The sequence below is a fragment of the Manduca sexta genome, chromosome 24 (assembly GCF_014839805.1).
Source record: "Manduca sexta isolate Smith_Timp_Sample1 chromosome 24, JHU_Msex_v1.0, whole genome shotgun sequence".
Lineage (NCBI taxonomy): Eukaryota > Metazoa > Arthropoda > Insecta > Lepidoptera > Sphingidae > Manduca > Manduca sexta.
Window position 1 is genome coordinate 9,500,021 of NC_051138.1, and position 67,257 is coordinate 9,567,277.

Here is a 67,257-nt window from a genome sequence, read left to right on the forward strand (position 1 = left end):
TGTTTCTACTGAAAACATACATCACGAATAATTATGATGATGTGTGTTTGTATTACGTTATCAGTAATACAAACACACATCACGCATCTATCCCCGAATGGGAATGCAGAGACGCAACCAGAGCAACCACTTTCCGTCCAGTGTGTCCTGTCCCATAATATGATAAGGGGCGACTTTATCGCCATATCGGGTACAAATTTGACTTCAGGCTGATATTGAGTAGAAAAGACCCAAATATCACCTTTCCCGACCCGGGATTCAAACTCAAGACCTCAGAGTGCTTCCGTACCGTGCATGTAGTACAACTACGCCAACACGGCAAGCTTAAAAATAACCAATGTAAGGTAAATTAGTTAATGAAGGATAATCATCGATATGTAATATGTACTACGTACTAGATTTAAAGTTTCGAACATTCACTATGTTCAACTGTATTGAGCTGAGAAATATATACTAAATGAAAAGGAGTACTGTTGATAATACGAGAAGAAATCGGGTTGCGATCATCGCCGTCGAAGATACCAAATAAGAATATTCTAGCCTAGCTTACTTACCAACACTATCCAAATAAGTACAAGTTGTTGTGAATTGTACAGCTATTGTTATTCCCTCACAAAAGGTGTTCTCTAGGATAATAAAAGTTTAGTTATTTTACATTTAATTTTCCTGACCCCTGATAAACACGGAAATTTTGTAATTATACTTACGAGCAAATATTTTTCTTGCTAACAATTTTACATTGTGTTAGTTAAGTATTCACAATGTAATATTTGAGTAATAATCTACGACATAATTACAAACGCTTATGTCGGTTTTCATGATGCTTAATGAGCCTGAATATAAACATTCTTCTTAAGTATAAGTACTACTTTTGTTAGGTATCTATACACAGAATCTCTCAAAGACTAAGGAAGGATACCTGTTAGCGACGCCCCGACCCCGTCAGCTGCGTGCCAACCCTTTAATAGTGAAAAGTTATACAAGTGAGCATATACGATGTGTCGACCCCCCGTCGGTATTGGGAACATCATAATAACATTATAAACGCTATAATTAAACTGAACGGTAAAAATAGTAATAGTGAATAATGTAAAAAATTGTTAACATTTTTTATCATAAGTTTTCGTAGTATTTATGGTGTATTTGGATAACGCTCATTGTCAGCTTTAATATATACTATTATATAAAGCTGAAGAGTTTGTTTGTTTGTTTGTTTGAACGCGCTAATCTCAGGAACTACCGATCCAAACCGAAAAAATCTTTTTGCGTTGGATAGCCCTTTGTTCGTGGAGTGCTATAGGCTATATATCATCACGCTATACCCAATAGGAGCGGAGCAGTAATGGCTAATCTCAGGAAATACCGGTTCAAACTGAAAAATTCTTTTTGCGTTGGATAGCCCTTTGTTCGTGGAGTGCTATAGGCTATATGTCATCACGCTATACCCAATAGGAGCGGAGCAGTAATGGCTAATCTCAGGAACTACCGATCCAAACTAAAAAAATATTTTTGTGTTGGATAGCCCTTTGTTCGTGGAGTGCTATAGGCTATATATCATCACGCTATATTCAATAGGAGCGGAGCAGTAATGGCTAATCTCAGGAACTACCGATTCGAACTGAAAAAATCTTTTTGGGTTGAATAGTCCTTTGTTTGTGGAGTGCTCAAAGTCATATATCATCACGCTATGACCAATAGGAGCGGAGCAGTAATGGCTAATCTCAGGAACTACCGGTTTGAACTGAAAAAATCTTTTTTGTGTTGGATAGCCCTTTGTTCCTGGAGTGCTATAGGCTATATATCATCACGCTATGACCAATAGGAGAGGAGCAGTAATGAAACATGTTGCAAAAACGGGGAAAATTATAAGTTTTGAGAGCTTCCGATGCCTGCGCTGCGTAAACGGTTAAAGTTATGCAACAATCATGTATGACAGGATTGTTCCACTTTAAAAGTTCTAAAAAATATATTATAAATCAAAGTCCCCCGCTGCATCTGTCTGTCTGAACGTGTTAAACTCAAAAGCTACCCAACGTATTAAGATGAAATTTGGTATGGAGACAGTTTGAGACCCTGAGAAGAACATAGGCTCCCGGGAAACTACTACTTTTATAATGGAAAACTTTAGCCTGAAAAACTTTATAACGCGGGCGGAGCCGCGGGCAAAAGCTAGTTTAATATATAACATGTACCTGTGTGTTTTTAATTAAATAAATAATCGCCAAAATTGCCAAATGCCATAGTAAAATTAGCGTAGAAATCGGGTCTATAGGTCGCCGCTCTCCCTACGGTATAGGCGCCAGGTAAGCTAACGCGTGCGACGACATGGTATCAAGGGCTCAAGAACTCAAGAAGCAAGAAAACTCAAGACTGAAGACGCCTCAAGACGGACGACATCCTGAGAATAGTAAAGAGGGCGGGGTGGCTTAAGGCGTATAGGGTGGCATTTGGCACGGCACATATAGTTTCTTATTTGCCATCTCCTTACACTATACCCATACTTCACCTGCCGCTGTTCAGGTGTTAAGTAAATAACACACCACACACCCCACATACAGTTACACGCCTTCTAAGGTATTACAGCAACGTGGGAAAATACAACGGGATGGGTACCGGCGACTGAGTTTTTCAGACCAGTTACACGCCCAGCAGCCTAGAGTACCTGGAGGTCTCACGGCACTCCGACAATACCTTTTACCTTTAGTGTAGATAAAAAGCCAACAATACGTCCCGGCTGTGCTATAAACACTTTTATATGCAACGTGTTCATATCCACCAAAATAATTATCGTGTGCAAATGTTTATTCAATATATTTGAATATTTATAGTCTTATGTAGTTAATATTCATGGTATAAGATGATGAAAATGTCATAATGAATTGTGTAAAAGATTACATAATATACAATAAGAATTCACGTAATAAATAGTGCGAAAGTTCACGTAATACATATTATAAGTTCATGTAAGAAAAACTAGTGTGGTTTATGAGATGCATTACAGAACATGTTCTACCTACAAGTGGTCAATTTTTATTTTCGTCCGTTTTCTTCAAGCGTATAAAGAGGTTTAATAGCAGAATCCGCAAGACATAGCTACTTATTATACAAACAATATCACAATACTTGTTTTTTTTTAACTGTGTGGATATATGACCATTTTGAGAATAACTCAGTAAGCAGATTTTAATTTTAAGTACCAACTAGTTAAACATTTTTATATAGTAAAGTTAAATATCTTATCTTCTATTGTATAACAAATAATTTTACTTCTATACAATGTAAGAATAACTTGACTCACTACCACGCAAAATGATTTAAACCATAAAAATGCTAAAAAAAATAACAATGGCATGTTATGTCACTACTGGTCGGGTAATTGCAGATAGCAACTTAGGTAGATAGAAAAATGTTTAGAATTAAAGTCTCATCAGGTAAGTACCAACTCTTTAAATGACAATTCTTCAAAGGAGATGGGCTATCTATTCGTCGTAATATTTTTGAACGTTTGTTCAGCGCTATTTTTGGTCTGATTTAAATAATTATTTTTCGTTAGATTTCATAGAATATCGGAACAGTCTCATTTTAATTTCACTGGTATTGGACTTTAGACTTGGAATTGATTTGAATTTAAAAGAAATGAAAAAGGTAAATCCCTCAAAATATATTTTTAATATATTATTTTTATATTGCGTTTAGTATTATAGCTTCAACATACACACCTGTGTTAAAAATATTATTGTTTGATTTTGAACTTCGACGATGCAAAATAAAGTAGGGTAAGAAAAATACTTTTCGTATTACGTTCTTTTTAAGAATTCCACGCCGCCGTCACAGAAACCGAGTAAAACCAGCCACAGTTGAACGTGTTCCGGTTGTATTACCATACGTAAGAGGCGTCACCGACAAGATAGGCAACATCATGAAGCGTGCTTCCATAAAAACTTATTTTAAGCCGCCTAAGAAGATTAGTCAATTTTTACCACCTGTCAAGTGTCATATACGTCTACAAGAACCGGGAGTATACAAAATAGATTGTAACTGTGGCCTCTCTTATATCGGGCAAACAAATATAAATATAGGGATCCGCCTAAAAGTACAATATAGCTGTCGTGAAACGCCGAAGCTCTACGAATTCTGCAGTCACTGAACACTTTGAAGGAGGTACCAATTATTATCTGCGACTAGACAAGCCACAAATCCTTGCCAAAGAACACCGATTCTTGCCTAGGATGATTCACGAGGCTATTGAAATTAAAAAAATCCTAATTACAATAGGGAATATGGTTGGAAGCTTGCACAAGCCTGAGATCCAGTTCTACATTTATTAATTAAATCGAAGCTCAAAAGACCGGCGACTTCAAGACAATGTGAGCTCATTCTGCGTAGATCGGACCACCAACAGCTAAAATTTAAAAAGTTGTATAATTGTAAAATGTAGGTAGATATTGTAACTTTGACTGCGGATGAACAACACATCAGTCCCCGCCGTGACCATGAAGGCTGAAAAGTCTTTGAAACGTCGGGAGAAAACTAAAAATATTATCGCGGTTTTAATATTTTTAAAATATTAAATCCAAAAAATAGTTTAATTTTAATGTCTAACATTCGCGTAAACATAAGAAATCATTATGCAATTACACTTATAGACCCGACCCAGGATTCGAACCCAGGACCTCAACGCAGGACCTCAACGCGATAGTCGTACTCGTACCGTGTACAGTAACAACTACGACAGTCAACAAGATAATAATCATAGTATTATTGAAAACTATTTATGTACCCTAAGTTATCCGTCTCTCTTCTACTTATTTTTTATATGTGATAATACTATCCTCGCTGTTTCGTTATTTTAATTATAATAATAAACTATTTCTATAATAATTCGCGTGATGGTGGTATGTGTGTGAGAGCGAAAAGTATTCAAATTCGCACGCATTTGCCGCCAACTAAATCGACCAATACCGCTGGCCGATGGGAGGCCACACGCCCGCGCCATCCAGCGCCAGCCAGTAACGAAAGTTCGGTGCATCGATGGCGGCATGTTCCCCGGCGCGCTTAATAATTAATGCAATAACTGTGAAAGTATAGATGTCCCAGGACCCATAATCCTTACATTGTGTGTACTATGTGTCGTGTCCTGACAAACGTGACGGAGTGCAACAGCATACCAAGGCAGGTTTCCTGACGTCGTGTGGTAGTGGCAGATGTGAGTACTTGCACGCATTTCCATCGTCACGCGAATATGCGTTTATGTCCCCTATGTATCATCACGATACACTCGTATTATCGCATTTTTAAACCTGCGCAGCTGCAAGTGATGATATATTATTAAATACCTACAATAACATTTGTAATAGTATCACTGATTTCAATCTTGATGAATCGTATTTAAGTAGTTGATAATTTTAGTTTAAAAAGCATAAGTGGAAAAAATCTTTAGCATGACTCAGACATTAATGAGTATATTTATTAATAATTAGTTAATATAATAATATACGCCCTGTATTATAGGGTCATTTTGACATTGCATTACTAAATGAAACCACTTACTACTCATTACTTATCTATTTGAAAATAACACTTTACAATAAGTTCCTTGAGCCGTAGATGTAAAGTAGATTTCGAACAAAATAAGTATTAATAAAAAGTAATCTTAATTTTACTCAACCTAAAGCAACTATTACTACTCTAAAAGTTTTTATTGCAGCGGAAATATCATACTTTCAGTCAGAAATACACTCACGCCCACGATATATTCACATTAAACTACAAATGATCAAAAACTAAGAAAACTAAAAGCAGCACTTTTGGTAAAAATATTCGTTATTAATGGATGATTTTTGTGATGTCAGCAAATGAAGACGAGTATGTGGTTTCATTTAGTAACGCAATGTCAAAATGACCCTGTATATACTGTCCCACTGTTGGGCACGGGCCCCCTCTACTACTGAAAGGGTTTAGGCCTTAGTCCACCACGCTGGCCTAGTGCGGATTGGTAGACTTCACACACCTTCGAAATACCTATGGAGAATTTCTCAAATGTGCAGGTTTCTCACGACGTTTTCCTTCACCGTTAAAGTAAGCGATATCTCACAAAGAATACACACATAATTTTAATAAAAGTCAAAGGTGTGTGCCCTTGGGTTTTGAACTTGCGGACATGCGTCTCGGCTTTCCGTTCCACAACCAACTAGGCTATCGCCGCTTTTTTGTCCTAATACTTGAAGTAGGTATTTTGCGCTAAGAAGCTCCAACATAATTAAAATGTGTATTCAAGGCTGATTATTCTATTATAACATATCCAGGAACTGAAAAATTCACAAGGTACTATTGTTATAAATGTGTTCACTTCTTAATTTGCCAACTTCTGACAATCGTTTAAGACCCAAACATATAAACGTCTTCACTGACTGTAACATTATATAGGGGAGAACAAGGCAGCTTAGGAAGGGGCACATTAGGACAAAGAATATATTTTCACAATTATTTGTAACTTTTATCTCCGAAGGAATAGGCAACTGGCAAAGGTGCAACTGGTACATCCAACTTCCCACCCTGTATATTCTGTTTCATGGTGTAATTTGGGCGACCCTATCGCCCTATCGAGTATAAATTCCAGACATTGAGTAGACAACCTAATATCTCTTTACCTGACCTTGAAATCGAACGTAAGACCTCAGCATTGCAATCGTGCTATTATATTATAACTACGCAATCAATCCAGTTAGTGTAATTTCTAAATTGTAAGTTTTACAATATTTGTAATTTATATGTATGCACGAATTTCATTTTTTAAACAATACTGTCCCTCACTAATGTCAAATGACATGTAACAAATTACAAAACTTCACCTGTCACATATTTCGCGTGCTTTCTGTTAATATATTCACTCGCAAGTCGCAAACGTAACAAATTTTCAGCAAAAATAGTTGTGAAAATTATTTTATTTTTATTGGTTTCGAGAAGCGGCGATAGCCTAGTTGGGTGTGGAACGGACTGCCGAGACGAATGTCCGCAGGTTCAAATCCCAACGGCACACACCTTTGACTTTTCTATAATCATGTGTATATTCTTTGTGAATTTATCGTTCGCTTTAAAGGTGAAGGAAAACATCGTGAGGAAACCTGCACATCTGAGACGTTCTCTATAGGAATTTCGAAGGTGTGTGAAGTCTACCAATCCGCACTAGGCCAGCGTGGTGGACTAAGGCCTAATCCCTCTCAATAGTAAAGGAGGCCCGTGCTCAGCAGTGGGCAAGTATATAATACAGGGCTGATGTTATTATTATTTTATTATTGGTTTTGAATAACTTTAGACATCTTTCCATGAAATACTTAACATTAATTATATGTAAAACCTAATACTTTTTATATTTTTTTAAGAATCTAAAATATTTCACAAGGTCTTTGGGATTAAATTAGGACATTATTAAAGTATCTCTGTGTAATTTTGATTCGACCATATTATATGATACCCACAAGCATAGCTGTGACAATCTAAGTAAAATAAGATGAAAAAAAAGGAAAACCTGAATTTAGATAGACACTCCTCAAATTTCAACAAGTTTTTTTTTGTTATTGCATTCTCGTTTTAGTCTATGATGACATTATTAGAGACATGTACCTTCAATCTGTATCTAGTTAGGACTGGTGTTGGCGACACCGACTCCTTCCTTGTGGGTGTTCACCGAGACTCGGCGCTGAGTCCTGATTTATGTAGTATAGTGCTTGATGTGACGACGATGGATATACAAGAGCAGCCACCTTAGGTGTTAATGTATGCCGATAACATTGCACTAGTAGATGAGGACAAGCAGCGCCTAGAGAACAAAGTGAACCTCTGGAAGAGGACGCTTGAGAACGGCGGTCTAAAACTAAATGTGACGAAGACCGAGTATATGGCATGTGGAATTACCAACCCGGAAAGTATCCGTATCGGGGACGACCTTGCCGTAAAAACGAATAAGTTTAAAGACTTAGGGTCTGTACTGCACGAGTCCGGTAATATTGACTTGGGTTGAAGTTCTCCGGAAAGATATGAGAGTCAATGGTCTCACTGATCAGGATACAAAAGACCGAGCGAAATGGAAATATCGACGTAAGAAGGTGGACCCTGGCACCTAGATTACGAGATTTATAATGTTGATTATGACTTATAAATGTTTATAATCGGTCCTGTAATAATCATTTCTACACAACACCAGTAATTCCTTAGCTAGCCCCCAAGAAGGGCAAATATTAAAATAAATAATAAAAAAATGATATGCTTCTCTATATAAGCACAGTACAATACTATCTTGCATTTACATACAACGCACGCTTAAAACTGAAGAAATTAATGCAAATTATACTCTTCGCTTTAAAAAATAACATTTACATCAATCATTACATTCTACATAATTTGCATCAATATCCTAACGTTCTTTTTTACAATGACTGATGATGACTAGTTAGATTTTCTGTTTTTGGAAATTTCGGTTCCGTTTTCAATATTACCATCAACAATATTTTGTCTCCGTATTACATCAGCATGGCTTGATAAATTAAAGTGATAGTGGCGCATCTCAGGATAGCTTAAGTGTCATTAGCAGACCGATAACTCAAAATATTTAGACTTTCATTGGGTGGCTGGAACATGGCGAGGTACCAAACGATAATGCTAGATTGGGGAGTAAGTGAATCTTAGCAACCTCACGAAAACCTAGATTGGTATTTCTCGATTGGTTTTTATACCGAGCGCCAAAACATCTGTGGAAATAACCTACAATGATTTTTATAATATTTTTAATATCGTAATGTGTAGGACAGTTGACTATTCTATAACTTAGATTACCAGTGCATCGAGCATTATCTCTGTAATATAATGATGACAAGTTAACCAATGACAATCTTTTTCCTATGATTGTTTGAGATTAATGCGAGCTTTTTTTCTTTGTTCGGTATTTACTGCAGTTGTATCGAAGCACAGATTTTATGTTTTTATTTGGCTGCTTATATTCTACGCGGCAATAGTTTCGTAAGCTTAGGCACAACAAGTAATTAATAGACTCCTTAGCCCTATATGAACTGATAAATTATACGACGTATTTAGTAACAACAAATGAACAAAATTGTTTTATTTCAAATAAAATAACATGAACAACCGAATAAATTTATAATTACAACACTAATATTAGAAGCTGATCCACCATAACATAGCGATTTATCCTCTATAATTTTCTTATCCCAATGAATAGTCAGAGCTACGAGTATCTCAAGTTAGAAACCACACTTTAACGACTCTGTCACAATTTTACTTTATTTAAATTAAATTCAATAGCTAAATTAATAATATATCGAATGTAAACCGATTAAAAATCAGGAGCATGCGAAAGTGAGGAATTTACTTATTGTACTCAGATTCACCGCTGATAAAATAAATAACTTACAAAGATTGTGAATCATAGCATTATCAGTCATTACCTATGTGGGTTAAAATAAAAATAAAACGCAATTTTCAAGTTCCATGTTCTAAGTAATGTAAGATTTTTCCACACAGCCTCATTCTTCCCTTTATATCATGTTAAGATTTATGCAACCTTATGTAATAAAATAGTTAACATTTTGTATTTTGTCCTCTAATTGACGGTGAGGTGACGCTAGCAGACAACGTGTTCGAGTCATGTATCGGGTGCGCCGGCGGTCCTAATGCGCGAACAATATCAAAGTCAAATGACGTTTGTATATAATGGGCTGTAAGGAAATTTGCGATCGCAGTCTTCCGCGACGGTTAAATTCGATCAGAACTGTTTTGTGACATTTAAATAAAGTTTTGTGAAATTCAGTGCATATCCAGAGCTCCTCATCGGGAGAAAGGTACTTTATTTATAATAATAATTAAGATTAACGCCTACATTTACTTTTTCTGCATAAAAAATGTTTTAATTTTAATACAATTTATTACGTGTTTTTTTAATTATCATTAAATCTGTATAATATTATTTTTATTTTTAATATTAATTTGGAATAATTTTATAAATAACGTAAGTAAATAGTTTATAGCCATTATAAATTCATTATTATTTCAAAATTAATATTTTGTTATTTGAATGTTAGGTACATTAATTAAATTTATACAAACATCCAAAGTTTTATTAAAATCGATTTTGATTTTGTTTGTAGATTACGAGACTTTATAATGTTGAGATTGTTCATAATAGAGTTAAAATATTCCTTAGTACTCATAAAAAAAAACAATAATATTATATAATTCATTCATAAATTATAATTTTTGATACAAAATAAACGTTAGAGTAATTATTAAATTTAAATATATCCTCAATGATTTTAAACCAACTAAGTATTATAATACAAAATGAAATAGGCACACATAGCCCGGTTTTACAACACCGACAACAAAAACAAACATTATTGCCAAATATCATTTTTTTATGAGCCGGTATTGATCTCGTCCCACGTTTCTACGGGATACCTACATACCTGCTGCTGCTATAAGATGGGCTTTCATCTCAGACATTTAAATACCATAAAAATATGCTTTATTGAACATAATATTATGCCCGATGGAGTAAGCGTCTTTGTAACTAGAAAAATCATGGCTCACCGAATTCGTAATAGAACCAATTATGACCTTAAGCATAAATAAGTGCCAATAGTAAAATCAGGCGAATAGATGGTAATAAGTATCATTAATTGATGTTCGAGGAATACTGTAACAAAACAGATATATTAGGCAGCCAATATTTTTTCCTGTTAGGTCTTAAGATTTAAATTCTGGCACAATCTAGTTTTACGAAAGTATACGTAAGATTGGATTAAAAGTGCGAAGGCAATCTAGTAAGTAACTTTCTATATTATTGTAGAATACCAGGTATTCGTACTTTGCCTTGATCTCGTCACAGTTAAAACATTACATAAAGCCGCAGTAACAAATACATTTTGATAGCCAACTATTAATTGAAAAATATATTAAAATAATATATATTATGACAGTAGGACGCCCTGCGGCTAAATGGGGTGAGGATCTGCGAAAGGTATCTGGTAAGAACTGGATGCGACAGGCCGAAGACAGCGAAAATGGCGCACATTGGAGGAGGCCTATGTAGATAGACAAAGATATAGGCTGATGATGATGATGGTGATGAAAGTTTTTGACGAATCCAACAATGAAACAATTGTTTAAGGACTTATCCGTCTGCTGAGCCTGAGTTCTTTAGACTAGTGATAATTATGTAATTTGTCTATGCGCACAATTAACTGCCGTCCGTTATCTAAAATTATCTACAATAATCAAATTTTAAGACACGGTTATAAAAACTACTCGAAATTTAAAAATAATGCTCCTTGATAACTATCAGCGACATCAGGATAATTTTTAATGTCCTTAAGTCTAGGATGTCGCAGATAGTTATCACATACCATGGTTTTTAAAGGATATGTTCGCTTTTTGAATGGGCGCTGGTTCTTTATTTACACAATTCACACTGACATCAAACTTATTGGATAATATTATAGTGACAGCAATATGGAACTTAGAATCAAAAGAATAATTTGAGACCCCTTCATTCATAAGAAAAATAAGAAAGAAGTGTCTTGGCAGAATAACACAAAAAATAATTTCATTGATTCGTCAAAAGAGGCAGAATGGTTTTTTTTTTTTACATAAATAGCTGTCAGTTTAATTTAATTTTGTCGGCTGTAAAATTAAATGATTAATTTCGATAAGCTCGTTTTTAAGAGTTCTATTCACATATGTATAAATTAACTTGGTTAAAACTTTTATCGAATAAAAATCTGTTTTTGGTCATTTTTAACGCAGTTTTTTGCTCGGATCCTAAAGGAACAATAGCGGTTGCCATATTTTTTTTCTGTTAAGTAAGTTTTTTATGTGTCTATATACGATTTTTTTTTTAAAATACAGTGTTTACATTTCTTACCAATTTTGTCTTAAAATTTACTATTGTAGGAAGTATAAAAAAACAATTTGAAGTTTTACAAGGTTATCTGTCTTATTATCTCAAAAAGATTCAGCTAGGTACGTAGCTATTCATAATTAATTTAAAAGTTGCAACACTCAACGAACGAGACGAAGCATCATGCTTCTGTATTAAAAGTAAAACAAATTAGAAACAAAAATAGGTAAATAATTTGTAATTTGTGCTAACAATCGCCTGTAGGCTATTCCAAATTTTAAAAAAAATGTTAATGCTAGTAATTCTGATATATATAAAGGCTTGAGAATTCCGTGTTAAATTATTCACCAATGTTCCTTGGTTTTTGTAGATAACGACATTTTAGCCAGAAGACGGCATAATACAGCACAGTATATTAAAACTTCAACGCATTATGTGGCTCCATTATAAAATAAATGACATTTAAAATATTACTCAAAGACATTAGCCAATTGTATTTTGCCCTAATTAAGGCAATGCTTTACACTTTTAAGTAATTGCTGATTAAGTAATCACACTATTCGTACTACTCCGGTTATTTTGCTCAAAATGCATTTTATGTTTCAATGAAATAAGGCCAATAGGCAACTCTAATAAATGTTCTTAATGGTAAATAAAGATTTAAAAGTACTTTAACTCAAAACACGGTCATGATAGTTGGAAATACGTATTTACAAAGTGAAGTCCTTCGAACTCATTAAAATGGAATTACAACTTTAATTATAATCCACCAACTTACGAAACCTATTGAACAAAGTTATTCAGACGTACTTTTATACAATCAGAGGAAGGAAACGGAACCATTTATGGTTTACAAAATTGTTCCAAAAAGGGATATAAATAAAAATCTTCGTCGTATTATGTTTATTTTTAAATTTATAATGGGCCATCTTAGAGAAGTGCGTGCTCAAAATGGCTCATTGTATTATTTCAGCTTAAATATCTTCATCATTCTTCTATCATCAAAAATTGTTTAGAAACACTATAACACACAAACAAAAATAATTCACATATTTAAAAAATGACAGGTATGTTTTATATGACATAATATTCGACAGCTAGAAATCGGATAAATATTCTGTCATTAATATTTTGTTTGATTAGGAAACTTATGTGTGATGAAAAGAACATGTCATCTGAGTACAGTAACATCGTGTGAAAATAAAACAAAAGGCAAAAAACAACAAAAATTACTTATAATAATTAATTTTCGAATCTAATTAGGTATGTAGATAGGCAATAGAAAAAACAAAGCAAGCAAAAATTACCACAATGGCTGTGCGATCAGAACCATTCGTAGATGTAGTTTTATGGTACCAGACACATAAAGCTATATAGCTCTATGTATTATATAATTTAAAATAGATTAATAACGCTTTAGTAAGTGTTTTGAAAACTGGAATAATATGAATCGGGCAATGTTCGGTCATAGTACCTTATGATACATTTTCAAGCCATTACGTTGGATCAGTATCGTGATTAATAAAGCTTAAAATATTATACCATTTATGCAATGAATGTTTGTTACCAGCATATTTTTATTTAAATTTTACTTTTGAATAATTTTATTGTATAATTCAGCTTTGGAACCGCATCCTCGTGGTCCCTCTCAACACATATCGAACCCAAAAGTCCAGAAGTCTTTACTTATTTACTTGTAACACACGACCTAATTGCAGAACGGATTGCCGGTAATTTACGCACTATATAATTCAACGCCAAGGATCCTAAATAATGGACATAATTATGCCGATCATAGGACTATGGTACAACCACATGTTACATATTTTTGATAGAATATAATATGCAACGGAGTCGCTTGAACAAAGATAAAAATATACTCCTTCAAAATACCGGTTTTTACCGGTAATTTATATTTAAAGGAAATAATTGAAATCAATTATTTCCTTTAAATATAAATTTGAAGGTGATATTTTTTTTTAAGTCTTTCAGGATACTACTAACATTTATGTAAAATATGTGCAACATGGTCATATCAGTTGATCGTGTTGATTTACAAGTTTGTTTTTTTTCACTGTTGAAGGAACCGTAGTAATCCGAGTTTTTTGATATTAATTTCAACTTGATACCTCTACGCGTTCCTGAGAAAAAGGGTCTTGACAAACAGACTAACAACAAAGTAATCCTATAAGAATCCCTTCTAAGGTACGGAACCCTAAAAAGTAAACCGCCATCAAAAAGCACAGCAAAAAAAAAATAAAATTATTGTTAACTTTGTTTATATACTGATTAGCGATTTGTTTTTTGGTGAGTAATTAACTAAAATTGTTCGCAAAGTTAAATAAATTTCTTAAAAATATACGATAACAATGTAAAACTATTTATATTAGTTAAAATACTGTTTATAAAGTAGTGTCCTGTGTTTACCGCCTTAATCTGGAGACTGCAGTAATATTATGGGGTGTGGGTTGATTCTGTGTTCAATTCCCAGTTCCAGCCACCCTTCTTTATTTCTCCAATTAGTAGTTAATTTATTCTCAGAGTGGATGAAAAGATGCCGGTCGTGAAAAACTAAATGAAGTATATTGAACATAAGTAATCTATAATATAAAAATGAATCGCCGAATGTCTTGCTAACATTCGGAACCGATTTTGCATTTTTTTTTATTTATTAATATTCCTTGAAATACGAGAATGGTTCTTACAGAGAGAAAAATGTTAAAAAATCCTGAAAAAGGCTAAAAATAACACTTTTCTATATTCCCAAATCTATATATATAAAAATGAATCCCTATTTCCCTTGGTCACGCCATCACGCGTGAACGGCTGGACCGATTTCATTTTTTTTTTTTTTCGTTGTGTTTGTTATTGTCAGAAGAAGAATCTTATGAAAAAAAAATTTAAGGAAGTTGAGCGGAGCGTTTCAAAGTCTTAGGAAAATTAAGTTAATCAATTGGGTGATGTTAGACGGAACAATGGAAAGAATTTTAAGTGTTTTGTAATTTTTTTTTGACATAATGTAATTGTTAACTTATCAACTTCCTTTTTTCTTTTTTTTATCTTAATAGCTGACCCGGTCCCGAATACACGGTAACGAAGTTCGCTGGGGCCGCGAGTTAATAAAATAGAAATAATTTTTCAAAACAAACATATTTTAGATTATTTAGTTAAACAAGTATCATAATATTATCATGTAAGGAGTTTGTGTGTGTTTTTATAACTAAGTCTAAAGTTGTATTTATTATTTTGGAGTCATTGAACGGTTAATAAAAATATCTCTGATTGCATACATTGCTTGTTATAAATATTATTAATAACCAATAGTCTATATCATTGCTTGCAATCACGATAAGCACGTAGTCACTGCATAAACACGCGTGCAATTGTTTTTGTTGTAAGTAATATTTACTTGTGTGATGCAATTCCATATATGTTGTACAGATCATAATTTAATCAAAATATTGGTAAAAGATAACACGTAATCGTTTAAGTTATTACACAATTAATTGTTGTTGTGAAGAAATTATAAGTGACAAATTAATTATAAAAGTAGAAATACCTTCATTAATTTACTATTGGAAAAACACATAGATAATGTAGAGTCGTTATAGATACAGAGATTATAATCAGTTCTGCCGAACTAATTATGATAACTGATACATGCAAAACACGAACTAGCGAACAATATTTTATTTTTTTAACATAATCATAATATCATTAAATTCATAACAAAAATGTCTGTCGCATACACATCACGACATAAGTTATGTCCGATGTGGCCGCATATGTTAATGACAAATGTATGTTGTATTATTTAACAAATATTACCTTATACTTACAATAATTACATTATTGTTGAGACAGTCTTTGATAATTCATTGAAAATAATATGGAGGAGACTGTCAAAACACGCTTGATATTCGTTGGCACAGCGAGGTCTGTCCATATGTAAATACAGTGGCTCGAACTATCACCCCGTAAGCGACTGCGTGCAAATTATTGTCTCATCTTTACTGTTGATTGTGAACAGCATCCGATCACGCGACTCGACGTAATTACCATATTAACTATATGTAGACGCTACGTACGTGTCAAATTTGTTGCCAAAACAGAGAACATAACACAAAATGCGATCATCTGAGACTTTCTGTTTTTTACGGTCATAAATAAATAAAATGTCTACTATCTCCGTATCACGTTCACGGTTAAAATTACGATTCAATGACAAAATAGAAGTTTTTGAGAATTTGCAACAACGTCAAGGCTTTTGTTGGACATAAGTTTTTTGTTGCTAAACTAGAGTTGATTAAAAACGCGTAATCGTAATTTTGTTACGATGAGAAGCATACACTATCTGCCATCGCCGACGCGCTTGAGACATATGTCTTAGGATTTGAAAATATATTTAACGCTCAAGTAAATCTATCACTTTATACCTTTCATTTGATCCCCCACTGTAATAGGGTGTTTGACAATTTTTTTAAATGTATGTACTACGATAGAGGACTATTCACTTATAGCATGAATTATATTTTTATTGTTATAATATGCTCAATTTTCTTTGTCATTTATAATTTCGCGCTAAAACGCGTTGTCACGTGACGTTATCCCTGTGTGATGTCATCGCTCATATACAAACATTCGTGACAGTTGTGGCACCTAACCTGCACCTTACAACAAAACAAATTATCTACGATTTATATCTGCGCCTTTAGGTAAAAACTCAACACCACATAATTCCGATAAATTGTTCATTCATGTGCTAAAATCAAAAAATTTAAGAAAGAAGTGGTGGACTTTAGCACGACGAGATCAAAAAAATACGTCGGATAAATCGACGATTTATTTTTGTGAAGTTCATTTCAATGGAAGTTTATAGTTGTATATTATGCTATAAATGTTGTTGTCACCTTAAAAATAATGTTTTAATATAAGTAAACTATGGTTTTTGTAACCTCAGTTTTTTAAAAGTCATGAGTGCTTGCCATCTGCTGTTCTATGTGTCATGCAATCGTTACTATATATTTATTGTATGGAACGATGAAATGTTTATGAGAGATGACGTCACTAGGAATGGCGGCCGGCATCGCGTCGTTTTAGGCCGCGAGGGATACAGATTAAAAAATCAAAATTTTAATGACGTATATAAAACATTTACAATACGTTTAAAACAAAAAAAATCTATTTGATAACTTTTGTCGCCCACTATTCTTTCTCCTGGAACAGTTTTATATTTTTTGGTTACACCAGTCAAACACCCTATTGGAATTTTATTGAAATATATTTCGTAAGGTTCCGTTGGGTACTAGTCTAATTTTGGCGGAATCTGAATCAATAACGAAATTAAAATAGCACTTAGGCATATATTGAACGCTCAGTATGCAAAATGAATGGCTGGAAACGTCGACCAGTACAGAAATACATTTTATGGTAAATTGACATTCATTCACTCACATGAATGATGACTAAAGTAATAAAATAGTTACCTTGACTTTCGATGTAACGATTATATCATTTTTTAGTCAACAATGGAAACATTAAAACTAATAAGCTCAATTTTATCTACTTAGATATAATAAACCCCACTTTAAAAAATCATTTACCTATGTTGTCATGAAATTGCTGAATTACGCAAGTTGAGTGTGCATTGTCATTAATATGCTCGTAATATAAAATATTTTACAATAATACTTACGATTAATATTTCAGATGGTTTAAAGGAGGTCATAATAAAAGTTACTAAAATATAATTCGAGCAAAATATTATGAAACATAGAATTAATTATAACCAATAGCTATAGCATTATTATCTGCGGCCCTTTCACAGCGGTGACTTGCAAACGAATTCACAGCTCGCGAATCGCTGGAAAATCGCAGCGAACATGCTGTTGGCGCTCAACGCGTTTTCGTTGATGCTTGCAAATATCAAGGCAAAATTTTAAGAATTACACCCTACAGAAAATTATTTAATATTATTAGAACTAAAAACTATTTAAACGGATTTTATCGCGGTTTTTTATATTATTATTTTCTCCCGACGTTTCGAAGACTTTGCAGCCTTCATGGTCACGGGGGGGACTGAGGTGTTGTTCATCCGTAAAGTCAAAGTTACAATATCTACCTACATTTTTCAAATATACAACTTTTAAAAAATTTTATCTGTTGACGGTCCGATCTACGCAGAATGAGCTCACAGTGTCTTGAGGTCTGGCAGCCGGTCTTTTGGGATCCGATTTAATTAAATGTAGAACAGGATCCCAGGCTTGTGCAAGCTTCCAACCATCTTCCCTATTGAAATTTGGGTGTTTTTAATGTCAATAGCCTCGCGAATCATCCTAGGTAGGAATCGGTGTTCTTTGGCAAGGATTTGTGGCTTGTCTAATCGCAAATAATGATTGGAGCCTCCTTCAGAATGTTCAGCGACTGCAGACTTCGTAGAGCGTCGGTGTTTCACGTCAGCTATATGTTCTTTTACGCGGGTCCCTATATTTCTTTTTGTTTGTCCTATATAAGAGAGGCCACAGTTGCAGTCTATCTTGTATACACCCGGTTCTTGCAGAGGTATATGGCACTTGACAGGTGGTAAAATTGACTAATCTTCTTAGGCGGCTTGAAATAGGTTTTATTGAAGCACGCTTCAGAATGTAGCCAATCTTGTCGGTGACTCCTCTCACATATGGTAGTACAACCGGAACACGTTCAACTGTGGCTGGTTTCACTCGGTCTCTGTGACGGCGGCGTGGAATTTGGAGCTTGTTGTCTCGCAGTACTTGCTTGACATGTTGTAGCTCAGCGGCCAGGTGTTTCTCATCACAGATTCCTCGTGCTCTCTGAAACAATGATTTGCCCACGGTAGCTAACTGTTTTGGATGGTGGTGAGATTCACCGTTCAGATATTTATCAGTATGGGTCTGTTTCCGATACACAGTATGACTTAAGGTCTGATCAGGATTACGAATGACTAAAACATCCAAGAAAGCAAGAGATTTGTTGTGTTCTAACTCCATAGTGAATTGGATTTTATTATTGATGGAGTTAAGGTGATTTAAAAATGCAGATACTTTGTCCGATGGTAAAATTGTGAAAGTATCATCTACGTACCGTTTGTAAAACCTTGGAGAGACCGGTGATGTTGTCAGGGCTGTCTCCTCGAAGTCCTCCATGAATATATCGGCGACTACCGGAGATACAGGGGAGCCCATCGCTACACCCTCTACTTGTACATAGAACTGATCATTCCACAACATATAGCCAGATGTAAGGCAGTGTTGGAGTAGTTCTGCATATTCCACAGGTATGTTATTATCTACTAACTTCTTAGACACAATTTTGATGCAATCTTGTAATGGTAAGCTCGTGAAGAGAGACTGGACATCAAAACTGACCATTGTTTCATTGTCAGCTAACTGTAGGTGTTTAATGTCGCTGACAAATTGGTATGAATCCTTCACAGATGCTCTAGTGTTTCCTCTGAGGGGTGAAAGCACTTTTGCTACGTGCTGAGCCAATCTGTAGGTTGGTGTGTCGATCTGACTCACAATGGGACGTAGTGGAGCATTTGACTTGTGTATTTTCGGCAGTCCATACAGTTTAGGCGGTTTTGCACACGAAGGAACGAGTAAGTTTACGTCGAGATTTAATTTATCGGAGTAATTTTTATTAAAGTGCTAGTAGCCTTCAATATCTTGTTAGTCGGGTCTGATTTGACTATTCTATACGTGCTTCCATCCGATAAAAGTTGTTCCATTTTATGATTGTAGTCTGACGTATCCATTACTACTGTCGCATTCCCTTTATCTGCACGGAGAATGGTAAGGTCTTTCCTTGATCGCAAGTTCTTCAAAGCGATATATTGATGTTTTGGAAGATTTGGTTTCGGCATTTTCTTTTGACGCAAAATTGACGAAATGTCTTGGCGTATTGCCTCCGAATCTTCCTTTTTTATATTATTCATGAAAAGACTGTTCTCAACATTGCAAATAATGTCTTCATACGGCATCCTTCGTGGTGTAACAGCAAAATTTAAGCCTTTGGATAAAACCTGAATTGTGTTTTCGTCCAATGTTTGTTTTGACAGATTTATCACTGCGCGTTGTTCATGGTTGGCGCAGGAGTGTATGTTATCTATGGTCGCGCGCGTTCCATTCCTACACTCGGTGTTCTTAATATTTTTGGCATTTAATTTTGATGTTAGTTTATTATATTTTATTATGTGTTTATTTTTGCATTCATTATATTTAGAAGTTTCGCGCTTATTTAAGATATCTATGCAATTTTTAAAATCAAATGCTGATAACTCTGTCTTTAGTTCATTGGATAAAATCTCAACACAATTATTTATGTAATGAAGGTCGGATCGTGTTTCATGTATGGTAGCTCGTAACAGTTTTATACTCGCCTGGTTTAGAATTTTAGCGCTCCCTCGTATGTTTTTCTTAGGTGATAGCTTTACACACGTAGGGATGAGATTGTGGTCACGACATCTCTTCAAGAAATTCAATGATGTGCTGAATCTTGCGCGCTTGGTTTTCAAATTCTCCAACCGGCGTATTTTGTTGGCAAGTTCCAGTCCGTACTGGTTTGCATAATGATTTCTTATGTTTACGCGAATGTTAGACATTGAAATAAAACTAAAAACTATTTAAACGGATTTTATCGCGGTTTTTTATATTATTATTTTCTCCCGACGTTTCGAAGACTTTGCAGCCTTCATGGTTACGGGGGACTGAGGTGTTGTTCATCCGTAAAGTCAAAGTTACAATATCTACCTACATTTTTCAAATATACAACTTTTAAAAATTTTATCTGTTGACGGTCCGATCTACGCAGAATGAGCTCACAGTGTCTTGAGGTCTGGCAGCCGGTCTTTTGGGATCCGATTTAATTAAATGTAGAACAGGATCCCAGGCTTGTGCAAGCTTCCAACCATCTTCCCTATTGAAATTTGGGTGTTTGTTAATTTCAATAGCCTCGCGAATCATCCTAGGTAGGAATCGGTGTTCTTTGGCAAGGATTTGTGGCTTGTCTAATCGCAAATAATGATTGGAGCCTCCTTCAGAATGTTCAGCGACTGCAGACTTCGTAGAGCGTCGGTGTTTCACGTCAGCTATATGTTCTTTTACGCGGGTCCCTATATTTCTTTTTGTTTGTCCTATATAAGAGATTGAAGAGATGTCGTGACCACAATCTCATCCCTACGTGTGTAAAGCTATCACCTAAGAAAAACATACGAGGGAGCGCTAAAATTCTAAACCAGGCGAGTATAAAACTGTTACGAGCTACCATACATGAAACACGATCCGACCTTCATTACATAAATAATTGTGTTGAGATTTTATCCAATGAACTAAAGACAGAGTTATCAGCATTTGATTTTAAAAATTGCATAGATATCTTAAATAAGCGCGAAACTTCTAAATATAATGAATGCAAAAATAAACACATAATAAAATATAATAAACTAACATCAAAATTAAATGCCAAAAATATTAAGAACACCGAGTGTAGGAATGGAACGCGCGCGACCATAGATAACATACACTCCTGCGCCAACCATGAACAACGCGCAGTGATAAATCTGTCAAAACAAACATTGGACGAAAACACAATTCAGGTTTTATCCAAAGGCTTAAATTTTGCTGTTACACCACGAAGGATGCCGTATGAAGACATTATTTGCAATGTTGAGAACAGTCTTTTCATGAATAATATAAAAAGGAAGATTCGAGGCAATACGCCAAGACATTTCGTCAATTTTGCGTCAAAAGAAAATGCCGAAACCAAATCTTCCAAAACATCAATATATCGCTTTGAAGAACTTGCGATCAAGGAAAGACCTTACCATTCTCCGTGCAGATAAAGGGAATGCGACAGTAGTAATGGATACGTCAGACTACAATCATAAAATGGAACAACTTTTATCGGATGGAAGCACGTATAGAATAGTCAAATCAGACCCGACTAACAAGATATTGAAGGCTACTAGCACTTTAATAAAAATTACTCCGATAAATTAAATCTCGACGTAAACTTACTCGTTCCTTCGTGTGCAAAACCGCCTAAACTGTATGGACTGCCGAAAATACACAAGTCAAATGCTCCACTACGTCCCATTGTGAGTCAGATCGACACACCAACCTACAGATTGGCTCAGCACGTAGCAAAAGTGCTTTCACCCCTCAGAGGAAACACTAGAGCATCTGTGAAGGATTCATACCAATTTGTCAGCGACATTAAACACCTACAGTTAGCTGACAATGAAACAATGGTCAGTTTTGATGTCCAGTCTCTCTTCACGAGCTTACCATTACAAGATTGCATCAAAATTGTGTCTAAGAAGTTAGTAGATAATAACATACCTGTGGAATATAGCAGAACTACTCCAACACTGCCTTACATCTGGCTATATGTTGTGGAATGATCAGTTCTATGTACAAGTAGAGGGTGTAGCGATGGGCTCCCTGTATCTCCGGTAGTCGCCGATATATTCATGGAGGACTTCGAGGAGACAGCCCTGACAACATCACCGGTCTCTCCAAGGTTTTACAAACGGTACGTAGATGATACTTTCACAATTTTACCATCGGACAAAGTATCTGCATTTTAAATCACCTTAACTCCATCAATAATAAAATCCAATTCACTATGGAGTTAGAACACAACAAATCTCTTGCTTTCTTGGATGTTTTAGTCATTCGTAATCCTGATCAGACCTTAAGTCATACTGTGTATCGGAAACAGACCCATACTGATAAATATCTGAACGGTGAATCTCACCACCATCCAAAACAGTTAGCTACCGTGGGCAAATCATTGTTTCAGAGAGCACGAGGAATCTGTGACGAGAAACACCTGGCCGCTGAGCTACAACATGTCAAGCAAGTACTGCGAGACAACAAGCTCCAAATTCCACGCCGCCGTCACAGAGACCGAGTGAAACCAGCCACAGTTGAACGTGTTCCGGTTGTACTACCATATGTGAGAGGAGTCACCGACAAGATTGGCTACATTCTGAAGCCGTGCTTCAATAAAACCTATTTCAAGCCGCCTAAGAAGATTAGTCAATTTTACCACCTGTCAAGTGCCATATACCTCTGCAAGAACCGGGTGTATACAAGATAGACTGCAACTGTGGCCTCTTATATAGGACAAACAAAAGAAATATAGGGACCCGCGTAAAAGAACATATAGCTGACGTGAAACACCGACGCTCTACGAAGTCTGCAGTCGCTGAACATTCTGAAGGAGGCTCCAATCATTATTTGCGATTAGACAAGCCACAAATCCTTGCCAAAGAACACCGATTCCTACCTAGGATGATTCGCGAGGCTATTGAAATTAAAAACACCCAAATTTCAATAGGGAAGATGGTTGGAAGCTTGCACAAGCCTGGGATCCTGTTCTACATTTAATTAAATCGGATCCCAAAAGACCGGCTGCCAGACCTCAAGACACTGTGAGCTCATTCTGCGTAGATCGGACCGTCAACAGATAAAATTTTTAAAAGTTGTATATTTGAAAAATGTTGGTAGATATTGTAACTTTGACTTTACGGATGAACAACACCTCAGTCCCCCGTGACCATGAAGGCTGCAAAGTCTTCGAAACGTCGGGAGAAAATAATAATATAAAAAACCGCGATAAAATCCGTTTAAATAGTTTTTAGTTTTATTTCAATGTCTAACATTCGCGTAAACATAAGAAATCATTAATATTATTAGTTTTATCTGAATAAAATCCCCATATGAATATGTGGTATGGTAAGGTACTATTTTGCACAAGAATGTACGAAATGACGTCGATAGACCTATTCGTGCCGAAGACACACGCGGAGTGTTTAGTGCGCACTCATAGCGAATTTCTGCTGAGCTCGCAGCACTCTGTTTCGCTATGAAATTGCTCACAATTTGCCAGGCTGTGAAGTCAATCAACAAGAAAATGAATTCCAGATTAATAAGAAATATTTACACACAACGCAATATGAATTCGATATATTTTCGGAACAATGCCATACCCAAAATAAACATTGACGGAAACTGGAACCGGTAACTCTTAAATGGTAATTCGTATTCCTGTGTATTTTAGATTTCGTACCACATTTTTGTACAAGACAAGAGACCGTGGTGAATAACATTCGTGGCTAAATAAAAAACCTGACCGCAATTGACGTTTGGTGAATAGATCGCCTCTTTATAAGTTGAATAAAATTATCCGATTGAAAGCATGTAAATATTTATTACGGTTTTAAAATTTCTGCTATCAATCTTAAATCTAAAAAATTAGTTTTTATAGGTTGAAATTCGATAAATATTCCGTGACTAAGACAAATGATGATAAGAACTTAATAAAATAATAGGTACTGTGAATAAAACCTAATTATCGTAATTTTGTAAGCTTGGACATTATAATTTATATTGTATCAAAAGTAAGGCGTGAAAAATGGAACGAATACTTTTACTAACAAAATATAATTTTTATTCACGGTCAATCAATGTATTATACTACAATTAATGTATTGTAGGTACCCAACTATAACACTGAAAATATCTAAAATACAAGACTATATTTATTTTAATAATTACAGGTCAAGTAAAAACATTTTTTTATGAATGTATATTTCTTGATACTTTTATGGAATAGGTACATAGAGTGATCAAGAGACCCAGTCATGTGACGTAGATAATGAGAGAGATTCTTAAATTTTGGAAACACAAACACGTAATTTTGTATCGCCAATAACTCAAAAGTTCAAAGCGTTTTACCCATAGATTTCTTCCATTTATTTCCCATGGGAGCTAGCTAATCACCGGGATAACAATATTCAACTTTTTTGTCCGGGACATGGTCTATCCGAGTGCCACGTATTATCTAATCCCGTTCAGCTGTATGTTCACTTAAATATTTTTTTCGAGGGCTAGATATATATTTAAGAAAATAATTTTAATCTAAGAACTTATATTAAATTCTTTATATTCAAGTATACGTACATAATGTTTTTTTTAACGTTATGCGTTTACACATTTTACACAGATTATTATTGTAAGACTTCCAATTTTATTATCTCATAAATAATTATATAAATTTAACTTGCAAACTAGTTGGACAATCAGGAAAAAGCCAACATAAAACGCTTCACTGCAACCATGTCGACTTATTAATTTTCAGTACATTGCGAACAACGTGCATAGGTAGTAATTTAAACGTATTCAACTTTACTTCATAACTCGATTGCCTTGACGTGTATAAGTGGAGCGCTAATCATTAAATTTTCTATTTTACTTTGCGAAAGAAGCGAAAATGTATTCACATATTAACATAATCTAAGAAGTTAGTAGTTAGTAATTTTGTGGTATTTTCATTTGCAGCAAAATGCCGCCGCAAGGTCAACAAGCGGGCTCATGGGTCCTATACGAAACCGATACGGTGAATAATGACAGTGATGCGCCGGTGCTGGTCCCGCCATCTGCTGAGAAGAGGGTATGGAAAATTGTCTGGAGGAACGTCATTCTGTTCGTCTTGCTTCACATCGGAGGCGTGTATGGAGCGTACCTGTTTTTGACAAAAGCCATGTGGACTACATGCTTGTTCGGTAATTTATTTTTTCACTAGCATATTAAATGATGATAAAAACTCAACAGTAATTGATGCTCCCTTTGAGTGCTCCACAACACCCACCCTCCCTTCGGATCGGAGCTATTTCATCACATGAATATTAATTTAATTGTGTTCAAGTTAATTAGCGATGATTGATCTCGTTACAGCTGTGTTCCTTTACCTATGCTCCGGACTGGGCATCACTGCCGGTGCTCACAGGTTGTGGGCGCATAAATCCTACAAAGCGCGCTTGCCTCTGAGACTTCTGCTGACTCTATTCAACACGCTGGCTTTCCAGGTAAGGGATTTTAATCAAATCTACTTAAGACTTTAGCAAGGATTAGATCTATCGGTTCCTTAGCGCAAGTCGGCTGTGGATAGGAAACCCTTAATGCGATTTCCAGTTTGTGGAAACAATTGTAATTCTTTGTTTTTTTTCGACGTTAGAGATTTAAATAACTTATTTAAAGAACAAAGAAGTTCAGCACTAGCTTTGTGAACTTTAAAACATTAATCAAATGCAAATATAACAATAATGAGCGGCGATAGCCTAGTTGGGTGTGGAACGGACTGCCGAGACGAATGTCCGCAGGTTCAAATCCCCAAGGGCACACACCTCTGACTTTTCTAAAAAATCATTGTGTGTATTCTTTGTGAATTTATCGTTCGCTTTAACGGTGAAGGAAAACATCGTGAGGAAACCTGCACATCTGAGAAGTTCTGTATAGGAATTTCGAAGGTGTGTGAAGTCTACCAATCCGCACTAGGCCAGCGTGGTGGACTAAGGCCTAATCCCTCTTAGTAGTAGAGAAGGCCCGTGCTCAGCAGTGGGCAAGTATATAATACAGAGCTGATATTATTATTATTAAATATAACAATCTTGCAATTGTAAAAATACTGTATTTTATTAATTTTCAAAATATACGTGTACTCCGCATAGGTTTGTGGCACTGCGGTATAAATAATCCGAAGCCATACAATGCAGGATTTTATACGTGACATTTTTAAAAGTAATAAGTAGTACAAGCATACATTTTAAATCTAAGACTCAAAACTTAAGCCACATATTGATATTCAAGCAAACTATATTTCATGCTGAGTATTTAATTACGTACAGTCCGATAATTACCAAAAACAATATAATATCTGCTAAATTTCTGTCGCTTCTGCATTAGTAAGAATGATTCCTGTGTATAGTGAAATCGTTACCAATTACATAGATATGTGAATGTTATTATCTTTCAGAATCCACGTTGTTTTGGTAGCGTTTGTATTTCACCATATGATTAATTATAAAATTATCACTATTTTTGCCAATTTTAGCTCAGATTAAGATAATTCTTGACGTCATTTCATAAATCTGTAAATTAAGTCATATCAAATTTTTGTTCATGATTGTTATATTATGGGCATTGATTGGCATGGATTGTTATATTTATTTATTAATTATAAATAAATAAACTTGCACAGTGCCATTTTTACATTGCGTTAATAAATGCAACCATATACTCGTCTTTACTTTTGCGCCAAAAAAACGGTTAAACGCTTTTGATTTTTTTATCACTGTGTAGTTAAATGAGAATGCGGTGTGTGGATGTTTTCTTTGCAAAGTCTGATGTTGCTACCCCGACGAAGTCTTTTAGACTTGTAGTAGTGGCTTTACGGCGTGTAAAATTAAAATAAGTTTTCATTGATATTTATTTTATTCAAAACTTATACTTTTTCTACCTCTACGTCTTGAGCAACTTATTGTAAATTTATTTTGTTGTGAATATGTCGTTTAGGTGGAATTATTCATATTTAAATTAAGATACTTTTCCACCAGCGCGACGTCTATGTGAACTTTTCACAATGTATATTCAATGAAATGAAATGAAATGAAATGATTTATTTGAATCGGTAAAATGTTATACATTATTTAGATTCCGTCAACATTAACTCTACCACCAGTTCGGAAAGCAGTTATCACCAGAGAAGATCAGGCAAGAAACTCTGGTGTTGCTCTTTTCAAAATCAGTTTAAGGTGAAAACTACAATAATAAGGAGAGGAGAAAAAAAATACAATTGTTTTTTTTTATTGTTGTTTAGAGCAGTTCATTTATATGCTCGTAAAATAAGAAGTAAATTAATTTACATTTTATACGAGTGCACAACCCTCTCAGGAATAATGATTTTTTTCTTTATTATGCTCATAATTATTACCTCTTAGCAACCCTAGCAATTAGAAATAGTAAGCGAAATGGGCAGAACAGTTCACGAGTATGACGCATGTGCCAGCCATCGGCCTCCTCAACCATATTGTAAGGAAGTGGCCGACCTGTCACACGACGCCGCCGCAGGTACAGACAGTTAGAGAGTATTTCATACCCAAGCCGCCTACAGTTACATTACGAATAAAAAGAAAAAAAAATATCAAGTGACATGATTCCAAAGAAAATCACACAAAAATGCCTAGTCCCAGGCATTTATATCCTCTAGATATTCTGATTATAAAAAAGGATACAGTAACCCTTAAAAGACTTGATCTTTGAAGTCTTGTTTTGCGATTAACTAAATTATTTTTGTTCGTAGTATTTAAACTATGGATATCGCTAACTTTTGGAAAGAAACTTCAAACTTTTCAATAAATAATACTACAAATTTAATCATGAGTCAATATGAAAGTTCTTCTTATCGCAAAGTCCAACTAAAGATATCGATAGAAAATAGTTGATGAGTTTATAGTTTATCAGCGCTGATAGTCTGCTGTCTGGGCCACGTGTGTGCATACGTGATAAACAGTTTATCTTGCATGGGTCATGCGTTAACACGTGCAACGACCGCAAAAAACGAAACCTCGTTAACATCTGTTATCTAATTATCAACACAATTACCCTTACTCTTGAATATATATTAATTACCTAATTATCTTCCAAGATAACTAAAGTTTTATACAACATCTTATTGTGATAAAACTCCTTTTTTTCAATCTCTAACAAAGCACTTAGTATTTTTTATTCTGTTTTTGTAATCCCATCACAAAATCGGTTTTGATGAGGGATTAGAGTTTTAAAAGTTATGGAAAGTTTCTAGACTTTACATCAATTTATTTCAATTTATTTACTCGCTGTTTATTAGTAATTGCATAATAATTATTTAAAAATTCTACACGTGCCAGTATTCTCGTTCGCAAATTTGGATTCAGAAGTACTGTTGGTAATGTACAATTATGCGACGTGTATCGATGTCAATTCATATAATTAAAGTTATTGTGGACAGCTTACAGCATTAATAATCATATTCAATTTGAAAACAGCACTCGTCTCATTACGGACTTATTAGCATTCATTGATTTTGTAACCAATCCTCGTACATTATTGAGGACTAGCTTCCGCTCGCAGCTTCGCCCGCGTGGATTTCGGACTTCAAAAATGGAGCCGGTCGCGAACGTTCGAGAATGTTCGTTTTACGAAGCTACTCGCTAGGTGATTCGCTAGCCTCTAGGTGCCAAGCAAGCCGCCTACCTGTGCGTTCGCGACCTTATATATATACAAAAATAATCCTTATAGCATGATTCAGTATTCACGCATGATGGCTTATTATTAGCGTATTTCATGTATAACTTTGGTATTTCTATACCGATTTCTATGATTCTTTTTTATGGAATATTTAATAATGTTAACTTTTTTAATTAGGGATGACTAAGAGTGTTATAAACGTAAGAGTAGACAAATATAATGAGAAAACTTCGAACTGCTAAGCTATCGGGAGTTACACGTGTTATTGTGAGTCAACCATAAAAGATAGACACATGCTGTCATGGGATATTTTTTACATAATTTTAAGGAGAACATTTCCGTCATACATGATTTCTGTGTAGCTTTAACCATTAAGCTTGCACACGCGACGGAAGCTTAAAAATGGAGTAACTTCTCCCGTTTTCACAACATTTCCCTTCACTGCTCTGCTCCTATTAATTGTAGCGTGATGAAAAGTATACTATAACCAGCACAGGAGTATGACAAATAATTGTACCAAGTTTCGTTAAAATCCGTCGAGTAGTTTTTGTTTCTATAACGGTTATACAGACAGACAGACAGACAGACAAAAATTTTACTAATTGCATTTTTGGCATCAGTATCGATCCCTAATCACCCCCTGATAGTTATTTTGGAAATATATTTCATGTACAGAATTGACCTCTCTACAGATTTATTATAAGTATAGATTACCGCTTCTACTAAATAAAAAACTTACCACTTATTTCTATTAATAAAAGTGTTAACAGTAATCGCAGAACAACAAAACAACCATTTCTTGCAGTTAACATTAAACAGCCTCTATAGTACATACATCTAGTAATTTATAAAATCTTTCACATTGACTCCTTTGGTAATTTAGGTAATCTCACAAGTTTTATAAGTGTTTCAAGTTTATAGCATTTACATATTATTTTATTTTTAGATTAGGTAAATTTTTGTGGTAGTTAAAATAGAAGTATTCACCTTTGGCCTCACAATAGACATTGACTGTTAACAATGCCTTTAGAGATGCAAATGAAATTATAATTACTGTCAGACCATACAACCACGTCATACTTTTTTATGTAATTTTGAAATAAAATAAACACTCTCCAACACGTCGTAAAAATATAAGTATTTTACAAATAAAATATTTTAAATTCACATAAATTTACCCTAGTCGTACGATTTGATGATAAAAACTGACTCCGAATAGTGTCATGTTTAAAGAACGACAAAGGCATTTAAAGTTTTTTGAAAGGCATTTACAAACACGAAGTATGAACCAACTAACCAGCATAAAAACATAATGGGTATCACTGCATTTAACGCACTGCGAAAAATAATTCAAAGAGTTCTAAGTGTATATAATACCGTTTAATGTCTTCCATATAATAGAATCGTAAATAGATACTTTGTATTAAAGGTTGTCACTTAATCCTTATAAATATTATTTATTCTCTTATGAAAATGAACTATTTTTGTTGTTGATTCTTTTCATAATATATAGTATGATAAAATCTTTAAAATAATATGGACGAATCTAAACAATGTATTTTTGTGGTATTCTTTATTTGTTCCAATAAAAAATATTTGCATTTTTTTTTGATTTCTCATTAGTGACATCACAATAGATACGAAAACAATTATCATGCGTTTTATATCTAGAAATACCTAATAAATACATTTTGTACAATTTACACGAAGACACAGCTGACAACAATATTCTTTTAGTGATATTATACAGGCTACCATAATGTCCTTGGATTTTAAACAAAAAGTCTGAATCAATATTATATTCCAGGACGCAGTATTGGACTGGGCTCGTGATCACCGCATGCACCACAAATACTCGGAGACAGACGCCGACCCTCACAACGCGACTCGTGGAAGCTTTTTCTTTTCTCACGTCGGATGGCTCCTCGTTAGAAAACACCCCGAGATCAAGGCCAAAGGACACACCATTGACATGAGCGACCTTTGGGCCGACCCCATACTGCGCTTCCAGAAGAAGTGAGTATAAAGATTTATGTGAATATTACACTTTAAAATGAGACTAATTTAACGCCAATGGTTTGCTGCAATGCTTTCGATTCCGGATTCAAAATTAAATAAAATCGCTACGAAAAATAACTTTTATTTCGAAGAAAATAATATTTTATTTATAGTTGGATTTTTAAACCTAGCTATAATGCATTGAACATTTGTTAACGATTCACTCGTCTTCAATTATTGGTTCGGTACAGGGCTAAACAAGAGAGTAACTGTCTTTTGAAACAGGCAATATGTTTTTAAAGGACACTGACCATGTGATCTAATGCAAGATAACAGAGAACATGCGTTTATATTAAATGCTATCACATAAAGATGATACAGAGTATGCAATGAACCTGGCACACTTTAAACAGACAACAAATAATATTAAGAATTTAGATCTGATTTATATTATGCACCATAATAACATGATAATAACATAATATTCTACGTGTTTTAGTTTATTGTTGTATAGACCTGAATCTAGATATTCCGAAAACATTACATAATACGGAAAAGTTTAACAACGCTTAAATTATTATATGTAACAATTTGATCGGAGCAAGATAGATATCTAGGTATTGTTGAAAAACATTAGTAGCGCGGATTTATGAAATAAAATGACATAGCTTAGACATACATACGCCTGATAAAAACTCCAGTAGGCAGTTTGCGCATTATTTGAGCCTGTATGAATAAGAGTCAGAGTATATGTAACTAACTATCCACATAAAAGTCACATGTTTATGGTTACATGGTCAGTTTTATGTCTAAAATGTTTCAGCTGGTCAGTATTTGGGAGGAAAACCAACCATTTGGCCTGAACGTATATGTGTCCTTAGAAGTCCTCTGAAAAGGTTTAAACGCTTCCAAAGTGGTCAAGTCGGAATCAAAGTCCGCAACCACTACAACTATACATACTAGATGTTAAAGTCACCGACACTGTTTTAAAATTATAGACAAGTATACATAAATAAATTTTACGTAAGAGATAATGATAATTAAGACTACAAAATCGATGATAAGATTTTACAAGCCACTCATAAATTATCATACAAAAATATTTTTTTCTCCCTAAATATAAAAAAAAAACTATTATACTTTTAGTTATACCCAGCAAAATTAATTTTCAGGTACTACTTAGCCCTGATGCCTCTGATTTGCTTCATCCTGCCCTCGTACATCCCTACTCTATGGGGAGAATCAGCCTGGAACGCATATTGGGTGTGCGCTATTTTCCGCTACGTTTATGTACTCAACGTCACTTGGCTCGTCAACTCGGCAGCTCACAAGTGGGGCAGCAAACCCTACGACAAGAACATCAACCCAGTGGAAACTAAACCTGTCTCACTGGTGGTTCTCGGAGAAGGATTCCACAACTACCACCATACATTCCCGTGGGACTACAAAACCGCTGAACTGGGCGACTACTCTCTAAACTTCAGCAAGCTGTTTATCGACTTCATGGCATCGATCGGATGGGCGTATGACCTTAAAACCGTGTCTGCTGAGGTTGTTGAAAAACGAGTCAAGAGGACTGGTGATGGAAGCCACCACGTCTGGGGATGGGACGATAAAGACGTGCCCTCCGAAGAGAAGAAAGAAGCAACGATCATTAATCCCGACAAAATTCACTAGTGAGAATCTATTTATTAACACGTTTAAGCCTAAGATCTAAATGTATTGTTAAACCAATTGTGAAGGAATTGTGATAAAAGTAGACGTAAATATTAATTATTTATTACTATTTATATTTCACTGCAGTTGATTTTGTAGTGGTTGTTAAAAGACTTTACCTGTTAAATTTAAGTAACTTTAAAATATGGTGCCCATTGTTTAAATTATAATATAATTTTATTATAATTGACAAATTAGTTTTATTTAAAAAAATATTTTATTATGTTTTCAAACCACATAACTCAATTAATGTTATCAGACACATTAACATTATAGCAGAAATTTTAAATAGAAAAAATCACTAAGTGAAACACTACATTGCATACAAATACACGTTAAAATAAAACAGAATTCCGTTAAACAGGTAACTAAGGTTTTTTACATGAAAATCGGATTTTCGAACCTCACGTGCTATACTTTACTCCTCTAACAAAACATAAACTCTGGAAACCATTGACCTATAACTATATTTTAAAATTATTACACTAACTGCGAGGAGTCTTACGGGATCCTTAACATCTATACCAAGAAGACTTAATTAGGAATTCTAAACAATACAACAACTAAACTGCCCACGTCGTATTTCAATATTTTACTCGATAATAAAATTATAATGAACGTTCTGTTTCTTCGCGTAAGTGAAACATTATTATTTGGCTGTTATTAGCATAATGCGTGGACAAAATATTATCTTGACAAATATAATCTATGTTAAGTGAAATTATTATACCTAGATTTACCTGCATATTCTCTCGTTTATTGAAATCATGTAAGTTTAATAATTCCACAATGTTACCAAAATTACATTGACCACGTCTTAAAAAAGTGCACTGCAGTTGATAAAGTCCATAGCAACATATTATCTGCTCTTTCTGCCTGTATCCATAACTTGTGTATTATTAAACAACTAGTTAACCCGACAGACGTTGTCCCGTCTTAACTGTGAATTTGCTGCGCGCATTCTGTCAATCGTTGACATTTATGTATTTCAAACAATGGACCGTTATATAAAATTAATATTTTTGTTAAGTTTTCTTAAATTTTCTAATTTTCCGCGAAATTTTTTGAATTTTTTCTTTCATAAGAACCTTCTCCTGATAATAACAAACACAACAAAAAACGATAGTGAAATCGGTCCAGCCGTTCACGCGTGATGGCGTGATCAAGGGAAATAGGGATTCATTTTTATATATAGAAATGAACACAGCTACCTATAGCAAGCAAATTTTGGGCATACATGCTGGAATGATCCAGGTGAATGATCGTGATATGAGCGGATATTGATTCGGTTCTATTAGTTCGAGGAAATTCGCGTGCAGGCCGGACGCTACACAAGGTTTACAAATTCAGATAAATCACACATCACGAGCAAAACTTTTAATATTAAACGATGCTCTTGAATTTTATTTCATTTACAGGTATCTTAACCAGTAAGTTTGCGCTAGGGAGTTATATTTGCCATTCATGAAAAACCGCTGAATTTTTATCGAGCTATTGATTACACACATCTATGATCTACTGTAGTAGATCATAGATGTGTAATCATCTATAATATTAAAAGTGTTTGTGAACTGTAGTTCACAAACACTTTTTAATTACTATAGAGGTAAATTATTAAAATGAAGATTGAGATGTAAAAACGAATTTAAATAAAGTCCACTTTTAAAATAAATATATATAATACCACTCTATGAGAGCAATGAATTATAATTAACCTAAGTTTCAATTATACAAAAGTGCAAATAATTCATAACTAAGTAGCTACATGTTTGTATAACAAAAGCACAATTATTAATCTGCAAAGTGCTTGTTGTTAATAGCGGTCTACGTTCAAACACGCATATAATATATTGTGTGTATTCGTTGCTTACAAAAACGAGGAAAAACACTTATTTACGACAGAAAATATTTGTGAATAGTGTGAGTTTTTATGCTAAAAGTCGCGTTATTGAGTGCCCATGACGTTATGTCGGGTGACGAGTGTAACACAATATGTACTTGTATAGGCGTAGAGCTGTGTAGGCAGTAATTTCAATTAGGGGAGGTCGTATTGTACTGCATAGTATGGATGCTTTCAATTTGACTGATTGTATATCCGTAATTACTTTCTCTCTCAGGGTGTGCGTTTTTTAGCATATTTATTCAACCATTAATTTTATTATGCTAAGTAGAGCTCTTATAGAGTCTATATATAATGTTCTTAAGGGTAGCATTATAGCCTATCCATTTGTATTATTCCGATTCCAGCTGATATCTCACCAGTCTTAAAGTCGCTGGCTTAGTATTACAAGGCCCTATGGTATTTTTATTTATATTAGATTTTTTTTTTCTAAATTTAATTTTGGTATAAATTAAAAAGACATTAATGTAGCTCCTTATTATCTATCGGCATTTATATACATAATATATATGTCGCCGCAGCACTGGTGAATTTCCGGAGTGATAGTGGCGCCATCTATCATTACATCGAGGAAGTATTAGAAAAGGAGGGAGGTCGACTGCTGTCAATATAAGGACCGGCCGAACGACGAGAGCTGAGTCTTGTACGAGTCTTGTAGAAGTCTTCAGCAGTCTTGTTTGGACGCTCGAACCGAGGACATTGTGTATTCCGCTAGTGTTACTATGCAATAAATTGTTAGTGAAGTAAAGAAGGGTTTCAATAATTGAATAACTGTCTGGAAAATAAATATAGACCGGTGATACCTTACCGGTCATGTAAAAAAATAACGAAGTAAATAGTTTTCACTTCGACATATATAATTCAATCTGCGAAAAATACATAAAGTAATGCCTTGTAATAATGAGTCAGCCAAGTGCAGAAATAAATTAAAAAAACTTTAATGTGCTCGCGGTTCCGTCTACATGGACACTCACATTGAAATCCGCCTAGAAGCATACATTTCTTCTGTAAAATGCCTAGAATTTGTAGGACAAAATCTAATTATTGTATACTAATTAATTATATCCAAATCGGTCCCAGATTTTATGTCATCTAAATACTTAAGTACGAAATCATCTACTTGCGTTCACATACTCGTATATCGGTAGAATTTTTCAACTCAGTGGTTTCTGCAGTGAGCACTGATATTTCGTTATGATGCAGATATTATGTGACACACAATTGTGTACGGAAATGGAACGATAGTTTATTGGAAATGTGTAATGTAGATATATTACTCAATAAAAGTCCATTCTTGTTTTATTCTCTTAAATGTGTGTTTTTTAAAATTATCGTAATTTCCTTGATTAGTGGTTGATAAAAAGGCTAAAAGGAACCTATATTCTAACTTCCAAATATTAAGCTGCATCTAAATATTTGCTGACATTTTGTTATAAATGTTAAGTAGGTAGTATAAATGTCATTTACATGTTTTATAAGCCCAGATACGTAAGCCTATATTTTAAAATAGCTAAATTATTTTTAATATTTTAAAATTTTTGTAACGTGAAGCTTTTATATACACCCCCATTTTTAACAATAATAAGTAAAAACAGAATAGCTGATAAATTTGCTTTTAACACCTATAACAATATGCAACAAAACAATATTACTATGTAACATGAGCCTCGCCAAAAAATGGGCGGGGGACGACTCAATTACTTTACACACATTAATGTTATTACCGAAGTATATCCACGACATCATCCTGTAAAATATACAGTACTGTGGCCTTCACGAAGCTCGTCGAGATCAGTACTTTCCGCGCTCTAGTCACGGTGACATCGACCCTCGGCGGGTGCGGTTTCATGTTCACTCTAACCCACCCAAAATTTTAGGAATGATTATAGTAGACGACAGTGAAAAATACAACAATAATTCATACACATTCTTCGGGCCGCTTGGCATGGCATTCCATGACAACGGAATCGCGCTGGAGGACACTTATACCGTTAAATGTTTGTTAAGTGTAGTTCTACTGTTGGTTATGATTGTAAGCATTACCGGCAATGTGTGCACCTGCGCGGTGATCGCTCGCAACCGCTCGATGAGGAGTCCTACCAACTGCTACCTCTTCCATCTTGCTGTCACAGACCTACTGATGGCATTTTTTGTCCCTATAGATATTTACATACTCTGGATACCCGAATTCTATCCGTTGGGAGAAATCGGATGCCGGATTCACTTGATTCTCTTCGACTGCCTATGCAACTGCAGTTTACTCATAATAACAACATTTACAGTGGAGCGTTATATGGTTGTTAAAAAACCATTCTTACGCCAAAAGCTTTCGAACAATTCTCGAGTTTGCAAACTGGTTGCTGTGATGTGGTTCATATCATGTTGTTTTTGTATACCTGATCTAGTGGACATAGATTTTAAAGAGAGTAAAAAATATGTGTTTTGTTATGTTACCATGTCGTACATAATGACGTTGATTATTACCGCGGAGATATTCGTCTTCTACGTAATACCACTGACCATAATCATAGTTATGTACGTGCTCATTACGATTGAACTAAAGTTCAAAAAGAAATTACGAAGCAGTCCAGCAAACGGACAACAGAACCGGGACAAGGCTGTAATAATGCTCGGTATGTAATCTACAAATCAATACTTTATCAGCCAACATTCAGCGGATAGCTTGTCGATTGTCATAAGTCCCATACAAAGCCACACAAAAACCACTTGATTAGATATTTTGAATCAAGTTATCAATTACATATCGCAACTGTAACCATTATCCCAAATTTAAATAACGGTACAGAGAACTTGTTGTGCTGTAGCTCAGTGCCCCGTCGATTGCTAGGGCCTCCAGTCCCAAATAAAGACAATAGACAATATTTAGTTTTCATTTTTGTGTAGCGTTAATGTTATGTTATGTTATAATGTTATGTTAGCGTTAAATGATATATTTTACTATCGTCTTATTCTTCCTGTACTGTCTAGTTACATTGCTATCAAATATTTTTCGTTACAAGATGGAAAAAACTATCAATTATTTCATTAGTTAAGCAGGCCCAGAAACTAGAATTAGCTCAGGGCCCACCAACACTCAGTCCGCCACTAGGTTATAGTATTTTTAAAAAAATGTGTTTAAAATAATTTTGTGCTTATTATGTGCTAAGGGCAGCAGGTAATTCTAATATGCAAGTCATTTTTATCACACGTTTCGTAATTATAATTTAGCTACATTTATCTTTTTATTTAGAATAATAATGAATTTTGCAACATGTTGATTGTTGGCAGTCATATAATTAACTTATTAATTACCATTACCCACTGCAAAGGGTATGTTATGCATTTAGTGTGATTCTTATCACAATTTTCCTGGACTGGATCCCTCAGAGAAAATTAACGACAGGCATACAAACGGTTGTAAATACTAACCATGATATTTTATGAGAAAAACCACCTTATACAATATATTAAGAAGTATATTTTCTTCTTCTTTTTTTACAATACCGCTGCCACTGTTTATTTATTGGTGATTTTGTCAATTTCGAATGATAGTAGCAAATACAAAAAAAAGTCAAAACAATCTGGTAATCAAAAATACTCCGTAAAAGTCTACCTATTTTGCCGATCTACATTAGAATGGGATAAACGTGGGTGGAGAGGAAAAGTTTACGACATTGCCATGCATATTAACATTCCTACTTTATAATTAATTTATACTCATCAGATTGTCGAAGCAAGCAAATTATCTTCGACCGTACTTTAGCAGTGTTTAAGAAAAAACATATTAAGATCACCGAACCTTTTAAATATTTGTTTTTTAACCATTTTCTGTTCACAATTTGTTTTCAGGTGCAGTAGCGCTTTCATTTTGCGTATTCTGGGCACCATATTGCGTGCTCCGTATTATGTTAATTTGGCCCAAGTTTACTTATGAAGAGCACTACAACGTAAGTACCTATTATATTTTCAATTAAATTCTCCATCATCCTTACATTATACACTTATAAACTACTAAACGGATTTCCATTGAATTTGGCATGAAGGCAGTTTGAGAGTTTTTTGACGACATAGGCTACTTTTTTCCCGGAGAAATATATACTTAGAAGGATTTTCATCTCGAAAAAACCATTGCGGCCGAAACTGCGAGCAAAAACTGATACTGATATAAATGTAAAAGATTATGAATATGTTTATTATTGTGTTTTATGTTTTTTTCCGAACAGGGTCCCTGGAATAAAATTGACAACGGAAAAACAATCGGATGTAAAATCTAAACAAAATCTATCTATATTATGTTTTAAACGGGATGTTTGTTAGAACACATAAACCACTGTGGCTTTGATTGAAACTAGGCATACAAAGAAAACAAATCCTGGGTTATCATGTACGCTACTTTTCATCTCTAGAAATATTATTGTTGGACTTTATTATATTTAAATTTCTAAATATTTACAACTTACTTTATTAATAGTTTACTTCACAAACTTGAATCTTAGTACATTACATCTTAGTAAATATTTGCATACGTTAAAAAATAAGTAATAAACACTTCAGTACGACAAACTTAGTATTACACAGTTAGCTCGCATTCTAAGTGTTAAGGCTAACTTAGACTAAATTTTGGGAACTTTGAACCGGTTTCTTGGAGTTATATTCCTAGCGCCTAGTAGAATTCGCATATCTGTACGTCCAGTCGACATCAGTTGTTTTAATTTCTATATTATAATACATTTCTAAGATGCAATTATTTTACGAGTTAGTCTGAGAATATTATCGGTTAGCGCGTAAATTTTTATATTTTTAATTTTATTTGGAACAAAAAACAACTGTACAAGTGACTTATTTTCTTTTCTTTTTTCTAGTTTTCTTATGTTAATGGGTCCTTTAGGCATACGTGAAGAATTATTACGCCGATCATCCAGTGTTTATCCAGTGATAATCTCTTGTTTGTTAATACTTTTCCTGTTTTTCACTGCACTTAACATCAGATGCAGCAACGTCACTTTGCCATGCTATTATATATTTACAAAAATGGTGAAATTATCAAAAAAGAGGCATGAGGTGTGTAGAGAAGGTAATATACTATAAATGTGCAGTCAGAACTTTTACTTAAATATAAATGGCAAAACTAAAGTTAAAATGTTTATAAACTAAAAATATGGGCACAACACATAGTGACAAATGCTATGTTTATCACTCGTCAGATTAACGTTCATCAAATAGTATTTAATGTGCCTAAAAAAGGCTAATTACTTAATTAATTATAATAGGACAGTTAAATCTATCGATTTGTACGAACTAATGGACGCTATAAAACCACAAATTTTAAGGAGAATTTTATTACACCGTATTTTTTTATCAATTCTTTATTCCGTAAAGCCCGTCGATAACTCAATTTTTATTTTTTTTTGCAATTAAAAACCAGTGAACATAGATTCGATGAATAGGGTACTCGTTACGTTGTCCCTCTACAATAATGCCGCCTACGCTATGCCGCACCGCAGCACGGATGAGCGCATTACATCTGTGCGTGGCACGGATGCTCTCTGTTGGAATGTGTTATTTAGTAAAATTATTACATGCATATTATAATTAGGTCATGGTACTCGAACAATTAACGTTTGATTTGTTATCTTTTTCTTTGCGATGGAACTTGTATAAACAAGGAATCTTGGTTTCAGACGTGGAAGATTCTCAACTACTTATGTTACAACTCATACGTGTCCAGTGCTGTTAATCCGATCCTGTACAGCCTGATGTCAAGAAAATTTCGACAAGCTTTCAAGGTACCTCTTAAAAAACATTGCAACATTTATTCATTATGATGGTGAGGTCTATCATGTGTAAGAGTCCGCCTGGGTAGGTACCACCGCAATGTCACTGTTGTGTTTCGGTTTGAAGGACAATGTAGGCAGTGTAACAACTGGACATAATAACACTTAACTCATGTCTAAGGATGGCGAGCGCAGTGGAATACCAAATAATTCTTTGTAATTCAAGGTGTTGGATGGTGTTCCTACTATTTATAGGCGGTCGTATCGCTTACCATCAGACGAACGGCAAGCTCGTTTCGTCATTTAAAGCATTAAAAAAAAACTCTATTGAAGCAAAATAATTCGTATTTTGCATGATTCGAGGTAATGTGTAAAGAAAGTAAGTTTCCGTGGTTATTATTGGTTAAAGTTATGTAGCATGGTTATTTATTTTAACTTCAAGCCTCAGGCATGTAGCCTTCACGTGGAGCTATTGACTTAATTTATTACAAAACACAAGCTGTGTACATAACACAAGCTTAAAGCGTGACAAGAAAACAAACGCTGAGTCGATTATGAACTTTCGTTTATTTCGTCTCGTTTTAACACATTTTTATATAAAAAAAACCGTATAAAATTATACTCACGAATATATTCCCCTTTGCAACGTATGTGTTGTAAATTGTGGTGAGTCACAATCATTCCTAGAGCGGGTAATATTAAGTGTGAGTTTTTGATTTTAAAAGACATTTATTGGCAAAATTTTAATTTGCACCTAGGTTAACGAAGTAGCCGTCCCTTTTGATCAAGTCACCGTTGTACCAAAATAGTGTTCTAGAACTATATTGTTTATCGAAATCTTAGTGCGGATGTAGAGAAGCCTATGCATGTGCAAATGAAGCAATTATTCCAAGCAGCCTGCTATAACTCAACTATGTGAGAACTACACTGTGCTGCATCTCTCTCCTTATTTCACATTGTGTAATATATCTCCATTCATCTTATTATTGTGAACTTATAATAATAATAATATTAAATACTATCCCGTAGGAAATATATACTAATTGTGTGATTAACAAAATTGCTTTTTGTATACATAGCAATATCCATTCCCCAAAACCTAAGGGGCTAACACCGATTTTTACAGGCTAGCGTAAATAATTAGGTACCTCTAAGTCTTATTCCCTGTTGAACTTTAACTGGAAACAATTTCGATGTTGACCGAAATTTTTTTTAGCTAATCACTTTTTATAAATTAGTCTCAGAAAGTTTTGTGTTAAAGAAAACGCTTCCAGAGCTACCGAGCTCTAATTTACCGAAATTGAAGTCCCTAGAATACGTAAGTATGTTAGTCAAGAAGTATATAAGTAATAATTAGTGAAGAATTATATACATTAAAAAATATATAGGTACTTGTATGGAATAATACATTTAAATAGGGGTAAACATTATTCAATTTCCTTGGGATTATACTACAGCAACTTAAAAACAGAGGTAAATGAAACAACACAAATAAATGACAAAACATTCTAGAGCTAAATAATTGGACGATACGTTACTAACAAATTGGCTAGCCAGCGTAACGAAAACTACTAATAAAGCGAAAGGCAATTATTGAATAAGCAAAATGAAAAATGATCTATCTCTTGTAGACGAAACGAGATGAGAAAGATAAAAGAATTACAATAATAATATGTTGTCTACGTTCTATACAAGATTAATTCACAGACCGCCTAACATAAATGGAATTAGTGCTATTGTTCCTCTCGCAGTAAACAGATTAAAGAATTGACAGTTGCTACAGCGAAAACAATTAATCTAGTATTTCTAGAATTCAGATATTATATTACGAATATACTATGAAATGTTATATTGGGTTATTAGGACAAAATGAAGTAAGAAGTAGCTTTCTACTAATGGCCATTTTTTACACAATGAAAATGTTATACAATAACTCCCACACTAGGCTTAACCCGTTCTGTGGATTCACAAGTAAAAATGTAGATATTATGGTTTACGATAAACGAAAATACTCGGCTTACAGTAATACAATTCTAAAAGTATTTTATGAGAAATTCATAAAAGTAGGTTAGCAAGATTTAATAGATATCTGTGTGTGTGCATGTGTATATCCATCCGTGTGCAGTATACATACGATGATTTACAATTTTTTAAAATATATTCGGCTAAAATTCACATACAACTGTATAAGTATCCCAGACAAAAAATATACTTATCCTTTATAATTCCTGTTGGGCTTCATGCCCGTTCAGCCTGTTTCTCTTCGCCATAGAGCATTTTTGATATGTCAGCAAAAACAATGTTAAGAAAGATAAGGTTTTTTTTTCAAATACTTTATCAATCGTGTTACAAAATTATGAATTATAATCGAAAAAGCTGAGCATTTCTTAATAATAATAAATTAAACAATTTAGTTGAAGCTATTGTCAGTTAACAAAATAGTGACATCTCGATGATGACAAAAGAATGGTGTCTTGCGTGTGGTGCACCAAGTTAAAAGTATTTGTGCTCTTGATCGGTTTACATACTTTTGAATTTTTTTTTATATGATAATTCTTCTAGCTATTTTAATATAATAATCATTAACATGTTGCGGCTATAACCCGCATAAAGGATGACATCCTGTATCTTCATGGCAATAATTTCACTAAACAGAAAGACATTCTTAGTACATTTATAGAGTTGCGCAATAACATGTTAATTTTAATATAACCTCATAATATACTTTTCTCGAAGCATTTGGGGCATTAATTCTAAATAAAAGTATTTCTGGGCGCTGGTCTAGGTATTTTGCATGTTACTAAACAATCTCAATTTTAGACTCACTGGTTGCAACTCTGCTTTATTCGGCAGACTGGTTGATTCATTATTGAGAATTTGCTACATCGCTAAATTTAGAAGGCCCTAACAAAGGGCAATCTGTTTTAATAGTACTAATTTACGCTATAAAATAGAAAAAAAAATCACGCATATGTGGTAGCGGTAAGCCGAGAGTCCAACAACACGATAATAGCATACTGCCATGTTGGGACACAAACAATTTATTTTCCAATCAAACCCAAAATTCCGTAAATTCCAATCTTGTATAAGTTTGCATTATTTTTTCAGGATATTTTCAATGGACGGAAACCGCGTGCTAGAAAAAGGATGGACTCCACCAGAAACTCCTTATTGCGGAATAACACCTGCAGAGATATTATTATGAGTGATATAAAATTATATACGTAATGAGTAAATACTAGTAAATAATTAAAGTAACCATATGCAAGTCATGTATATACATTATGTATTCAGAATCAATTTTCTAATCGTTAGAAGAAATGTTATGCATCACATAATAATGTTATCGTGATTAAATATAAAATTTAACTAATGAACTATTGGTAGGTATCCATGCAGTGCGCTACTGTTATTTGTTCCTGTTATATACAGTATGTAAGGTTATTCTACGAACTTGTTTAAAGACATTGAATACCAGTGGCGAAGCGTCCATACAAGCCGATTCCCACCGGCTTCCCTTTTAGGTTTTCGGTGATACTAAACAAAATATTTAATAGGCAAATATAAATTTACAACATACCAGACAGTGAACAATAATTATAATAGCTTAACTTATTAATTAATGATCACTTAATAATGACATCTATCGGCGAATAGCCCGTTGTTTGTTAATTTAATCGAAATCGATTACCTATTTTAAATAACGTTAGATGGCGCACCTTGTATTTAGTTCCCCAGAAATTCCGTTACCAAAGTGAAATTGTGACGCCACTGGCCTAAGGTAACCCGCTGTCAAGCGGCTTAATGTCGTAGTATGTTTTTAATATAGATGGCAGCACTTTGTATGAATTTCTATGCCAGTGTTTGTCGGAATCGCGCGGAAGATATGGGCAAAGGGAACCCGAGCATTTTCGGCTTCACGTTAACCGACTTTGTATAGTTGTCACTTTTTACGTCCATTAAACGTCATAATTTATTATGCTACCAAGTTGCGGTGTTTGTAAATTGTCATATTCATTTTATTTTTTGATAGTTTTGTGATATTTAGTTACCAGCGCTTTGTTTATTTAGAAACTACAAGTAAATGTGTATTATAATGGAATTAACTACGTGTGATCAGTTTAATGTCTACCTTTACGTAAGTATATTATTAGTCTGTAATTTCACATATTAGTATTTAGATGGTTAAATATTAAAAGTAGATCTAAAAGTTTTTGATTTTAGACACAAAATGTGTGTTAGAAGAAAATAAATACTTACTTATTATATTTTACTGAATTTAAAACGATACAAGCAAAAGTTAACAAATAACCTTTCTTGATTATTTAAATTGATAATTATATACGTTTATCATGTAAGTACCTTTAAACTGTTGGTCTGTTTGGCGATCATGATACCTATTTCTATATGGGGTAATTACATTTAAAGTTTTATTTTGAAAAAAAAAATACAGATACTTATTTGGAGGTAGTGTGGTTATAATTTTAATACTTACTTTTTTTGCTGTTATAACAAATTAATAGGTAAGTACTTATATTTGTGATTAATGGAAGGTGAATTATCTACATTTATTGTTCGATTTTATAAATGTTTCAATTATTTACGCATAATACGTAATTTAGTAGGTATGTCAACGTTAGTCGATTTCGAATCAAGACTAAGTCGTTGTCTTAGTTTTTGTTTTCCCATAAATTGCTCCCGATATCTTAAGTGACTCAAATTTTTTCACACCGGGTTACCTTTTGAAAAATTTCACCCTTCGCCACTGTTGAATACCCTTTCAATGTTCGATGCTCGTCCCAAACTTATATAATACATATGACATTTTATACGATATATTTATCATCTATGTGTTTTTGCCTCTCTAAGCTAGGTTTGAAGTATGTAAGAAAAACGGATCATACCGAAAGGTCATATCCATACGTAATGACGAATAAGATAAGTCAAACAAATACCTAGAACACGATACTCATCCGTTGGGAGTTTACAGGCTTTTTTACTTGCAATGTTTATATTGTCTACACAAGTAAAGCTCGCGATAAGCTTTTATCTCTATATAGTATATAACAAAGAATGTTGCAATTTTTTTTTTGTTTTAGGTGCATTTAAATAAAATATTGTTTTTTTAATATTTTTTTACTATTAATTTTTTACGCATTTTTTAATGTGAATTAATGCATGAATCATAAACTGACTTGTGTTTAATAGGAGGTCTCTTGACTAAAAACACGAACTGTTTACCTATGAATAACAGGCTATTAAGACCCCAAACAACCTCTGTTTTGAATGTGAAAAGTGGTGCGAACTTTGAATTGATACAATTTAGTCATACATAAGCAAACAAAATACTATGTGTACAAATATATAGTAATATATTCAAATATACGCGGATCTATTGTGCAATCTATCCATTACTGAATTTACAGTAGGGGTACTCAAAGCTAATATCCAGCTCGACAAATTTTCTGAGGCGGCGAAATTCTGAGAGTGCCACAAATATTTTTTTTGATAATTGAGTATTTTATTTACTAAAAAGAGTATGTATATCCAAACTATAATTTTCTATATTTTTTTGAAATGGTTAACATATTCTACCTATATATAGCGCAGGCGTACCGCTGAAGTTATATCCTGCCATACATCTATCCCTAGGACAATAAATTTTTCGTCGTGTCATTCGATTTTGCCTCGCATATAGCTACGATTAATAATGCAATATGCGGACTGCCAAAGGGAATAATTAGTCGTACAGACCCGCGTAATCCGCAACAATTGCGGACGTGGTTTGACTATGGTTTACGCAATTAGAAGCTATAGTTACACCACAGTAACATGGGGACAACTACAAGTACTAGAGACAAATACTGAAGAATATAAGAAATATTGCAGAGGTGTCAGCTGTAAGTGAAAACGAAAACGAAATAGACAACGGCACAATGAAATGCATCTTAGCCCAGTTAGCAGAAATGCATTTGCAATTCAACAAAATCGCAGAGACTATCGACGCAGCACTCAAAGTTATTATAATCATCAGCATTCCCCATCAAGGTCAAGTTCAAAAGTAAACAACATTATTAATTCATATAGCTGATCGAAAATTTATAGACAGGGTAACTGAGCTGACGTCGCCTGCAACCCTAATCAAATCGACGCAGCAAACTATTTGCACTATTGACATTAGAACGAATTTCAAAGAATGATTCATGGGTTCTCTATTTAGAGATTTGGCCTTCATATTGGTTTTCATCGACAATTGACTTATAGCGTCGTTTTTAAGATATTCGTAATTTTATTTTATTTAAAAATTACACTTAAAATGAACACTTTCGAAATATTAATGTAGCTACATTGTAACGCACCCCCAAAAAGGCAATTTGTGGAAAAAAATATTTATATATTTGTCTCTAAAAAGATCCGCGAATAAATTTTATTGATCATTTTCACTTTACATCCACTACCTACTCATAAATCTTTTCATAGTTTTATACTTGAATGTATAAAAAGAATATTCAAAGCCGTTTGCCAGGGGGGAGAGGCGGGGAGACTTAATAAAATGTACAAATGAAGTTATTTTTTACTTTAGGCTTTATATTTCATACAACTAAATGTTTTTATTATCTTTAATATAAAAAAAATAACCTAAAAATCAAGATGAACAAGATTTGAAAATATATCAGAAACAGTTATAGCATTTAGAAAGTGTTGAAGAAAGACAGATATTTTTTATCTGTATTTTCACGGCAACTTTTTGACTCCCACAATTAATTCAAAAAGATTTAAAAATTATATTATAACTATTTCAAACAAACTCAACTACAAGCTCTCGTTTAAACGAGAGACGAAATTGGTATGTACAGTTAAATATTAATTAAATCTAAATTTCCAACTTCATCGACTAATACTTTTCTTAATTAAAATATTTAAATATCTTAATCCACTTATTTATAGACTTTATTTATCTAATGACGGAGAATTGCTGTGATAACAAGTCTGTTTCTCAGCTTTGTTTATTTGACAGCTTGCTGTTCCTTCCGCTTTGTTTATCTGACAGCTAACTAGATTCAAGCTGTATCCCAATATTAGCCAATCAAAACGGCTTTATGTCTACGCACTGCGAAGGGTGCCATGCCGTTAGCACTGAGAAACAGATTTGTTATCACAGCAAATATAGAGCTTAGGTAAATAACGACTATGAATAAGGGGGTTAATCTTTTCATTTGGTAACTAACAAAGATGATATTTAGTCGACTTAACACTTAAGGGGTAACGGCAATTAATATTGCTAGATAATCACGTACGAGGAGCCATAAACAACATAATTTATACACATTACAAATCTCATTAAGTTCATTTTAAGTGTAAAGAGAATTTTCCTTCAAATGTCCCTGTCTATCTTTAATATATGTATCATAATTTCTCCTGTCAGCCTCCACTAATATTTGAGTAGCGGCAAATCTTAGATACAGCACGCAATCAGCCCAGTGTGACAATAATGCTCCAATCAAATGAATAGGCACGTCCGCCTCACATACGATTACTCTATGTACCACAATATGACACCAAAACCGAATTATATTCAAACAAATGCTTAAAAATATTAAAATAAATTCAGATGAATTTTGCCTCTATTGCACATGTAGATATGAGTATATTCATTAACTGCGTACCTATAACATTGTCAACACAGCACAGTCAACTTCAAAAATACAATAGGCATGGTTTTATAAAAAAAAGCCAAGTCTTAGTCTATCTGGGTATGTGTGTACCTACGCAAAATCGATGCGCTGTTAATTGTTTTTCGATTGAGGTAATTGTAAGACAATCGTGCGTGATTGACTAACAAATAGACATAGGTACATTTCACAGCTGTAAATTCTATACAATATAAAACATTGTAAAATGTTTTATATTGTAGTGTGGCCTTGCTAGGGAAAAATAAGATTTGTAGTCAAAATATTGTTACTTCAATAGACTTTCGTAATAGGTACAAAATATAAGATTAAAAACATGTTAAAACACAACAGACGTGAATACACAGCCCTCAGAACAAAGGACACTTGAATCTTGATTAAGTTTAAAGAAGACGGATTGTGGGAATCTAAGCTCGGTAGTTTTCCGCAATACCGGCTAACGCCACGGCCAGCGGCCACTTTAAACTTATGTTATGAATATTTACGATACATTGAAGAATTTCTCTAAAGTTGTATCAGATACTTTTAAAATACGTAGGGAATTTCAAAGAAAATAATTGGTTAAAAACATCATGTAAACAGAAAATGAGTTGGTACTTTACTTCAAATTATCTACTTTTAGACAATGCGTAGACGCCGTCAACCTGTTGCCGATAAACTCCACTCTACTATGAATCTTACAGTTGTTAAAGTAATCGAAACAATTTAATAGTCTTTCTAATAAAACCCATACCTTTATAAATAAGTACGCTCCTAGTGCTTGACGCTACACTTTGCTTTAAATGTAAGGCTGTAAAAATATTACTCAAGTTTACACATAAATCCGACGAATCAAGGCTGCAGTAGTTGCGCCATTGCCTATTTTTCGATGCATAACACATTAAGTTTCCTCCCCTTTCCTACATGTAGTTGTAAATATAAACTGTTTTTCTCATGGGCATTTATTGGATATTAGAAACAAATTCTATTATTTTGTAGGAAGTTGTAATGTATTAATTGCATCAAACATATTCAGCGTTTGTACTAATTACGATAACAATATTTTTTTCTCATATTTACATATATATATTTCACATTTTTATGTGTACTAACCGGTACTTGTAAGTATAAACATTAACTGAGTTTTGAATACATTCAACACAATTCGTAATAAATACCTATCGATTCTTATATATTTCTATTTTGAAATGCACTTAACTAATTTATTTAATTCGAACGGATCATAAAGTTTATTATATAATATTATTAGTTTAATCCGATCCAATTCAAAACTTTTATATAGGTATACTAGGCAGTATACACACTTTACAACAAAACTGCAGCTAAGCGTAAAATTAAGAAACGGCAATGCCTGAATTGGTTTTCGCTATCCGCGCGAAACTTCCTGCTTTTAAACACTTCTACCGCAAAAGTTTTACTTCTTACGTGAATGCAAAACGTAGGAAATGAGGTTTCTACATCGAATACAGCATATTGTATGATAATATTATGCATGAGACCAGCACGTGTATGTCAAGTTCGTTAAACCGTTAAATATGGTTTACACGTTCTGTAAATACGCACCCGAGAAACCCCCAGAAAAAAATCACTGCTTCAGTAATTTTTATACCTACAAGGTGTAAATTTTATATATAATTAAATATACGTAGTTTATTTTGCAAGTACAATTTAAATTATATTTATTTTCTTTAGTTATAACAAATCATATTTAAACTTCAGTTAACTTTTTTCGTGCAGTTGTTTAAAAAACTTAAACGTGACCCATTTCGTTACTTCTTAATATCCTAGTTGCATTACGATAGTATAATTTAAATACTGCGCTGTAAAAAAAGCTACATAAGTTTGTCAAATAAGCTACATCATTATATTGTTGTTTACTTTTTCTTACAATATTACCTCCAACTATTGTCTATACAGCTAAACTCTGTTGCCATTCCCCTGAGAAGTTCTGAATACTTAGCGTAAGCACTAGTCATTCGCTATACATTGAACTATGTTGAGTATTTCCAATGCACTCAAACTGACTCACAAACTACTTTCATTGTATTATTGTCAATATTCTCTGGTGCGATTTCTATCATATTGAACATAACAGGTAACATACCTAAAATATAAATGAAACATTTTATGAACTCATCCACTCAATGCAAATCGTTAAGGACAAGAATCTAAAGTTTTGAGTGGGAGTCCATTTTATTTTGAAATAATTTAAAGAGATTACTTGAAATTTGACCCTCAAAGGGAACAAATTAACAAAGTTTGTATAATTTTTTTTTTTTTTTTTACTAAAATATTACTTATCCCTTGATATTAAAACTGCTACAGCGTTAATGAAACACGTATTTCAGTATTTTCAAAATTTTACCCTTTGTAAGTAAAACTTTTACCAAAATAAATAAGCAAGTGGCTAAGGAAATCGAGTTTAGCACGCAATCTAAACCACGAAAAGGCTATCAATTTATATATTTATTGCTTCAAACGAAAATTTTAATTAAATGTAGGTGTGGATTTTATTAATATGATATATGCTTTAGACGTATCATAAAATAAAATAAAAATTTGAAAGATGTGAGTACTAGCCCATCCTAAATGCGTTTACATTTAAATTTACCAGGCAGCCTTTTTTAAAATCATAAACGGTTCTGCAACAGGCAAGTAATTTTTAAAATACATTGTACAGCACGGTTATTGCTTTATAGTGCTTGGAATCGTTCCAATCCAGCCGGTAATGGATAACCATCGTTCGTCGTTCGACTACAATTCTAAGCATTGAATCTACAATACTGACGCTAAATGTACTCGGAGCATGTTCTATGATTTTTTTATCGATGACGAAAATTTTTTCCTGTTGAACAAGGACATTAATTAGAAGTATTTTTGGATCAATTTCTTTGCGAATAACCCGAAAATTATGATATTTAACGAGAACTAATAACTAAGTCATTAAATGAGACATTTTAGACTTGCAAGACCGATTAGCGCTCGATGTAATACGGCGTTAATTCCATAAGGTAGGTACTTATGTTATTAATTGCCATTACTTAATGTTTTGTGATAGTAGATAACATGGGATGCGAAAAACAGCGACGATGTCGCGGCGCAGGCGCTCGATCCCATGGGAGTCCCATAGACCCGTATGTCAACGTCTGGTCGCGTCGTAGTGCCGCCGCGTCTCATCCGCTGTTTGATGAAAGCTTGAGGATACAAAATAGTATAATATCAGCCCTGTATTATACACTGTCCCACTGTTGGGTACGGGCTTCCTTTACTACTGAGAGGGAATATGCCTTAGTCCTCTACACTAGCCTAATGCGGGCTGGTAGACTTCACACACCCTCGAAAATTCCTAATAGAGAATTTCTTAGGCATGCAGGTTTCCTCACGATGTTTTCCTTCACCGTTAAAGCAAGCGATAATTCACAAAGAATACACCGGTGATTCTCAAAATTTGGGGAAATTGAGCATTTTTTTCAAATCGTGAAAGAATATCATAGATATGCATTATTTTGCCTTATTCACGAAATTTAGGTATGCAAAAATATAAAATAATGGTTAATTGTCATCAATCAATCAATTAAATGGATAATTGAGATTGAAATTTATGTTTAAAACGGCAATGAGAATGACTGTTTACGGTAATGAATGTACCAATGACGGTAGTGAAATAAGCCGCCGGTAATGAGAAAATCTGATGAAAATGTATATTCTACACTTTATAACTAAATAAAATAGCATTAAGTGAGTACTATTGCATTTATTCATAGAAACTAGCCCTAAAAATAAAAAATATATCAAAAATACTAACATACTTAAACTTTTTTTATCAAATTAACTTGACAAGTGTTTATTCTCATTGACTTACATATTATATAATCAACTATTAGAAACATAGAATCAGACTTTAAGATCGTATAGGTACTATATATTAAAATGCTTATCACAAATGTCTTAGTATATTAATAATATTATCACAAACAAATCAGTCTTTTATATTATTAAGTTTCTTATGACTGTAATGTTCTACATCCATTTCAATCTATTTGAAAACAACACCGACGCAGTTTTAATAATAAGTAATCAACATTAAAACAATAGGTATTCCGATTTAACTATTCTTTCAATTAACAACTAATTTTAATTGTAACTCACTAACATTAGTAGATGTTTAGACGGTTAGATTAGTAGACGTTCAACAAAAATTATAGTAGTAAGTATAGAAAGCCTTCTTAGAAAATTTTGAAATCATCATCGTCATCGCTGTCACTCACAATATTAAATTTGATGTTACTAAATGAACGAGGTTTTTCAAAGTATTTACTACCACTGGGTTTGTCGGACACAAACTCTTCAAAATTTTGCTGAAATTTTGCTAATTTACTTTTTCGTCCATAAAAACTAGTGTTTGACCAATTAGGTAATCTTATATTTGATAATATTTGCACTCGAGATTCATTTTCAAGCACAGCAGTAGAATTAATCCCAATATTTTCTATGTCATTAATATCTGTCACATTGGATTTTGGTTTTGTTGAAACATATGATTCACTAGCAACAGGACTTAATATATTACTGAAGTTAATCGTTTCTTGAAGTGCACCAGCCGATGTATTTTCTTCAATGAACTGCTCGAGGTAAACGTTATCGTTTTGTGGATTTTCTATCAGCCATACAAGGTGTATCGAGACAGCCAATATGATACCCATGACGACATATGGTATCGTTGGAGCAGATAATGCAACTTAACTCTCTAAAATACATGCGAGGGCATCCTGCAGACCATAATACTTGGTGTACCGACATTGTTCCCTTAAAAGATTTGATTTCGATGGGAAAAGTCCTTGTGAGTATCTCTGCTTCAGTCACAATATTAATTTTAATATTTTTGATCCGTGTTTTAATAGCTTTTACAAAATCATCGAATGTTGCAATATCAGAACCAAAGGCAACAATTTGATCAGCTGTTTTTTTTAAAGTCGCACCTACTCCATCTGGAGCGCCCTTGCCATGGCCGGCTTCCAAGTAGTTCCAAGTTACTGTTTTAATCTGAGGAAAGTCTTTGTATAACTGGCTGATGGCATAAAACATATGTTTATTCCGGTATTGACTAGATGGACTGTCCGAGATAAAATGTAAACCGTCTAACATGGGTGAGATGTCTAATATATACTCTATAAGTGGAATAAGGTGAGCCCAAATTGCCGCCGCATCATGCCTATTACACTCGCTAAGAGTACAGTAACTTTGTGTTTTATGTGTTCCCAATTCTGGATCTAACAAGTAAATAACAGATGTATGTAAAGTTATCTGACTGCAGCTGCCACCAAAATGGACACTTTGTATTTCTTCATTGTATTTCAAGCTGTAATTTTCGCTAAAATCAACATGTATAACCGCTTCTGCAAGACTTAGGGTTGATTTTAACATTTTGATGGTATTGTATTGTCGTATGACGTTGTTGCAATGAGCAAAATAGGCGGGAATAGAATCTTCTAGCTTTTTTATAACATTCAAAGGTAAATCTTGTAACTGTACTTTTTTGGATACGACTTTCTTTTTTTCTTGACCTTTAGACATATATTTCTCAACTGTAGTACACCATTGATAATATTTTATCGTTTTGTCATTTTCAAATTCTCTATAATTTAAAACTCTATCCTTGCAGCATTCACATGATCTATTCATACAATTCTCTTAATTGATATTACAGCATAAGCTAAGAAGAAGTGACATTCCGTTAGCTTCCTTTAAAATATTGTATCTTTGAAGACTTTTTAGTATGAAATCCATATTTACGTGTTTTTTGCAAGAACAGGTATTTCTATCGGTGTTATTTGGGCGTAATACCCAAAACGGACAGTATTTACAGAACGTCGAGTAGATTACGTTTTGATTATGGTTCGCTAAAAATTTCTTATGCAAATGAAGTAGATTATCGTTCAAGTATCTTTTTTGTTTTCTTAAAACTTTTCTTGTAATGTATTCTTTTTATCTGGCAAAATTCTACTATTAACATCCTCTTCCAGGAAATGTTCTATCAGTACTTTCAAACTGTCAGTTCTCTTATCAGATGTAATAGATGCCTCCTTTTTATTTTTAATTGTAAATGGTTTTACTTTTCCTAAAATATTATATTTCTTGAGCCGCTTTCTTTGCTTTAGTATGGCATCACTAAATAAACGTTTTCCTTTTTTGTTAATCTGTTTGTAATGATCCTTTAAACTTGAATTTAAAATTTCTCCAAAAGCCAGTTCTTTCTTCACTTCTTCAAGTTTTTGTCCGTCTACGTATTTATTAATATTTTCTATTTTTATTTGTATAGGTGTTTTTATTTCTTTCTTTTGTTTTCTATTGATCTGTAATAATTTTAACAGGATTCTTCTAAGGTTATTCTTATCTCTCTGTAGATGCTCTATTTGGGCGTTTAATATTCCAATTTTTCTTTTATTTCGATAACGTAATTTGTTAATATTTTTTTTTCTTGTGACATTTATTACAGGTGTTGGGGTTATTTGTTTCATTATTGGTATCCAGAGTAAGGTTTGAGGGGCCAGCTAATGGATCTACAGTCGTTGCTGGACTTTCTGTATTTCTCGATAAAGAATCCAAATCTTCAATTATTAGTTCTTGAATGGTTCTACTTTTCTTCTTTGTTTCATAGTAACGTCGTGACTTCTCCCTCCACTGTTTTCTTTGATTTCTCTTCTGTCGTGGCGTCATGTCTCCAACTAATTTGATTTTTTTTGTTCTTTTCTCTTGAGATATCGTTGCCTATCCTTTTCTTTCTGTAGAGCATACTTTTCAGGATCTTTCTTTATTTCAGCATAAACTTGTCTTTTGTGAAGTCTAGCCTGCTCCATTTTTTCTTCCTTAGTCATAACTTTTTTTGGTTTTGCCATTGCCTGTCTAGTATTTTTTACTAAAAAAGAACAATTTTATTAATTCTGAGGTTGTGAAAGTCTGTAATTATTAAAGTTACTTTTATTAAAGTTATAATTATTAACTATAAAATATATTTGGATATTTGTTAGAACATCAAAAAAGGTTAAATAACAGCAAAATTTTTCGTGCATTTTTGTCTCATAACCATCTATACACTCTCATTACCGCCTGAAATAAATCTGAGAGGAAATCCTGGTAATGAGATTGAGTGGAATGAGATTTGGCATCATTTTGATTTTTAATTAATTAACAATAAGTATAAAGCCTTTTTTATATTATTAGCGTTATGTACATTCACGAAAGGAATAAAATAATCAAATAATAGAGCAACATAGTACTGTATTTACCTGGTTATTGCGTGGATGGTAAAGAGCAGCCGATCGTGGTAATCTTAAAAACTCACGTAATAATGGTCTATAATTTATTCGACACTACAGTTACGTCCGTTCTCGCCGGCGCTGTCGGCGCAACTGATCCGCCGCCAGGGTATAGGTCGGGTCACAGATTATAGAAAATAAATAGAACTTAGTAATCGCAGTGACAAAGTCAGCTGAGTATAATGAGAAAAAAATTGTGGTAAAAGTTTAAAAATCAGTGCAAGAATAATTAAACGAATATCTTATATGATTTATACCTAAAAACTGCCACTAATGTCTTGTCAGTGAAATATATTTTATTTAAGATTTATGAACAATGTTTTTGGAAGATATTTAAAAATAATTAGGTCAAGGTACATTTTGGACCGCTGAGGGTAGTGAGAAAATGGGCATATTATAATTTTTATATCAGTTACTACGTACTTTAATGTTCTAAAATTACCTGGTTAATAAGGCGTGGGGTGCAAAGATTACTATAAAAAATAATTGTTCTAATATTCACATGGAAAGTATTTTTAAATTGTTCCGATTCACGATTTCCCCCAACGGAGAGAACCACCGACACACATATTTTTTTAGAAAAGTCAGAGGTGTGTGCCCTTGGGATTTGAAACTGCGGACTTTCGTCTCGGCAGTCCGTTCCACAATCAACTAGGCTATCGCCGCTTTTTTATACATATTCTGTGCTTGAGGATCTACTTGTGCTTGAGGATACATATTTTGTGTTTAATATCCGCAAATGTGGATAGCCTTTGACAATGTACTTAATAACTATAAGCAATAGTAGACATTTTATAGGTACCTTTATTACTGTCACAGCAGTCAGTAAGTATAGTCGGATAAACGAGAGTAGTGGTTACATAGAAATCTTTTGGTCGACACAACTTACACTATTCAGTATTTACACCATTCCTCCGTCACTAGGTACGTTTTCCTAAAACCAAAGCCAATCACATGCCGTGCACCCAACTTAGCTATTGCCTTAAAATTTTCTGCTATCCCGAACCCGAACCAAAAGTCAGAGGTGTGTGCCCTTGGGTTTTGAACCTGCGGACATTTGTCTACAACCAACTAGGCTATCGTCGCTTTTTCGTTAGACCTAACCACTGATCAATTGCAACTTACCTTAGTTACATACACAACTTTGTTTTTGCATCAATGTATTCTTTGACGTCTCCATTGCGAATAACCCAGATTTTAACATTTTTCGTTTACCGCCTTATGGATGTAATGAATCAGTGTCAAAATCTTCACCATGTACAAATGGGTCTTTAGCCAAACCATTACCCTCATAGTCTGGAGTGTTACTGTAACTTGCAGCTAACTGTATATCATTTCCCTTCGGTTGCGTTCAATTATTGCCCAGATTATATTAGAATATAAATAAGATTTCAAATACACGAATGGTACTTAATATATTGTTTTTTTGGGGCATTAGATCGGTAAATGATCTCCTAATAGATAAACGAATGATACATTTAGAAAATCATTTGCTATTTTTAATTTGTATTGTGGATATTTATTTATTTAGATATATTTTTTATCTACAAGAAAGACGTTTCAGTTTAAGAAAAATATTCTAAATAACGCAAAATTTAATACAGTTTGCATTGAAACATAACGAATACAACTATTATATTGATATCTCGCCGCGGCACGAATTTCATTAAAGTTCTGATTTCATATCCACTCAAACACGCGCAAGTTTATCTCACCCAATCCAAACAAAACAGCTCTAAGCTGAGTTCACTATTACTTGTGAAGAACTTAATAACGATAGCATAAATTAGGCCGACGATAATACACGTACTTTGTTTAATTTCTGCATCAAATTATGTTTAGTTAAAAAAAAAACTCTCTAAATTCTAACCTTTCCGCTTGATAACGGCAGCACGTCCATGATTATTTTGGAGGTTTTGCGGAATACTTAGGTATCGCAATGAAGTTAGTTAACTTTACAACGGACTAAGTAGTAGAAACGGCTCCACGCAGCTGTACTTGTGCGACAGAATATTGCGGGGGCATTTCGTATACATACGCCGAAGAAGTTCATCGCGGGTTTTCGTCGATATGCCGGTGTATATACTGTTAGAGACTTCGCTCGATGCTCGCTCGGACGAAGATATACTCCTGAGTTTAGACGTTGGGTTGTGAGACTGATGAAATCAACATACACGTTCCACGCATCCCTCCAATGGTGGTAACGATAGCCTTTGTTCCTCGCGAAAAAAAATGATGTTCATTGCGTAGCTACTAGTGTGGATGTCCCACGAACTTGGAAAATAACAGAAATTTATTTGAAAAAAAGGGCATTTCGATTTCCTACATTACGCCTGATCAAATAAGTATAAGTTTCGTCAGTGTCCATGCTACCTTGATATCAAGATAGCAGTGACCGGTTTTTTTTTCTAAACGGCATGAGCAACAAACTCGAAATAGTGGTAACTAATTAGCAACAAATTATAAAATGTACTTGGTTTAATTCTGCTAAGTTACTACTGCTACCTTGACAGAGCTAGTCTCATGACGTCTATCATTCTGACGAACCGAACGAATATCACTGTCCACACTAGGCGAACATAACTCAATGTTTGGCAGTTTTTACGGAAGTTCTCAATGGATCACGTCATAAACACCCTGTATACATAAAAATAATCAAATACATACACATATATATGTTGGTAATGCGCATAATATACATGTTTCCAATGTAAAAGAACTTAAAATTGTAACTTACATTGAAACATAAATAATAAAAGTAGAAACCAAATGGGAGAAGTATAATAGCAGTGACTGACGTTTAATATAAAGCCAATCTAAATCTAGTCTCTAATTAAAATTTAACCAGACAGCGTAGTCCATATAGTTACTAATATAAATTGCAAGGAAGGGAGACCGGGTTAGTTACTCTGATTTTTAACCGCTCAGTCACGGTGCGGCGCGGCGTAATTTTATGTATTACTTTAAGCAGGCTTAAACCAAATCCGCCCTGTGGAATGGGGGCGTTTGGAGAATTCCACCACGGTATCCCCTGCCTGTCGTAAGAGGCGACTAATAGGGGCCACGAAGGGGGTCGTCGGTGGACAGCAGGGGGCTGTTCACCCTAGTACATTTTTGTGCATTATTGCACATTTTTGGGTTGACCCCCGGGATGGACGGCAGTGTGTAGTTGGCCTCATGCTGCCGTAGACGCCAAAGGGCGTCCTTTGGTGCGCGGGGCTTCAGAGACCTTCCCCTCTCCCCCATAGGAGACGGGCCGCAAGGCGGCGCCGCGCAGGAGCGGCTGCGGACGAAGACTTAGACACTTCCGTCAGAGCAAGCCTGCAGCCGTCCCTAATGCGCCGAAGAGGGCCACCGCGGAGTTTTAACTGGTAAGCCGTGCATAGGTTACTTGTACATAGGATTAGGGTCTCAGCCCGGCGGTCGCTCGAAGGTCGTCATCAAATCCGGGCGGCTCAACGCCGGGCCGTAAGGCACGGTTACCCCAGCATAACCGCTCAGTCGTCCCCCACGAAGGCTGGGCGGTAATAATAAAGGACTTTCTCCGCGAAACTAAAAAAAAAAAACTTAAGCCAAAGATGACATTTTTCACATTGTTATTCTTGTATTTGAAGTAGTTTATATCTACTACAAATTAAAACAAGAGTTTATTATTGAAACAAAACAGGCTTCAATTTGGTGAATATCGACCAATGTAAAATTATGAATTGCGTCAATACTCTGGAAATTTAAGAAAAATACAAAGATATCTGTAGATATTTTTGATTAAGTTATAACTGCAGTATGAATTTTATTTGAAAATCTAATTACTATTGTGAATGCCGAGAATTTCCTGAGAATAAAACCATCATTAATATTAATTTTTATAAGTGCGTATATATATATATACTACTCAGCATTATATATACGCAGTTATATAAATTAATATGTTTTTATTTTTGTTGAATTGAAAGTGGTCATCATTTATATTTAATTTTGTTACATAATTGTAACAAAATTAAATTGAATTCGTTAGAATTTATTGAGCTTAAACTCATCACAGTTGCAATGCTTAATTATACTAGTGGTCGTCCAGAAGTCAAAATGCAACCGTCGAATTGAATATACCTATTTGTCCTACTAATATCATAAATGCCAAAGTTTGTAAGGATGGATGTATGGACGTATGTATGGATGTATGTTTGTTCCTCTTTCACGAAAAAACTACTGTACGGATTTGGATGAAACTTTACAGTAATATTGGTTATACTTCAGAATAACATATAGGCTAAAATTTATAATGGTTTTATGTAATTTGGTCATAATATAACAATACATATCAAGTAAGTCGGAAAAAGGGCTATATTGGCGTACGTGCGCCTTCACCATTGGAGTTAAGCAAAGATAATGTACCGTAGGATTGTTTGTCCTAAATAGTTCTAAATAAAAGTCCGCGACAGCATATATCTACCTTTTATGTGGAAGCCCCTATGGCCGAAATAGTGAGCCATTTCTGTCTGTCTGTATGTTATCGACATTCTTACAATCTACTGAACGGATTATTACGAACTTACGTATGTAGATAGTTGACCATAGGAAGGAAGATATTTTCCTGGGACAATATATAGCGGGACTTTTATCCCGGAAAACTCTCTCACGTGGGCGAAGCCGCGAGCAAAATCTAATAGTGTATAAATCTTATTTTTCTGCGCTCCTCCGCAATGTGATTTTTAATTATGCTAAATCTCACACTCGTTCGTGCGCGCAATGTGCTTACAAAGAGGTACAAAGTTTATTTTCTTATTACTATTTAGTTACGGTATAACAGTTATATTTAAATTAAACTATTTTACGGATTTTATCGCGGTTTTAATATTTTATATTTCTCCCGACGGTTCGAAGACTTTGCAGCCTTCATGGTCACGGGGGGGACTCCGTAAAATAGTTTAATTTAAATATTTAACGTTTGCGTAAATTTAAGAAATCATTTTAACAATGTTATTTTGAAATGGGATCGGACAGTGAATAAACAATTTAAAAAATAAATAAATAATTAATAGGAGTGATATTGCTTAAATTTATGCTTAATTGTATATTACGCAACTGTGTAGTTTAATGAAATAAATATTTACTGTACTTAAGATATTTCCACTTGAATAAACTAAATATGTAAATGATCTTTCGCGAAATGAAAGAATAAACATACTTATTTTCTATTTAATAATATAAACTTACGTTCAGACATTTTGATTTAAAGCAGTTTTTTGTAAAATAGAAACTGCTTTCGATAATATAAATGCAAATATATTCATATAAGACTAGTGACGGGTATTAGATTTGGGAAAACAAAATGATGATTCTGAATATGTAAAAAGAAAACAAATAAACAGTGCGAAGTTTTAAAACGAAATGTTTAAAAATCTATATTTCATTACAATATTTACAGCGCTGTTTTCCAACTAGCTATTTTTCGTTTAAAATAGAGCTCCAATCTAGCTTACAAAAAAATAAAAAATGGGAGACTCTTTTTTGACATTCAGCCATCTTAAAAGGCTTTGGTTTAGTGGTTAAGAAATAAAAAAAACGGCAAATACTATTGCGTTTAATATTTCACACTTGTATCTTATTTACCGCCCAAGTCAGCATTATATTATCCTGACACCACATTATGTCCCACTTAGTGAACTACCGAAGCATACGACCAAAGAGCTTGGTTAGCTCCAATTCTTGTGCGTTTGGTGCCCACATCAAATGCACGCATGGGGGGCAATCCATGCATGGACGTAGAAACACATTTGCCGCGACCCCAGCCACACATTTCAGTGTGTTTACCTCATGGTTGCTAAATATACATTGAGGCCTATAAGGATTCGCGAACATTTCCCCTCCCTCTCCCTTCCAACTATCCTGAGATGGCTCCTTCTCCTTCCTCGTCTCTTCCTTCCCCGTATTCCCTCCGTTCTTCCTCCCAGGCCCTGAGACCGGATAGCCGTGGGTCGCCAGCACACCGTCCGCTGGTACCCTCGGTGATAACGATAGGGCCTACCAACTCTTCACAGGAACTGCCGTAGTTGCTAAGCCGGGGGATAGCTTTTACACCGTTCGCAGTTTCACTGCGTACCCCCGGTGATAACAACGCAGATCTCTAAAAAAAAAAAAACAATAGCTCCATTATTAATGATTTATAAAGATACTGAAACAGTATTAAACTAGTATATGTCCAGAAAACACGGCTTGAAAAAGTACGAACTGAAACAGTATTAAACTAGTATATGTCCAGAAAACACGGCTTAAAATAAATAGTGAGATCATGATCTAGTTGTGATCCATTACATTAACAAACAGAGCTAAAAGTGATTTTAATAACTTGTTAGAGCTGATGCATTCATGCTTTAGAAAAGACTTTATAAATATCACAAGGATCCTATAAATTCTTGTTGCAGTTAGCGTAAATTAATCCGTATAACAATATCATCCGATGTTGTTATTCGCACAACACAATTCAATGTGAATAGGAATCCTTGATATTTTCCTTACGTCTAAAACAGGTAAACATAAAACATAATGACACCCCTCTGCGCTCAATTAAGCGCTTTTATGTCCAGACCTTTTATCTAATCTAATGCCATAGGTGGTACTATACAATATAGGTATTGTGTGTATCTATAGAAAATGGCGTTACGTTACAAAAGGTCTGCAATTTTATAAGTTTAATTAGGCTACGTGCAGAAATGAACTTGTTGCCGAATTCCACTACTCTATTAGGAAACTGAGAAATTGAAGTTACTGAAGTAATTAATAATTATAATTTTATGCGTATACGCGACACCTTAAAATGCAAATAGGCCAAGTATCCATTGGCAAGCACATTAAAAGGCGGATTGAAATATAAAAAATATTTAGCAATAGACGCAATCGTAAACACCCGGCCACAGCTGCGCGCAACATCATTCCGGGAATACCGAACATGATATCTGAGAAATAGTGTGAAATTTTAGCACTGGCACGTCATTTACTTCCAAAGTCTTGCTGCGACTCTACGGGCAACCAATGTCGCCGTAAACCACAGAGAGTTAATAATGTATATTAGTTTTGTTTCAGTTAAAGGAAGTTCAAATCATAAGACTGGCTAAACGATGTTTATTACGGTCTTTATTTATTGCTAAACGCTACAATCCACCCTCGACAATAATCTTTGTACGTTAGACGGGTTCGCCCGTTTCAGTAGTTACCTATTTATTTTGTGGCTTAACAAACAGCACTGTTTAATCTTTGTTACCTATTAAAAAGTGTTTTGACAACTTTTCGTTACACTTTTATTTATGCATATATTTTAGAAGGGTCACGGGATTTTGTAAACTTACATCGGCTTAAATCAAATAACATTGCTATTCGTTTACGCTTAGCTATCCCTGTATTTTTCGACAACATATGAGATTAAACTTTGTTGGAGATTGTAACCTTCGTCGTGACTTATTATTTTTTATATGTTCTATTTTTAGAACTAATTGTATTTTGTTTGCCATAGTTACTTCTCTTTAGTCCGAAATAAACACTCATGTCAATAACATCTTTTACTAACTTTATTTAATTACTAAGAACATATACCATATTTACAACACGTTATCAGCACGAACGTTCCCCTGCGTCGATCACATCTTTTCCATTTCCTTGTTTGAGGATAAAAGATGGATATCCGACTTGGAAGTTCAAGATGCGAAATTACCTTATCCATGAGGATTTATGGGAAACAATTAGTGGATACCGAGATGGCGACACAACCCCTGCCTCTACAAAGGTACGCAAAGACGCAAAGGCATTAGCAAAGATATGCTTATCAGTAGAAGGTGCAGCGATAACCCATATAAGATGTGCGAAAACTGCATCTGAGGCATGGACTTGTTTGCAAAAGCCTTTGAAGATAAGGGAATAGGACGAAGATTATTTTTGGAGCGTAGACTGTACAGGTTGAGTCTATCAGAGTTCAAAAATATTGAACTATATATTAACGCAGTTATGTCAACCGCACAGGATCTTGCGGATATTGATGTAGTCATAGAGGACAAGTCTATTGCTGCAATACTTTTGGGAGGTCTAACTCCAAGGTATGAACCTCTCATTATGGCTTTAGAAAATTGCAATGTAGACGTGACTACAGAGTTGGTGAAAACAAAACTGCTTAATGAAATGTCCAAAGATGTGGCTACGTCATTAGACTCTGTTTTTCATGCGAAGAAGAAGCCTAAGTCAATGAAGAAGAATATAGTTTGTTATGAGTGCAAGACACCTGGACATAAGAGACCAGACTGTCCACTGAGAAACAAGAAGGAGAAAGGCAATGCGGTAAATACCAATGATACGATATTTACGACTCCTAATACTTCTGGAAACCCAAGAAAGGACATATTTTATGTAGATTCAGGTTGTACTAGACACATGACTTCTAGACGGGACTGGTTTCAGAATATCTCGATACAGAATCAAGGTACTGTTACTGTCGCAAATGGAGAACAGATTAAGTGCTGCGGAATTGGAAATATTTCAATAAACACGCCCGAGAACGTGGTCAACAATATTAGTGATGTTGCTTATATACCAGATTTGAAAGCTAGTTTGTTATCTGTATATAAAACTGTTGAAAAGGGTTTTATTTGTGTTTTTGATAAAAATGGATGTAACTTTTATAAATCTGATACTTTTAATTTTACAGGTGAATCTGTTGCTCATGCCTCGCCCTGTGGTGGACTGTACGTTTTAGATGGTACTGTAAATGTTTCCGAGAATGTGGCGGATAATTTTTTGACACAAGATGTGCACTCTGACTGTCAGGATAGTTATCAAATTTGGCATAAGAGGTTAGGACATTTGTGTCGTATAGGCATGAACCAACTGAAAAATCACAAGGTAGGTATAAAGTATACAGGAGTAGATAAAACTAGTTGTATCGCTTGCGTGGAAGGTAAACAAGCAAGAAAACCTTTCAAAAGGTTAGTGTTTAATAGGGCTACTTCCTTTGGAACTGATCCATATGGATTTGATGGGACCGGTGTCTACAACTTCTTTTCAAGGAAATAGATATATGTTGACAATAGTAGACGATTATACGCGAAAAGTGTTTGCTTATTTTATTTCTTCTAAAACAGAAGTCAAAGATATATTTTGTGTGTTTCAATGTTTTGTTGAAAATCAGTTAGATAAAACAATTAAAGCAATTAGGACTGATGGAGGTAAGGAGTTCGTGAATAAAGAGTTTGTTGATTATCTTGCTTCAAAAGGTATAGAACATCAAACAACGACGCCTTATAGTCCTCAGCAAGTTGGAGTAGCGGAACGCACCCATCGTTCGGTTACAGAAAAGGCAAGAACGTTGCTAGCTGAAAGTTCACTACCGAAAGCATTCTGGCAAGATGCATTCCAAGTTGCCATTTACCTTAAGAATAGGTCTCCTCATCGAGCCTTATGTGGACAAATTCCTTATGACAAATGGTATGGACGAAAAGGTGATCTTAGCCATCTAAAAGTGTTTGGTTGTAGAGCTCTAGTCCATATACCTTCGTGTCACAGGAAAAAGTTAGATGTCAAGGCACAGGAAGCAATTTTCGTCGGTTATTCTGAAAATCCAGGCACTTATATTTTTAGGGACCCTGCTAACCCACGAAAAGTTATTATATCCAGAGATGCAACCTTTTTTGAAAATTGCTTTACAGCGCTAAAGCAGAAGCAATCTGAGTCTGTCGCAGAGTCAGAATCTATATTGTTATTTGATGAGCAAAAAGAGATTGAGTCTGAGTTTGATCATGACTGTCAATTCTATGACTGTGATGAGAGTATCAGCCCGGCGGCTGAAGCAACTTTACCAGTAAATCTAGAAAGTGCAAAAGAGTCAGTGACTCTGGAACAGCGAGAGTCTCTCAGTGACTTAAGGCTGCCTAGTGTGGAAGAAGTGACAGCGAATTTGGAACAGGAATCGCACCCTGAGCGCAGATACCCTTCCAGAGACAGAAAAACAACAAATTTTTATAAAGCTTACAATACGTCAATGGTAGATTCTAATGAACCTACGACATATTACGAAGCTACTCATGCCGATGATGCTGATAAGTGGCAACATGCTATGGTTGATGAGTATAGTTCCTTAAGGAAACTCCATACATGGAATTTAGTAGATAGACCTAACAAAAGGTTATACCATGTAAATGGATTTACAAAATTAAAAGGGATGCTTATGGTAATATTACCAAGTATAAAGCGAGACTCGTCGTCAAAGGTTTTCATCAAGTTGAAAGTGTAGACTACAAGGAGACGTTCGCACCAGTGATTCGTCATTCTTCCCTCCGCACGTTGTTTGCGATAGCTGCAGATATGAAGTTGAGAATGAAGCACTTAGATGTCGATACAGCTTTCCTTAACGGAGATTTAGAAGAAGAAGTTTTCATGGAGCAACCTCTTGGTTTTATTCAAAAGGTAAAGAAAACAAAGTTTGTTTATTGAAGAAATCTCTTTACGGTCTTAAACAGGCACCGCGAGCTTGGAATAAAAAGTTAAATGAAACGCTTTCTAAAATAGGTTTCATAGGAACTCCTTCCGAACCTTGTGTGTATACTAAACTTTTGGTAAAGAACTTGTAATATTAGGAATCTTTGTTGATGACATAATAGTCTTCTTTAATTCTGATTTGACATTTGACACTGTCAAGAATGATTTGTCGAAATATTTTTCATTAAAAGATCTCGGAATATTGAAATGTTATTTGGGACTACAAGTTGAAAGTGATTCCGAGAGTATAAGGTTGAACCAGCGAAATTATATTCTTTCTATATTAGAAAAATTTAATATGAAGGATTGTAAGGCCGTGGATACTCCATTAATTAAAAAAAATTACTAAAGAACACTGGAATGCTGCTAAAAGGATTCTGCAATACCTAAAAGGTACCCTAAACTATTCATTGGTTTACAGGAAGAATAGAGAACCTTTAAAAGGGGTTTTTGACGCAGACTGGGCAAACTGTCCAATCGACAGAAGGTCATACACCGGTTATGTTTACAAGTTAAGTGGAGGTCCAGTATCATGGAATCAAGAAGCAACCTACTGTTGCGTTAAGTTCGGCCGAGTCAGAATATATGGCATTAGCGTCTGCCACGAAGGAAGCGTGTTACTTACGTCGGTTTATATACGAGATAACAGGTATACTTTGTTCAGTTAACTTAGCTTCTGACAGCCAAAGTGCCATTAATCTTGTTCGAAATCCTGTACACCACAGCAGGACGAAGCATATAGATACTAGGTTTCACTTTTATTAGGAAAAGGTATCTAATAATATTGTTAAGTTAGAATATATAAAAAGTAACGATATGCCTGCTGATGTACTAACGAAGGCCCTCGGACCTCTAGCACACAAACGATGTGTAGTTAACTTAGGTTTAGAAACTTAATTATTTTATTTGCTTTGTTTCTGTCACAACTGCGATTAAGGGCGGCTGTTGGAGATTGTAACCTTCGTCGTGACTTATTATTTTTTATATGTTCTATTTTTAGAACTAATTGTATTTTGTTTGCCATAGTTACTTCTCTTTTAGTCCGAAATAAACACTCATGTCAATAACATCTTTTTACTAACTTTATTTAATTACTAAGAACATATACCATATTTACAACAAACTTACTTGACAGTTATACGTATAACTAGTTGTGGTCGCGACTGAATCAGTGACGTAAGCCCGGGCAGCACTTATAATCTTAACAAAATTTAAACTTCTTGCATGTAGCAGTATTTTGGGGGCCAGTACATTTCTTTGTGTTTTGTTGTAATTTTTTTTCTCTCATCCTGCTCATAACAGCAATACAAACGTAGGCGCTAATATTTTTTTCCTCAATATTCTTT

General features: G+C 34.3%; 2 protein-coding genes across 2 annotated transcripts; both read left to right on the forward strand.

Annotated features, from left to right (window-relative positions):
• Nucleotides 1-9,641: 9,641 nt before the first annotated feature.
• Nucleotides 9,642-32,905, forward strand: LOC115450906 (acyl-CoA Delta(11) desaturase). The gene is made up of 5 exons (XM_030179071.2): nucleotides 9,642-9,854; nucleotides 25,276-25,499; nucleotides 25,672-25,802; nucleotides 30,809-31,017; nucleotides 32,172-32,905. Exons 2-5 carry the CDS (start codon nucleotides 25,280-25,282, stop codon nucleotides 32,674-32,676), a joined length of 1,065 nt encoding a protein of 354 aa, XP_030034931.2. The 5' UTR covers nucleotides 9,642-9,854; nucleotides 25,276-25,279; the 3' UTR covers nucleotides 32,677-32,905.
• A 3,241-nt stretch (nucleotides 32,906-36,146) lies between these two features.
• Nucleotides 36,147-43,739, forward strand: LOC115450914 (neuromedin-U receptor 2). Its single transcript, XM_030179081.2, has 4 exons — nucleotides 36,147-37,248; nucleotides 38,465-38,562; nucleotides 40,297-40,401; nucleotides 43,498-43,739. The coding sequence occupies exons 1-4, from the start codon at nucleotides 36,495-36,497 to the stop codon at nucleotides 43,615-43,617; spliced, it is 1,077 nt and encodes a 358-aa protein (XP_030034941.2). The 5' UTR covers nucleotides 36,147-36,494; the 3' UTR covers nucleotides 43,618-43,739.
• Nucleotides 43,740-67,257: the final 23,518 nt, after the last annotated feature.

What these genes read in the sequence shown, in the direction of transcription:
- LOC115450914 (XM_030179081.2), top strand. Translation starts at nt 36,495, where the DNA reads ATGATTATAGTAGACGACAGTGAAAAATACAACAATAATTCATACACA. An exon ending in CAAGGCTGTAATAATGCTCG is followed by an intron (nt 37,249 to 38,464) that starts GTATGTAATCTA and finishes ATTTGTTTTCAG; the next exon opens with GTGCAGTAGCGCTTTCATTT. An exon ending in AATTTCGACAAGCTTTCAAG is followed by an intron (nt 40,402 to 43,497) that starts GTACCTCTTAAA and finishes TTATTTTTTCAG; the next exon opens with GATATTTTCAATGGACGGAA.
- LOC115450906 (XM_030179071.2), top strand. Translation starts at nt 25,280, where the DNA reads ATGCCGCCGCAAGGTCAACAAGCGGGCTCATGGGTCCTATACGAAACC. An exon ending in GTGGACTACATGCTTGTTCG is followed by an intron (nt 25,500 to 25,671) that starts GTAATTTATTTT and finishes ATCTCGTTACAG; the next exon opens with CTGTGTTCCTTTACCTATGC. An exon ending in ATACTGCGCTTCCAGAAGAA is followed by an intron (nt 31,018 to 32,171) that starts GTGAGTATAAAG and finishes ATTAATTTTCAG; the next exon opens with GTACTACTTAGCCCTGATGC.